Genomic DNA, 72,089 nt, shown 5'->3' with positions numbered 1-72,089 from the left:
CAGCATGATAATTATGATAAGTATTGCAAGTTAGCAATGTTAATTATAGAAAACAAAAGGTTTCAATTGGGAAAAGGTTGTTTTGCTATAATTAAGGGAGAGGAAATTATACTTCATCTCAAATCTATAAGCTTAGATCGTGAGGTTTTAATCACTTAGTCAATGATATATATATGAATTTCATGTTGGAATGGCTCAACATAAGGAAATTCTGTATATGGGTCCATTATTTGCGTTCTAAAATTCGATTATGATTATGACATCCCTTTTCATAACCTGAATTATGAGAACTTGGCAAATTGAATGGAAATGTTATAGCAAAAGACTGGTTTAGTCTTTATGTGAGACATCATGAATCGATTCCCATATGTTTCGGATATAGGATCGATTACTTGTGCTATATTCATCCTTTCTAAAATTTTCCAAATGCCTGGGGCATTAAGAAGGGAAAAGGTTTAGAACTGGATATGACTAAAAGGATTAAACAATTGTCGAGGACAATCTAAGGTTTACCAAAGATTGGTTGCTCAAGGACAGTTGGAAGTATAGTGATAATTCTGGAAGGATCATATTGACATAGTCTGTAAGGAGGCAACTCTTGTTCAGAAGTGATAGTCAAAATGGAATCTGGAAATGTTTCAAAGTTAGAATTTTCAATCTGTGTAAGATTAAGGAAACTTAATGCAAGAAGGATGTTTCCAAGGAGTTGATCTCCTTTGGAATGCTCTGTAATGTTTGTTGTTAACTCTTTCTGACTTTGTGCATAATCATTACAAGAAGATCAATGCATATAAGTTTAGAATCTAACAGATTTCAGTAAATGGCATGAATTTGGAATTCTTGCATTTGCAGTAAGGATTTGGGAGTGTGAAAAGAGAATCATTGAAGTTATGTTCAATTGATCTACTTCACAAAGTAAAGATCATAGACAAACATACTATGCATACTTGGTGTGTGGCATGACTAGTGTTTAGAAAACATAGTGTACATGCTTCGAGCATGGGACAACTATTGTTTTAAATTCAAGAATAAAGTTGATAGCTGAAACGGTATACAATGAATAATGTGTAATCATATGGTGATAAATAAAAGGTGTTTTATTTATGTTCATAGGTTTTGATACCATATTGGATTCAATTATTATTGTGTTTCATTTTGCATGTTTTGACTTCCCGAATAAACTAGGTTATTCTTCCGGAATGACTAAGTTATTCAAACCATCCACAGTCGGTCATATGTTGGAAGTAGATATGAATTAAGACTGTCATGGGTTGGCTTGTAGAGGTCTAAGGTGTTGGACAAAGGGCTACAACACTCATGAGTGCTCATAAGTTCTGAGTATTGGATTCAACCCGCGCTCATTGGAATCACTTCATGGATTTTATCACGAGTGATCATGAGACGATAATATCTTATATTCTTCAAACCTAGAGATATGAGTTGTTACTATGAGTTGATAGTTCATTGATTGCACGAAAACGCATTTGGTATCTCGGTGCTATAAAACGTGCCTTTGTGTATGATTCAACAAGTAGTAGAACAAGCCATATGATTCGAAGTTTATCCATTCCTTTTACCTTCGGGATAAAAGCGATATATGTGGGCCCCTCGATGATTTGATGATGACAAATGGAAGTGCTCGGCCGGGCCAGGACTGATTTGATTTGTTCAATTAGTCAGTCGTCATAAATCGAAAATCGGGAAACAACAAATGGACAGAGAGAATGATTATAATCCATGTCTCAGTCCATATGATATCTAGAATGGAGGAATATATGATCCCTTATCTAATGGACAAGTCATTGACAAAGGTTAGAGTTCATCTACAAGGTCAGAGTTCGACAGAAGCTTTTGAGAGCTACGATTGCCAGTTGGTTCCTGAAGTCATACGCAATAATAGTTTTAGACTTATCCAAGTGGGAGACTGTTGGATTAATGTCTAAGTCCATAACTATAATTGGTAAGACTTGACCCGACCCGGCATGGTCCATTTGGGTTGCATGGCATCATGCACTTGGATAGACTATAATGAGAGAAATAAGACACTTATGGTTATTAATATATTATAAGTTCTAGTATATTAATAATAAGAATAATAAGATTATTTAATTAGTATTGATCAATAATTAATCTAGGATTAATTAAGTGATCAAAAGAAGACTAATTAAATATATGGGTTGATTGTGTAAATCATCCATACTTGTATTGTGGGCTAATGCTCCATGGATAATCAAGTTGGGCTAAAACCCATAGGATGGTCCATGGATGCTCCATGGTGTATTTGTACCCATGGATCATGGAAATGAAAGGCCATGTCAATTAGGGTTTACATGGTGTAACCCTAACTATATAAGCATCTTATTCTTGACCAAAATCGGGCACTAGTCTGTGGTGTAAAAGGGCTAGCCGATTTCATGAGTTGTAGAATTCTCTCAAGTTATTCTAAGTGTTTTGGTGATTGTGATTCCATTTGAGGCTTCCACACTATTGGGGCTAGGCACTCAAGCTTCATGAAGACTTTCTACATCAAAGAGGTATGTATTCTATCTTGTTACACTCATTGTTTTTGTATGCTAGATTAGGATTATACCTTGGATGTTCTTATTTGTATGTATAATAGAGAAAACATAGATCCAAGGTATTTAGGGTTGCATGTACACTTAGGAGATTTAGAATGCTCAAAACCCAACATATAGACCGTTGTTGGATCGGTCAGTGATAGTATTCATTGATGACATCTTGGTTTATTCCAAGACTCAGGAGCAGCATGAGGAGCACCTGAGGGAGGTGCTAGAGATTTTGAGGAAGGAGAGACTTTTTGCGAAGTTCTCCAAGTGCGAGTTCTGGTTGCGCGAGGTGCAGTTCCTTGGACACCTCGTCAACCAGAAGGGTATTTTGGTAGATCCGACCAAGATAGAGGCCGTGATGCAGTGGGGGGTCCCGAGATCTCCATCTGAGATTCGGAGCTTCCTAGGTTTGGCAGGGTACTACAGGAGGTTCATTCAGGATTTCTCCAAGATAGCAGTACCGCTCACCTGACTGACTAAGAAGTCGGTGGTGTTTCGCTGGGGGCCTGAGCCGCAAGCAACATTTAAGACCCTCAGGCAAAGATTGTGCGAGGCACCAATTCTTACCCTGCTAGAGGGAGTAGAGGATTTTGTGGTTTATTGTGATTCTTCTATCACATGTATGGGAGCAGTGTTGATACAGCGAGGTCGTGTGATAGCTTACGCCTCGAGACAGTTGAAGCCTTACGAGGCTAATTATCCTACTCATGATTTAGAGTTGGGGGCAGTGGTGTTTGCCCTCAAGGTTTGGAAACATTACCTCTACGGAGTCCGTTGTACCATTTACACGGATCACAAGAGCTTGAGGTATCTCATGGATCAGCCGAATCTGAACATGAGGCAGAGGCGATGGTTAGATGTGTTGAAGGATTATGACTGTGAGATCTTATATCACCCAGGGAAGGACAATGTAGTGGCCGGCGCCCTAAGTCGCAAGGCAGCAACGGCCCCAATTAGAGATATTTGTTTGAGGATGAATGTGATTACTCAATTGTTGGAGCAAATCAAAGGGGCGCAGGCCGAGGGCCTCAAGGAGGAGAGACAGAAGTGTGAGAGAATTGTGGGCCGAGTAGCTTCTTTTGACTACGACAGTCGAGGATTGTTGACTCTTCATGGGAGAGTATGGGTACCGTACTGGGGCGGAGTACGGCAGGTGTTGATGGACGAGGCTCATAAGTCTCGATTTTCCATCCACCCAGGGGCGACGAAGATGTATAGGGATCTTCGACCCGATTATTGGTGGCCCTACATGAAGCGGGATGTCGCCTGGTATGTGGAGAGGTGCCTGACCTGCAGGAAGGTCAAGGCAGAACACCAGAGACCCCACGGCAAGTTGCAGCCGTTAGACATTCCGGTGTGGAAATAGGAGGATATCACCATGGATTTCATCACTAAGCTCCCTAGGACCGCACATGGGGTGGATTCGATTTGGGTTATTGTGGATCGGTTGACGAAGAGTGCTCATTTTATACCAATCCAGGAGAGTATATCAGCGGAGAAACTAGTCGATATTTATGTGCGAGAGGTTGTGGCACGGCATGGAGTGCCTGTATCTGTGGTGTCAGACCGAGATGTCCGTTTTACTTCCAGATTTTTGAAGCAGTTTCATGACGAGATGGGCACTCGTCTCTATTTCAGCACCGCTTTCCACCCCCAAACGGCCTGGCAGAGTGAGAGGACGATTCAAACCCTGGAGGACATGCTTCGGGCATGTGTCCTAGATTTCGGTGGCAGCTGGGATACGTATCTTCCGTAAGCTGAATTTTCGTATAACAACAGTTACCATGCGAGTATTGATCGACCTTCTTTCGAGATGCTATATGGGAGGAAGTGTAGGACCCCGATTTGTTGGGGTGAGGTTGGTCAGCGTGTCATTGGGAGCACCGAAGTGGTGCTCAAGACGACAAAATTGATCCAGCAAGTACGCAGTAGGCTACAGACTGCGCAGAGTCGGCAGAAGAGTTATGCCGACAGGAGGCGATCAGACTTGGAGTTTCAGGAGGGCGACATGGTCCTCCTGAAGGTATCACCTTGGAAGGGTGTTATCAGGTTTCGGAAGAGGGGCAAGCTGGGCCCCAGGTTCATTGCTCCTTTTCGGGTTTTCACCCGGGTGGGCCGGGTTGCTTATCGGTTGGATCTTCCGGCAGAGCTTAGCCAGATCTACAACACTTTCCATGTTTCCCAGTTGAGGAAGTGTTTGGTGGATGAGTCAACAGTTGTTCCCTTAGAGGACATTCAGGTTGATAGCAGCCTCAGTTATATTGAGAGGCCGGTCACGATTCTGGATCAGAAGGCAAAGACCTTGAGGAACAAGGTAATTCAGCTAGTGAAGGTGCAATGACAGCACTGGAAGGGTTCAGAGTGGACATGGGAATCAGAAGAGGAGATGCATGAACATTACCCGGAGTTATTTTCAGATTCAGTAGCAGCAGACTTCGAGGACGAGGTCTGATTCAAGTGGGGGAGAATTGTAGCGATCGTTTTCCGAGGTATAAATTTATTTAAATTCTCAAGTTTTATTTGGGCTATTATAGAACTATATATGAAAGTGGGCCTTTTGTTTTAAGCCAAGTTATAGCCCTAGTTCGTCCCCTTTGCTCCTTGCTTGTGTGTGTTTGATCTTTGAGCTTATTTTTGTGAAGAAGAAGAAGTGAAGTGGAAGAAGGAGAACTTGAGTACCTTGAGCTCATAGATCTGGGATCATTCCTTCATTTGGCATTCAAAAGAGGTATAAAGCTTCCAACTTTCCTCTTGTAAGTTTAGATCTAGGAGTTTTTGGAAGTTTGGACCTTTTAGGTCCACAGGAGGGACCTTTATCTTACAACTACGTTTTTGGAGCTTGGGATTGCTATCCTTGAAGCTCAAGTGTCCCCATAGCAGTAAAGTTTCGATCTTTGAGGCTTATATGGAACCATGCATGAGATCTAGTTGGTTTTATGGAAGTAGAATGTTATTTGTGAGAGTTTGAGCCTTTATGAGGCTTGTAAGCCATCAAGCAAGCAACTTTACGGCTTAAGTCATTGAATAAGCTTAGGATCTGGATTTGTAGCTTCTAGATCAGATTATTAAGCACTTAATAGGATGTTGGCTTAACAGGGTTGTACGTTGGGCGTATAAGGAAGTACGCACCGCGTACAAGTCAGCAGCCAGTACGCTTAGCGTACCTTGGTGTACTCCCCACGTACGCTACCACTTTGGGCTTCGAGTGTTGGGCCTCGGTGTGGGCTGGGTTTCAGGCTTAGGGTCCTTGGGCCTTTATGGCCCATCAGAATTCAGTTTCTAAGGACCAAGGATTTAGTATTGGGCTTGTGTAAGGCCCAATAAAAGGGTTCTAGGCCCAATATAGCAAATTCGGCCATTAGTGGGCCTATAGTGGGGCCATAGATGGACTTAGAAGGAATTAAGGTTTTGGGCCCTGTTGTGTCCCACACCATAGTAGGGGTAAAATGGTCATTTTACCCATAAGGGAATCCCTATTCTGATTTAGTATTTATTTCCCATTATAGCTGGGAAGCAGCCGGAGCAGCCGTCATGGATTTCTCACTCAGGAGTTCAGCAGCCAGTGTCAAGAGGTGAGTTTCATTTCAGTAGGAACGGGTCTAAGGCCACAATGTCGGCCCGTCTAACTAGCAGTAGTTTTCGGACTTTGGTCCGATGCAGTAGTTAGGATGTTTGATGCCTTCGTGGCTTAGACAGGATTTATGGATTATGTGTCCCGGGCTACAGCCCGATGTAGTGTGTAGTTTATGTGTTCATGCTAATTGATATGTTTATGCTAGGCTATGTTATTCTCAGTCAGTTTCCAGATTTTGGTCCGATGCAGTTAGTTCCGGACATCGGTCCGATGCAGGGGACAAGGTCCCAGTCAGTTTCAGACTTCGGTCCGATGCAGTTTCCGGACTTCGGTCCGATGCAGAGGGCAAGGCCCTGGTTATTTTCGGACTTCGGTCCGATGCAGTTTCCGGACTTCAGTGTGATGCAGTGGGCAAGGCCCAGCATGTGTTTATATGTTATTGTATGATATGTGGTAGTTTGGGGGAACTCACTAAGCTTTGTGCTTACAGTTTTAGTTTTGGTTTCAGGTACTTCCGCAAGTAAAGGGAAGAGCTCGGGTTGATGACATCGCACACACCACAGCTTCAGTTTGTCCTGGGAGTTGTTTTAGCTTTTCATAGATGTGGTTTGATACAGTCTTGATACAGTTTCCTCGTAATACTTTGCTATTATTTTGAGATATTGACGCACGCGTTTTACTTTATGATATTAATATGGTGTTTTTAGTAATTATTAAACAAAAAATTTTTGGGTCGTATTTTGGAACGTTATACAATAGTTAAAATTAACTCTATATAAATGATTATATTGTTACTTTTAAAATCAAAAAACAATGTTTGTTGTTTTAAATAATTATAATGATAAAAATTAAAACATTAAACAAATAAATTTTAAAAAATTAATTAACAATAACAACAACTAAACATTAAACCATATATTATATTTAATTATATTTATGTGTAATTCGCGGGTAGAAGTTACTCAAACGATTGAGATGCTGCAGTTATAATAGATGTATATATTATCATTTAATTGAAAATAATCAATACATTATATCAATTTAGTATACGAATTATTATATCAAATTTAACAACAATGTTATTGTTATATAAAAAAAATATCTGTAAAAACTTCAACTATATAAGTGTTTCTACACAACCTTTCACTACATTCATTTGAAATGCTCATTCATTTTTTCTTTCACCACATTCATTTGAAACTTCCATAACTTTTCAATTTCTTTCTAATAATGATTATAAGTTGGTTAATAATATTAAATAAATATAAAACCTAAAGTGTAATCATATATAAACTATATTTCAATATTAAAAGAATATATTTTCTTCAACTTATAAAGTTATGTTTTTAAATTTTAACATATTATACTTAATTTCTTAGGTCTAATATGTTATTATATGTAAACCATTATCCTTTTAAAGTTACAACTTTTAAACAATTTGTATAAAATACTTAAATAGTTAATTTAAATATAACCTTACAAGATCAACTTAAATATAAATTTTAGTTTAACTTAAACAACCTAAAAAATATTTTGTAAATAGTTAAAAGTGATAAATTGTAGTGTCTTTCTAATAATAAGTTGGTTAATAAGGTTAAATAAGTATCAAACCTAAAGTGTAATCATAAATAGAGTAAATTGCAATATTAAAATAATATTTTTACTTCTACTTATAAAGTTATATCTTTAACTTTTAACATATTATACTTAATTTATTAGATTTAATATGTTGTTGTATGTAAACCATTATCAATTTAAAGCTACAACTTTTGAACAGTTTGGACAAAATACTTAAATTGTTAATTTAAATATAAAATTACATGGTCAACTTCAATATAAATTTCAGTTCCACTTAAAAAAACCCAAAGAATATTTTGTGAATAGTTAAAAATGATAAATTATAGTATTAAATGCAAAAACAAAATTATAATATCAATTTAACTAACATATTTTCTAAAGATATTTTTATAATCGTTAAAAGTTTTTAAATAATTAGCTTAAAATAACTTACAATAACAATAGTTAAAAATAACCTTATATAAATGATTATACTGTTACTTTAAAATCAGAAAAAAATTATTTGATGTTTTAAATAATTACAATGATAGAAATTAAAACGTTAAACAAATAAATTTTAAAAAATTAATTAATAATAACTACAACTATAAATAATATTAAACTATATATTATATTTTATTTTATTCATGAGTAATCCATAGGTAGAGGTCATTCAAAAGATTGAGATTATGCAGTTTTAATAGATGTATATATTATCATATAATTCAAAATAGAGTAAATTACATGAATGGTCCCTATGGTTTAGAGTAATTTGCATGTTTGGCCCTTCACTTATTTCTTTTAACTCGGAAGGTCCCTACTATTTGTTTTTGTTATGCACTTGGTCCCTGTCTTACCTAAAAAGACTAATTTTTCCCTTGATTTTCTAATTTATTTAAATAAACACACTCCAACCCCACCCATTCACCTTACTTTACCTACCCCACAATTTTTCTCTATTTAAATAATAGTGTTTTTAGGTAAGACAGAGACCAAACGCGTAACAAAAACAAACAGTATGAACAAAGCGCGTAACAAAATCAAATAGTAGGGACCTTCCGAGTTAAAAAAATAAGTTAGGGACCAAGTGTGAAAATCACCCCAAACCATAAGGACCATTTGTGTAATATACTCTTCAAAATAAACAATATATTATATATCTTAGTATACAAATTATTATATCAAATTTAACAATAACATTATTGTTATATTTATAAAAAAAAACATGTAAAGATTTCAGTTGTATAGAGGCAACGCGCGGACATTCACCTATTATATATATATATATATATATATATATATATATATATATATATATATATATATATATATATATATATATATATATATAGAGAGAGAGAGAGAGAGAGAGAGAGAGAGAGAGAGAGAGAGAGGATGGCTTGTTTCCCATCCCTACTGGCACAACCCATCTGCTATGACCAAACATTTTTATAACAGAAAAAAATAAGTAAAATCTGAAATGCTATTTCTACCGGTCATTTTACATTTATTATACATTTGTTATGTTTAAGGTATCAAACACCCCCATTTGTTCCCCATTTGTTCCCACTAAATGAGTCATCCAAAATATTCACAAAGTAAATAAACAAGTCTATTTTTTATTTTTCATGCAACAACATTTATCACCAACATGTTTTTTCTAAGACAACTCTTGGAAAACATCTTCCATGACCATTTTGGTTCAACTTCCTATGAATTCCAGCAGCGAAGAGGAGTTGCGATCCCGTTTACAATCAAACAAAAGAAGCCGCTGAAAATTTATTCCTTAATTGCGCACTTGTTATCTAGGTTTGGAAATGGGCTCTTAAATGGTGCAATTTGGGTTGTAAGCCCATTGATTATTTGTTGGATATTTTGAAGATTTCATTTTCTCTATTGAAATCTTTCGCTGTTTGTTTGTTTATTTATTTATTTATTTTTTATTTTTTATAAATCGACTATTTCCATAAAAGATGATATATCGTATATGCGCCAAGTTAGTGTAATATATTTTTCTTCATAAATAAACTTTATAGAAATTAAATCTATTTTTCGAAGCTATTGGACAGGAACAAAGCGTTTTCATAGGCCTAATAATCCTATAAAATGTTTGACTTGAAATAGTTAATTTTATAAAATAAAATAACATTAAATATGTATTTTTGGACATGATAATTTGGTTTTAAATTAGGAGTTCAATTATAAGTGCAAAACTAAAATAAAATTACATCAATATTAAAGTTTAAGTATATATATTTTTTGATGTGTACGTACAAGATTATGGTGACATATGTTGTGTATGTCATTTAGTTGACCATAGGAAGGTAGCAAAGATCGTAGATCTTCAGTATATAAAAGTAGATTGTTGTTTCATGTATTTGTCACACAAAAAATATCAACATACATTTATTCATCTGTTTATTATACCATCACACTTTCATTTATTCCAATATGACAATATACATTAAAAGTGCATATTTTTTTATTAAGACATCGTGCTTAAAAAATATACCCAATTAAAACACTGTGTGATAGAAGATTTGGTTAAATAATACCAATGTCTATTCATATCATAGATATCAGATACAAATTCCATGAGATAAAAACATACAACTCAGATAAATTAAAACAACACCAAAAACAGTAAAAAAAACGTTATTTTTTACACTCAATATCTGTCAGCAAAAAGGTAGCTTTTAACAATCCCAAAAAGTCAAAAAGTTTTGTTTTAGTAGTAAAAAAGTATGTCGTAAATAAAAGTTACAAGTAGGATTCCACTTACAAACATTCAACTTACAAACAAGGAGATTGGGTTTATTTTGAAAAAAAAAAAAAAAAAATCTGACAGGAGTAACTCTAATGCTTCTTTATACATGAATAGCAACATTCTTACAATTCCTAACCCATAAAATAAAGTACATTACTTGTATTGTTGGTAAAATGTAAGTAACATTACTATTATGCGTAAAAATATGTAAGCATGTTGCTATTATGAGTACAAAAAATAACAATCTTCTTTCTATTTTTTTTCCATATTAGAATGTTATATTTTGAAAAATCTAAGTTTCCTAAATTATCATGTTGTAATAGGAAGAAACTCCACGAAATGTCAACAGATTTGAACATATTTAACCTTGAAATTAATTTTGCAACTTGTTTGACCAAATTTGAACATTTTGACCTAAAATGAAAGTTAGAATATGCTTTATGCTTTATACCATATATTCATGACAATGAGAAAAATACTTGGAATAAGCATACCACATATCATATATATTGTTTAAAACTCCAACATGAACCGGTAAAGCAAAAAACAAATGACCCTAATTATAAAAACAAGGTTTATATACATATAATCAACAATAGCAACCATTAGCCATTTCGATGCATTTTGATGAGATGATTTATATATCAACATGATTCAGGAATAGATTTAGTAATCGAAAATAATTTCCTTAAACTATATCAACCATTTATACAAACAAATTGATAAGGAAGACGTTGGTCCAGAACCGATTCAGCCCATTGAGCCCAAAAAGTCCAACACTTGGAAGGTTTACAATGGGAGACACAAAAGAGACACAAGGGACAAGGGTAATGGTGTGACCACTAACCTCTCGCAGGACTAAAGAGAGAGAAAGAGAAGAAGTCTATTTAGCAAGGAACAGAGCATTCTCATTACCATCTTTTATCTTTTCTGTTTTGTTGTATTCGGCTATATGCTTGGGCAGGAATTCTTCTCTGATTGTTTTGTTTATCCATTTAAATGAAGAGATTTGCTTCCTCACTATCATTTTCCTGTTAAGACTTACTTATCTTTGCATTTTAATATCTTCATTCCTATCAATTTGGTTCCATTGCCGGGAAACCCCTTTCACTCCACCATGGTACAACCAACCGAAGCACACATTGGAACCTGGATGCAAACAACACTCAACTCTCATGAAGAAAAGATAGAGCAACTCACTGCCCAAGTAAAGGAGATATCCACTTCGGTTCAAGCTGTATAAAAACTGATATGTGACCTCCCCAACTCTATGGAAGCAAGAATGGAGAAGATGTTGCAGAACTTTCAGAAAAATCAACCCACCCCCAGCTCTAAGTCTGGTAACACCTCCAACAGTAAAAAGACCCCATTATCGTCTCGTCACCTGTCACACCCCTGAACCAGACGGCGGAAACGTCCGAGGGCTCGCGTGACTTAAATTGAATATCATCACAATGAATATACATGAATCATAACATAAACATCACCATGCATCAATATATTACAACTGGAATTCTTCACATCAAGTACATTATTTTAATGTTACAAATCCATACATAAACTATTTGATAGTTTTCAATAACAAAACACACTAACATACTTGGTACTTATTCCTCGACTTACCTGTTACCTGAGAATACAAGTTATTTTGGAAAACGGTCAACATATGGAATGTTGGTGAGTTCATAAGCAATGTTGTGATAAAAATGATTTGTGTAGTTTGTAAAACCCAGAAAATCCGATATTTTCTGAAAAGGCCATTATTTATAAAAATGTGTGAAGATCCGTAAATATATGCATGATGATTTCAAAACATGTATAATTGAAAAGAAACTTTGTATTAACCGTACAAGTGCAAAATGTTGAACTTCCCCGGAAAACTCGATGTTTTCCAAAAACATAAAATACAGTTATTTATCGAATGGTGATACTGCCACAATGAATGATTTTTTATTACTCTTCCTTGATTACTCGGGTGGTGTTAGATTAATTAAGGTTTGTGAGTTGTTATAATCATGTAGTAGTAATGACTAGTTATAACAACAGTTTACGAACGATCCTTAGAGGCGTCGCCCGTTATCACTCACTTAATCCAAACAACCTTGTTTACTACTGATGAACAACCTGAATTTGTTTACTTTGATTACTCATAAGCCTAACAAACGAGGAGAATAGGAGTACGACGTCCTGCTACTTCCGTGAGTTATTTTAGGCTATCGAGGATGCGAAAGACACGTTGGCCCAACTCGCATTTAATTACTTTGACCTTATGACAATGCTAATGGATCACTAGGGCCCAATAGCACTTAAAAGTCATTGAAGGTCCCTTTATATGGAATTGGGTCATAGAAGGCCCAATAACATATAATCATTATCCCTTGGGCCCAAAGATCATGTTAATGGACTTGCAAGGTCCAACAAGCAAGATTTGAAACTTTCAAGCCCAAGTGTCGAATGTTTACTTGTCTTAGGTATTACATGTCTACTAGAGAGTTCGATTTAACGATTGTTATTTTGTATCGGCTCGAGACCGATCGATTTGTTTATAACGATATTTTGGAGTTATACGTGTATTTGTCTTTCGATGTTTTTGATTGTAAGCCGTAGATTAGTATTCTTGGCTCAATATTCTATAAATAAAATAATTGGTGTACATATATTTGTTTAACCTTTTTAGTTTGTAGTGAAATATGTTTATCACAATCTTATAAGTTATTATTCTTGACTAGTTTAGTGTAAGATAACTTAGATCATGCTTGATTTCCTTCTTATGTCATAGATCTTGAGATTTCTTCCTTTTTTGTTTACATATTCAACACAGAAACACATAAAGTCACACATACATGCATAAAATCATACATAGCATACACATACACATAGATCTACACATTTTACTTGTATTATCCCCCATAAAACTTATGAAAACCAAAAAGAGAGGGGTATGAAGCTCACTTTGAGTTGTGGTTTCGGTTTTTGAAGGAAGAGATGAAGAAAGTTTTGATCCTAGCATGTCTTCTTGGAAGATTTTTGACTTAGATGAGTTCTAAGGGACAAGATCACGAGTTTTGTATGATATAAGGGAGATTGTTGATGAAATGAAGAAGATATGTTATTAACTAAAGAAATAACTTACCAAGGATGTGAACTACTTGATGAAAATCCTTAGATTTCTAGCCAAAATTTCGAGATCTTCAAAGAGGAAAAGGATGATCTTGAGAGTGGTTTAGAGAGAATTTTTGTGAGGTGTGTGTGTTTGTGTTGGGTTCGGCCGAGAGAAAAAGAGAAAGGAGAAGAGAGAGACCTTGATGAGATGTTTGCTTGGAAACATGAGTTGCATGCATGGAGACCCAACAAATAATAGTGGGGTGGCCATGGAAAGTCAACTATTCTCTTTTGGTGTAGTTGGGCCGAGAAATGGAGAGGGGAAAGAAGGATTTGGGTAATGCTTAAGCCCAAATTACAAACCCATTAGGTGATTTTCGACCCAATTAAATCAAGGAATGATTTTTATGACCCATTAGGGCTAATTAAATTTGTTGTGATTCAATGAGGTCCATTAATCCTAGTTTATTTTAGGCTTATAAAGCCCAAAATATTAAGTTTCAAGCATATGGGTCCAAATTAGGGCCCATTTGAGAGTTCTATGTTCAAGATAGTTAAATTGGAAAGTTATTAGTCCATTAGGCCCAATAAGGAAATTCTAGTCCAAAATGGACTTAAACCGAGATTTCAAGGGTTTCCAATTCTTTATTGACTATTTGTAGTGCTTGAATGAAGTATTTGATGAAAATTTGGTTGTTATTGAATAAACATCATACATGCTTTCACATTGTTGGTTCACATTTGTTATCATTGTTCAATGCTCACAAGACATCAAAATTCCTAGTTGTGACATCACCAGTGACAAGGTTACATAGGTTGAAGGTAGGTCACTTGACCTACCTTTTTTTTCTTTTATAATAACTTATATATAATTAAAAAATGTGACCTATCTAAAAAACTAAGTGAACTACCTATTATTATTGGAAAAAGATATTCAGAATTAAAATTTTAAAGCCTATATTCAATATTTTAAAGCCTAAAAAGTTTAGATATAATATATAGCCCAATATAAAAATAAAAACAAAACAGAAAATTAAATAAATCGTGAGTGACTACTTAGGGGCAGCGACTCAATAGGAACGCCTAGGGCAAGGGCAAGACTCCAATTCCATCGATTAATTAGTCGTCAAAGATTTAAAGTTCATAATTCACAAATTAAAATTCAACTGAATGTAAGCTTCTTATTTATTTATTATTTTTTAACTTATTGCTTCACTGGATCATTGTTCCTATATTCTAATATAATTAATATTCAATATTTGTTAATAATAAATTGTGAATATAAGAATATAGATTCTAGAGTAGGGTTTTTTTTTCTCGTTAATAGTGAATATTGAAGGGTGATTTGTGAATTATTCAATGATTCAACTACATAAATTTTGATTGTTCTATGATTGTTTATTATGTGTTTTTTATTTGTTTGGGTATGAATTAATTATTTGATCGTAGTTCATTTGTTTGATTATTTGATATTTTGATTGTTGTTTGTAAATTGAAAATTGTGAAATAAGAAATCTCATAACTAATGAAATAAGAAATATCACACCAAAAACAAAATCATTGTTTCATCGATAATACCTTATTTCTTTGCTTTTTATTGTTGATTTTTGACTTGCTGCTTGTTTCAGAATTAGGAAAAAAATGTCTTTATTCAAGTTATCTTTACAAGAATGATTAAAAAAATAGTAGAAAAAAATAACGAGGAACATAAGCATTTAAGAGTTTATTTAAGTTCATCATGTGAAATTATGAAAATCTGTATCAATATATAAGACGTCATCCCGGTACAATTATAAAAAAAATTCAAATCTTTTTTGCTTATAGGATTCAACCTGATCCAGACGCACAACTATTTTTTTATCGGTTTTATTTAAAAAATGAATCAGACTCCCCATTGCTCGTCACCTGCGAGCCCTCGATTCCAGAAGACCGATGAATGTCTCTTCTCACTCCCGAAGGTCAAACTTCCTACCTTCGAGGGTACAGATGCTCGAGCATGGGTCAACAAGGCAGAGCTCTATTTTCAGGTACACAAAACCCCCACAGATCAGAAGCTTAATCTCTCCCAAATGTGTATGGACGACTCTGCATTACACTGGTTTACAAACCTTCTTATTCGACACCCTAATACCACCTGGGAACAATTTCGATTGAAACTCATCAATTGATTTAGTGGTACTAAATATCGCAATGCTCATGAAGCTCTTGGGTTGTTGTTCCAAGAGGAAGGTGTAGAAGATTACATTGAAGATTTTGAAGAACTATCAGCCTTAATTCCCGAACAATCGGAAGAACAGTCGATCGGGTGGTTCTTGAGAGGTCTAAAAACTGAAATACGAAACTGGGTACGAACCTTGAACCTGTCATCGTGTGATCAAGCAATGGAGTACGCCAGAAACGTTGAAGTAGCGATGGGTGGCCGCCTAGAGAAACCCAACCCCCGACAGCACTCACGTAACTCGTATTCAAGCCCACCTTCTTTAAAATATGGGAGCCCAATTAACAGCCAACGCAGTTTAACTCAATTCTCTATCAAGCCCAACTGCATTGCGGGCTCCTCAACTCCGACCCATACCCGACCACCTGATAAACCTAATTTTGGTAACTCATCTCGTATACCCAGCGTTCTCCACTTAACATCCTCAGAGTGGGAAGATAGATGCAAAAAGGGCTTGTGTTTTAAATGTGGGCAACGCTACCCCAACACAAATGCGTCGATGGTGGGTTACGGATCCTCCTCCTTGCCGACGGTGAAACAGTAGATGACGACAGAGAAGTCTGTTATGCTGAAGCTACTGTTGAAGACGAAGAGAACCAAGGGGAGTGCTTATCCTTGGAACCTTCACTCCCCTCTCAGTTAGACATGCCCAAATTATCAACTATCAAACTTGCATGCGAGATTAACGTGGTTCCTGTGCTCATCCTGGTTGATAGTGGAGCAAACCAAAATTTCTTGTCTAAACAACTCGCTACTACTCTAGGGTTGGCCATTACTCCCTCCCGAAGGGTGTGTATGAAGATGGGGGATGATCGAAAAGTTTGGATGTCTGAACAGTGTATAGAAATACCGATAAAGTTGGGCTCATTCTCTTTCGTCACTAGTGCCGTAGTATACGATTTAGGCTCACTAGATATGATTCTTGGCATAGCCTGGTTAGGAACATTGGGAGATGTATTATGCAACTGGTCTCAACGTCGAATCTAGTTTTGGGACGGGAATGTCCTAATCAAACTTCAAGGGGTAGCACCTAACCACAAAGGTCTTTCATCACTCCTTTCTTTTGGGGATGACTCAAGTGAAGATGCTCCAGGAATCCCGACACCACTAGGTGATGATCAAAAATCCCAGCTCGATCGACTCCTAAAAAGTTTCTCTGATCTGTTTTTGTCTCCAAAAGGTCTCCCACCACCCCGGTCAATTGAACACGCGATCAATCTAATCGAAGGACATGGACCGGTTTGTGTTCGTCCCTACAGGTACCCACACCTCCATAAGGACGAGATACAACATCAAGTACAAGAGATGCTCGAACAAGGAATCATCCGCTCTAGTCACAGCTCATTCTCGAGCCCAGTAGTCCTGGTAAAAAAAAGACATGCCATGGTGGCTTTGTATCGACTATAGAGCCTTAAACTGAGTCACAATCTTGGATAAATACCCAATCCCCACCGTAGAAGAGCTCCTAGATGAATTACATGACAACAAGTTCTTCTCCAAAATTAATCTCAAGTCGGGATTCTATCAAGTAAGGGTAAGAGAAGAAGACATCGGGAAGACAGCATTTCACACCCATAACGGACATTACGAGTTTCTTGTAATGTCGTTTGGTTTAACCAATGCCTTTGCAACTTTTCAAGCCTTAATGAATGATGTTTTCTGACAATTTCTGAGAAAAGGATTTCAAGTTTTCTTTGATAATATTCTGGTTTATAGCAATACATGGACCAACCACTTAACCCTACTATCCAACGTATTGTTACTCCTCTGATCACACAATCTGGTAATCAACAATAAAAAGAGCACATTCGATACATAATCGGTAGAGTACCATTGATGGGAATGGGGTTTCAATGGACCCTGCTAAGATCACTTCGGTCCTCAATTGGCCAACTCCGAAGACAGTGAGGGTTGTTCGTAGGTTCTTAGGATTAACCAGGTACTACCGGAAATTCATTAAGGATTACGGGAAAATCGCCAAACCGCTGACAAAATTGACAAAAAAGGAAGGCTTCTTATGGAACTATGCAACACAAGAAGCATTTGAGAAGTTAAAAAATGCCATGGTAACAGGCCCAGTACTTTCACTTCCAGATTTTTCCAAGCCATTCATCATCGAGTGTGATGCTTCTGGAAGGGGACTTGGAGCGGTGTTGATGCAGTCCAAACGCCCAATCATGTTCTTTAGCAAAGCTCTTTCAGATCAAAATCTGAACAAATCTGCATATGACAAGGAACTAATGGCCTTAGTTCTAGAAATCCAACACTGGCGACCGTATTTGATTGGGCAACCTTTCATGGTCTCAACTGACCAAAAAAGCTTAAAATTTCTACTCGAGCAAAGAATCACGACGACAGATCAGCAGAACTGGATTGCAAAACTGTTAGGGTACCAATTCTCTTTAATTTACAAACCGGGAAGTGAGAATAGGGCAGCTGACTCGCTCTCGAGAATTCCGGAGGGTGGGCTACAAACTCTCATCTCTACTCCGACATGGCTAGAAGGGGACCAGCTGTCTACGAGTTCTGATTCAGACCCGCACATACAGAAGATTATTCAGTCTTTGGTTCCTGACCCTAGATCCAAACCCGGTTACTCATTCATCAATGGAAGGCTTTACTATAAAGGGCGACTAGTCATTCCCGCAACTTCACCTTGGATCCCAAAATTATTGGATGAATTCCACGAAAGTCCATCCCGAGGTCACTCCGGATTTTATAGGACCTACAGACGTTTAGCAGCCCAAATATACTGGATTGGAATGTCTAAAGCAGTAAAACAATTTGTTCATTCCTGTGATACATGTCAAAGGTACAAATCATCTACACTCTCTCCCAACGGTCTGCTACAACCCCTCCCTATCCCACAACAAGTTTGGGAAGACATTTCTCTGGATTTTATCACCGGGTTACCAAAATCTAAAGGTTTTGAAGTGATACTTGTGGTTGTCGATCGTCTGTCTAAGTACTGCCATTTTATACCATTAAAACACCCATTCACAGCCAAATTTGTTGCTGAAGTGTTTCTAAAAGAGGTCATTAGATTGCATGGCATTCCCAAAACTGTCCTAAGCGACCGAGACCCTTTATTTTTAAGCACGTTTTGGCGAGAGATTTTCTTATTACAGGGAAGCAAGTTGAACTTCAGTTTAGCGTATCACCCGGAAAGCGATGGACAAACAGAAGTCATTAACCGCAGCTTAGAGACCTATCTGAGGTGTTTCGCATCGGAACAACCTAAGACATGGTCCTTTTGGCTACCTTGGGCTGAATATTGGCATAACACAACATACCGCGTCTCCACCAACACCACTCCTTTCGAAATTGTGTATGGCCGGCCACCTCCCACAATAACATGATTCATTCCGGGCGAGATACAATGCGAGGCAGTAGCACGCGATCTGGTTGATAGGGACGAGGCACTTAAACAACTCAAGTATCATCTCTCCCAAGCCCAAGAGCGTATGAAAAAATCAGCCGATAAGCACCGCCGTGATGAGTCCTTCTCTATGGGAGAATGGGTCTTTCTAAAACTCCGTCCTCATAGGCACCGCATCAATCAAAAATTAGCAGCACGATTCTACGAACCTTTCTAGATCACGAACCAGATGGGACCCGTTGCTTACAAACTTAATCTTCTTGCTGAGGCCAAAATCCACCCGGTTTTCCATGTATCATTGCTGAAACGGGCCATAGGGAACCACCAGATTGATCCGACACTTCCTAAAGGTCTCGAGATGGACCCTACCAACATGCCTACACCAAAACGATGTTTGGCTATCCGAGAGATCTCAAAGGCTGGTCACAAAACTCCACAATGGTTGATACAATGGGATGCAGACACCACTGAAAATGCTACATGGGAAGATGCCTTCCACATTCAAAGCCAATTCCCTGAATTCAAACTTAAGGACAAGCTTGCTCCTCTAGCGGGTGGTATTGATAAGGAAGACGTTGGTCTAGAACTGATTCAGCCCACTGAATTTGAGCCCAAAAAGCCCAACACTTGGAAGGTTTACAAGAGGAGACACAAAAGAGACACAGGGGACAAGGGTAATGGTCTGACCACTACCCTCTCGCAGGACTGAAGAGAGAGAAAGAGAAGAAGTCTATTTAGCAAGGAACGGAGCATTCTCATTGCCATCTTTTATATTTTCTATTTTGTTGTATTCAGCTATATGCTTGGGCAGGAAGAATCATTATGATTCTTCTCTGATTGTTTTGTTTATCCATTTGAAGGAAGAGATTTGCTTCCTCGCTATCATTTTCCTGTTAAGACTTACTCATCTTTGCATTTTAATATCTTCATTCCTATCACAAATGATCATACAAGTCTCAATCACCCAACAAAAAGGTATTATAAAAACTGCAATTATCAAACATTTTGATCTTAGTAAAATAATCAAACAAGAAGTTGGTTTTCAACTACGTATATTACTAACGTTCGCTAAAGAAATTGCTGAAAAACAACTTGAAGAAGTATGTAGTGAAAACCCGCTAGATCATTTAAAAAATAGAAATAAGCAAAATATAATAATATTATTAAAAAAATCCAAATGATGAAGTTAATATTCCAAATGAAATTCCATATAGTATAAAAGATGTTTCTGAATTTAAACTATTAGAAAAATGAATCATTCGACCTAACACAAGTCCCCATTCTACATCTGCATTCTATGTAGAAAATAATAATGAAATAAAACGGGGAAAGCGAAGAATGGTAATTAATTATAAAAAAATAAACGATGCTACTATAGAAGACTCATATAAATTACCACAAAAAGAATATATTTTAGAAAAAATAAAAGGAAATACACATTTTAGTATATTTGATGCAAAATCCGGATATTAGCAATTACGCTTACATGATAATACGAAACCACTAACCGCTTTTTCATGTCTTTCTCAGAAGCACAATGAATGGAATATCCTTCCATTCGGTTTAAAACAGGTACCAACAATATATCAGCGATTCATGGATGAAATTTTAAATGGTTTAGATCATATTTGTCTTGCATATATTGATGATATAATTGTTTTTACAAAAGGAAATCAACAAACACACATTGATGCAGTCATCAAGGTTTTACAAAGAATTAAAGAAAAGAGTTTAGTTTTATCAAAAAAGAAATCAAAACTTTTTCAATCTATAGTTGAATATCTCGGTTTAAAAATTAGAGAAAATGGTCAATTATCGTTAACAGACAATATACGAGAAAAATTAAATATGTTTCCTGATAAACATGAAAATAGAAAACAAATACAACGATTTCTTGGTTGTTTAAATTATATTGCAGAACAAGGGTTTTTGAAAAACTTAGCAAAAGAAAGAAAAGTTTTAGAAAAGAAAATATCAGAAAAATACTTTGGTTTTGGACTAGTACATATACTATTTTGGTACAAAGTATAAAATAAAAAATTCAAGTTCTCCCGACTTTATATAATGCAAAAATCGACGATTTTCTAATTGTGGAGACATATGCATCACAAGACACTTGGGCAGGATGCCTAAAAGCAATTATACGCGGAAAAGTATTATTGGGATTAGATAGTGAGAGAAACCTCATATCTAACTCATCAAAAGTATACAATGACAAAGCATACATTGGTATGAAAATATCATCCAAAGTAAACAATGATAAAGTATGCAGTGATATGAAAATATCACCAAAAGCATACACTGATACGGAGGTATCATTTGAAGTATTAAAAACAGATAAATATGAGCAAAAACTATGCAAGTATATATCGGGAACATTTTCCCAAACAGAGCAAAATTACAGCATACATGAACGAGAAACACTAGCATGTCTCAGAACATTGAAAAAATGGAAAGTCGAGCTACTTCAAACCAGATTCAAATTACGCATAGATTCCAAGTATCTACTTGGCTTTTGGCGATATAAATTATAAGAAGATTATTGTAGAGGACGATTGATTCGTTGGCAATTACAATTACATCAATTTCATCCATACCTCAAGTATATCAAAAGTGCCAACAATCATATAGCAGCCACATTGACAAGAGAATGGAAGCCATCATAGCGCAACAACTAAAAATATCCTTACTCGAATATGGAAGAAACACCGTTCATGAAAGACTAACGTCAGCCATGACCAAAGCACACATCATTAAGAAATATATGTCCTTTCGGTGGCGGGAGAAATAACGAAAGCAATGACATATTGAATACATTATTGAAGACACACGTCCTTTCATTGTGGAAGGAATTGTAATTATTTGTCATTATAATTATTTGTAATTTGTCTTTGTATGATTATTATTGTCGGTAGAAAATGTGATATAAAGTAGTGTCTAGGATATGAAATAAAGTGTGTAACCCTCAAAAGTCTATGGGGGCTATATTGTAAATATGTATGTCGTATTGCAATCAAATGATTGCAACTCAATTATGTAACCAACTCTCTTGAGCCTATAAATAGGGCCTTTGCCCGTATGGAATAAACAAGTTAAATTTGAGTGTCTAAGACTTGAGTTGATCTCAAAGTTATTCCTCTGTTGAAATAGTCGTTCTATTTCTGAATAGCAGAGCCCTATCCAAACATACCCAAGATTATTCATATAATCATTCTTATAATTTAAACAATCCATCCTGACGCATCATTCAGGTGTAATTCCATCCTAATTTTTTATTAATTCCGTCATGTATCTAAATGATACCATGACTTTGGGGTAGTTGGGTTGTAACTACGACTAGAGTATGACAACTCATAGAGGACATCTTTTATATCTTGCTCGGAAAGACGGAGGGACGTCAATGGTTTAAGGTCGCAATCAGAATTATAAACCTCAACCTCAACATAAGACTTCTTATGAGGGAGTAGTCTACTGGTTCCCTATGTTGGAACCTCGCTTATCATGATTCCTTTACTACGGTCTGTGGCACCTACAAGCAAGATGTGGTCTAGATTAGCTTATGGATTATCTCACTACTCTCTTCTAAGCTTAGGCGTTTATGTTAACACCTAATCTACTTAAACACGTCTCATATACCATCTTGAAACACCCTAAATGTAACACCCAGAATCAGGAAGACCAAGAAAGGAAAGGAAAACCCTAAGTTAAAGGGGTCAACTCGTCGAATCCATGGGTGAACTCGACGAGTTGGAGCGGGACCCGTGTCGGGGTTTAAGTGACCGACTCGGCGAGTCGGAGGGACCGACTCGGCGAGTCATGTCTGGGTTGGAAAACCCTAATTTCCGGGCTTGGTGCCATATTTAAGCATCTCATTCTCCTTCTATCAGCCTCATTTTGTATCCCCCATTGTCCAGAAGCTATTCCACGAAACCCTAGTGCTCTCTTTGAGTGTATGAGTCATTGTTGAAGAGTTGGAGTGTTCTTGAAGCCTAGAAGGAGAAGAATGAGTTGAGGGTTCAAGAGGAAGGTTGTGGATCCAAAAGATTCATCTATTTAGCTGCTCATTTTGGTAAGCAAGTTACTTCCTTGCCTTGATAATTGTTTGATAATTTCATGTCCCTCTTTATGAGATTTTGGACCAAGTATGATGCATTTCGGGTTTGGACGTCCCCAAGATGAATCCGTTCAGCTCCAGTTGTGTCTTGGCCCAGAGAGTCATAAAGTATCAGCCTTGAGAGTGTAGGTGAAGCATGGTTGTCTTAAACCCTAGTTTGTGGTGTGTTTAGCATAAATCTCCTTAGTTACACATAAAGGTTGCAACTTTACGTGGGGAATGGGCTTTGGGAGAGTGGATCTATGAGTCTCCTCACTGTATGTATGGGTCTAGGGCACCAATACCGACCCATTTAGTTTATGTATGATAGGAAGACCCGGGGGTTAGCCCTAGGCAATATGCATGAAAGACCAGGAGGCGGCTCCTGGCACACAGTATGTTATTATGTAAGGTAGGAAGACCCAGGAGTTAGCCCTAGCCAATATGCATGAAGGACCAAGAGGCGTCTCCTGGCACACAATATGTTATCATGTAAGGTAGGAAGACCCGGGGGTTAGCCCTAGGCAATATGTATGAAAGACCAGGAGGTGGCTCTTGGCGCATTGTATGCTATTATATATGAAAGACCGGGAGGTGGCTTCTAGCACACTATATACTGTTTAGCTAAGTAGAGTAGTATGTACGGTTGTCTTTGTGATACTTGTATAAAAGACCAGGGGGTAGCTCTTGGCACTTGTCTGTAAGACCGAGGGAGTGGCCCCAGGCTTGACCAGGAAGACCACGTGCGACCCATGGCATAATGGCAAGACTATGTTTGGCACATAGCACCTTAGCAAGACTATGTTTGGCGCATATCACCTTACTTGATTATGGATATGTTGGCTTTGTATGGCATGTATGGATCAGTTGGTTTGTACGGTATGTGGTACCTGGGGAACTCACTAAGCTTCGTGCTTACGGTTTTTAGTTTTCGTTTCAGGTATCCAGTTTTCAGAGAAGGAGCTCGGGAGGGTTGCAGTGCACACACCATGATAAGTTAACCTGGGATGTTTACTATGATAATTAAACAAGTGTTTGGAAATGAGACTATGATTTGTAATATAAACCCTTTTTGTAAATTTGAACGACTTAACTATGAATTAGTAACCTTTTTACAAGATGTGGCGTCTGGCTAGGCGAGTACGCGCACACTATCCTTCAAGGACTTCAGAGGGAGTGGTGTGTCGGATTTTCACGAGGTGAAGGACCCCATTGCTGCCAGAAGATGGATCGCAGACATTGAGTCTGCACAGTTGATGAGCTTCTGCCTGGAGGGGTCGAAGGTCCGCTTTGCAGCGGGATGTTTGAGAGACAGAGCTAGGGATTGGTGGGAGTCAGTTGGTGACTCATTGGGAGCCTCGGTCGTCGAGGCTATGACCTGGTCAGACTTTGTGACTAGGTTTAGGGCAGAGTTTGCGCTGGCAGTGGAGCTTCAGCAGCTGGCCAGAGAGTTCCTAGACATGAGACAGACGACTGAGCCGGTGGTAGAGATTACCGCCAAGTTTCAGGAGAGGGCCTTATTAGTGCCTCAGTATGCAGGGGATGATGAGATGTATATGACCCGCTATCATGACATGTTGAGAGCAGATATTCGGGAGCATGTCAGCTTCTCGGCATACCCGACCCTGGGCTCTATGATTGCCAGAGCTCGGGAAAGGGAGATCGATCTGGAGCACATTGCGTAGAAGAGGTCAGATCAGACGTACACTTTGGAGGGTCCCGGGAAGAGACCCAAGACTTCAGATCAACGATTAGTAGGTCGGCAGGGACGAAGTCAGTGCAGCACGTGCGGGAAACCGCACGAGGGAGTGTGTCGTTCCAGGGGTTCCGGCTGCTACAAGTGTGGCAGTGATGGTCACGTCAGCAGGGACTGCCCACAGGGGGCAAGCCTATTATGTTTTCACTGCAATCAGGTGGGCCACAAGAGGACCGACTGCCCGACGATGAGGGGAGGAGCAGTGAGTGCATCTGCCCCGACGATTATGAGGATTACGGATGGGCGAGAGGGTAGGGCCTTGCAGTGACAGATGAGGGAGATCTGGATTACAGCAGGGAATGTTGCAGGTACTCATCTATGGCTATTTTCACTTATGTGTGAATTAGGGAAGTTCTTACCTCAGACTCAGGGGATAGTATGAATGAGTTGTCTCTCTGCTTGTATTCGGGTTGTATTTGGAATCTTTATGTTAATCGCATACCAGGAGCTATTAGTAGCTAGTGTAGGTCATCTTTCACTTCGGGTGTGAAGTGTCTAGTATCATCTCAGTTACGGCTGAAAACGGTTCAGGGAGTAGTCAGCCACCATCATCAGGGTTTGATGGTTCTAGTCTTGGCGTTTGGGATAACTGTTGGAAGCATCAAAGGAAGTGGCTTATCACCGAGGAGTTTGCCCTGGGCAGTAGTTATTCGGACCATAAGGACATTAGTCGGAGCTCAGGGGATTTTCAGTATCAGGGATGCGGGAGGTGTTCATATAGTATTCAGTAATCATACAGTATTTGGAGTGGGCTAGAGACGGATCGCTAACAAGAATAAGGCGATGGTGGTTATCATGCCTATCGTGTAAGGAGAGAAGGAATGGAAATCTACGGGTTTTCACGTGCAGTAAAGACTTAGCTGAAGCTAAGTGGGGGAGAAACAATCAGGTTATGGGAGTAGAAGGGGTTTTGAAACTAGGATAAGTTTCGCTCTCCTGTCAGGAAGAAAGACGGCCCAGGTGGCTGTATGAATTACAGACAGTGTGAATTGGAAGTTGGGAAAACTTGCCAATTGTGAGACCTCATTCTCGAAATGTCTGGTCGCAGATTACAGAGGGATCAGTTGGGAGTTCCATTTGGGACATGAGTACCACTTGGGGGTACTAGATTGTGCTTGTATGATCGACTATGGGTTAGTCGCAGCATCCACTAGCAGCTAGTCGGTGTGGAAAGGTGTTGTCAGACTACCGGTTGGTCATAGCATTCACCAGTGGTCAGATAGTAAGAGGAGTGTGGTAAGACTGCGGTGTGGTCCGTAGCAATCGTATGTGAGGATAGTTAGTAAGACTGCGGTGTGGCTCGTAGCATTAGATTAGTAAGACTGCGGTGTGGCCCGTAGCAATCGTATGCGAGTATGGTTAGGCTACGGTGTGGCCCGTAGCACTGGTTTAGCAAGACTGCGGGGTGGCCTGTAGCTTTGGTTAGCTGGCAGCGTAGCAGTGTTGTAAGACTACAGGGTGGCCCATAGCATTCGTCGGTCCCTATTCACTAGAGCAGATGTATCAGGTGTATGATTTAGTGGCGGGGTTTTCAGGTAGATAAGTTCAGGACGGGGCAGCCGCCCGGATGTGAGCGAACCGCATTATGATGGGTCTAGAAGACGGTAGTGATGGGTTTTGGACATAAGAACATTACCTATGTGCACATACAACCCTATAGCTTGGATATAGGTTTCACTAATTGAACATGCAACATATCCAAGACTTTCATGGCAAGATCTAATGTAAACTAACAATTAATACATATGAAAACAGATCTAGAATAATACCTTGAGTTACTTGCTTGAAAACCTTCTTCTTCTTGGAGCTTAGAGTCACAAATGTCACTCCTCTAATGGCTTACAAACACCAAGTAGCAAGAAGATGATTTGAGAGAGATGGGGAAGAGGGAAATCGACTCTAAGGTTACTCCAATCACAAGGGTGGCCGATTTCCTCAACCCTATGGGTCTATTTATACTGTGAGCTCCTAGGGTTTCACCTTAAAACCTTAATTGGATAACTTAGCCTCAAAGCAATCCAAATCCTCTTCTAGATAGGGCCTTGGACGATTTCTAGGTTATCCACATCCCTAAAATCGTCCAACCCATATCCATAAGGGTTCTTGGCTCAAAATACAACTTTCACACATTTGACAGTTTATACCCCTTTATTCAATTAATGTCTTTAAGTCAATAAATTAATTCCTAATTAATTTATGACTTATATTAATCAAATAATATTATTATTCTTTTAACATATTATTCTTATAATACATTAATAATAATATCTCTTCTCTCTAAATCACCCTATCAAGTTGCTATGGTGAAGGCAACCCAAAAGGACCATGCACAATCGGGTCAAGTACTTACCAAATATAGTTACAGCCTTAGACACTAATCCAACAGGTAGGTCATTGGAGACCAAGTGCGGCACAAGACTGCGGGCAAGCTGTGGCATTTATTAGTAGCTTAGTCCGTGGAGTGCGGGCGAGGGCCCGTATCTCCGAGGTAGCATGGGCGAGACCGGTATTCCGGGTAATGGTAGACCGGTTGGGACCAGGGTGGTCTCGGTTCATCCGGTAGGCGGATGGGAGTCAAAAGGACTACAGGCAGGAATGATTGTAAAGGATTCGGTGTGAAAAGTCGTGAGCCGATCGGATGATGCTAAGCTGCTCATCGCGGGATCGAATGATCTCAGAGTAAAGGATTTGGCTCGGTGACACCGTTCTCGGCAGAGCCCGAAACATAGCAGAGAGGAATCTGCTACCCGCAGGATTATCTGAATTCACACGATTGGGTGGAGCTTTCAGTGTTAGAGCATTTTATAGGGATTGTTCCTTGAGTGCTGGTTTGCCGGCCGGTACTGTGAGTGGCCGGGAGTACGGTTTCGGCAGAGGATTGGTCCTCGAAGGAAATTAGGAAGATTGTTGTTTATGGAAAGTGCATTAGAAAGGCCAGTGACAGTGTAGTGTGAAAGAGTAAACCCCTTGCGAATCAAGGGTAGGTGTATCAGGAGTATTGGTATAATTATCGGTTGGATAAGGTGTTGTACTCGAAGGTTGCAAGTAGCGGGTTATTCTGAAGATGGCATCTTCAAGGTTTGGATTGAAAAGGGGTGGAGTGTGTACCTTGTGGTAAATGGCGACCAGATGGTAAGGTAGTTGGCTGTGGCAGACTTCGAGGACAAAGTCTAGTTTAAGTGGGGGAGTGTTGTAACACCCAGAATCAGGAAGACCAAGAAAGGAAAGGAAAACCCTAAGTTAAAAGGGGTGAACTCGTCGAGTCCATGGGTGAACTCGGCGAGTTGGAGCGGGACCCGTGTCGGGGTTTAAGTGACCGACTCGGCGAGTTGAAGGGACCGACTCGGCGAGTCATGTATGGGTTGGAAAACCCTAACTTCCGGGCTTGGTTCCCTATTTAAGAATCTCATTCTCCTTCTATCAGCCTCATTTGTAGCCCCCATTGTCTAGAAGCTATTCCATGAAACCCTAGTGCTCTCTTTGAGTGTATGAGCCATTGTTGAAGAGTTGGAGTGTTCTTGAAGCCTAGAAGGAGAAGAAGGAGTTGAGCGTTCAAGAGGAAGGTTGTGGATCTAGAAGATTCATCTCTTTAGCTGCTCATTTTGGTAAGCAAGTTACTTCCTTGCCTTGATAAATGTTTTATCATTTCATGTCCCTCTTTATGAGATTTTGGACCAAGTATGATGCATTTCGGGTTTGGACATCCCCAAGCTGAATCCCTTCAGCTCCAGTTGTGTCTTAGCCCAAAGAGTCATAAAGTATCAGCCTTAAGAGTGTAGGTGAAGCATGGTTGTCTTAAACCCTAGTTTGTGGTGTGTTTAGCATAAATCTCCTTAGTTACACGTAAAGGTTGCAACTTTACGTGGGGAATGGGCTTTGGGAGAGTGGATCTATGAGTTGGAGCCCATGTTTGGCTCGAAAAGCCACTACATGGATTAAGAGCTGAAGCGACTCGGCGAGTCACATGGGTGAACTCGGCGAGTTGGATGAAGTTGGGTAGGAACTCGACGAGTTGGAAGAACAACTCGGCGATTCTGTTGAAGTTTTCCTTGGACTCGGCGAGTCAGGTCGCGAAACGTCGAACCCTTCGAGTTAAGACTCGAATCAGTGAGTCGAGTGGAGACTCAGTGAGTTGGACAGGACAGGACTCGGAAATCGGTGGACTCGGCGAGTCATGGGTTGACTGGCGAGTCGAGTCGCGAATGGAAGGACTCTGAGCATATGAACTCAGCGAGTCAGTAGGCAGACTCGGCGAGTAGGGTTGACCTGGAAGGTTGACTTTGACCAGGACTTTGACTTTGACTGGAGTTGACTTAGTTTGACTTCTGGTGTTCAGTTGGGAACTAAGTGTTATGTTGATTCTAGTAGCTAGTGGAGCAGCGGTTCAGAGGGTTGTCGGTCAGCAGCCTGAGGATTATCAGCAAAGTTCAGCAGTGCAAGGTGAGTCTCCTCACTGTATGTATGGGTCTAAGGCACCAATGCCGGCCCATTTAGTTTATGTATGATAGGAAGATCCGGGGGTTAGCCCTAGGCAATATGCATGAAAGACCAGGAGGCGGCTCCTGGAACACAATATGTTATTATGTAAGGTAGGAAGACCCGGGGGTTAGCCCTAGCCAATATGCATGAAGGACCAGGAGGCGGCTCCTGGCACACAATATGTTATCATGTAAGGTAGGAAGACCCGGGCGTTAGCCCTAGGCAATATGTATGAAAGACCAGGAGGTGGCTCCTGGCGCATTGTATGCTATTATATATGAAAGACCGGGAGGTGGCTTCTGGCACATTGTATAATGTTTAGCTAAGTAGAGTAGTATGTATGGTTGTCTTTGTGATACTTGCATAAAAGACCAGGGGGTGGCCCTTGGCACTTGTCTGTAAGACCCAGGGAGTGACCCCAGGCTTGACCAGGAAGACCACGTGCGGCTCGTGGCATAATGGCAAGACTATGTTTGGCACATAGCACCTTAGCAAGACTATGTTTGGCTCATAGCACCTTACTTGATTATGGATATGTTGGCTTTGTATGGCATGTATGGATCAGTTGGTTTGTATGGTATGTGGTACCCGGGGAACTCACTAAGCTTCGTGCTTACGGTTTTCAGTTTTGGTTTCAGGTATCCAGTTTTCAGAGAAGGAGCTCGGGAGGGTTGCAGTGCACACACCATGATAAGTTAACCTGGGATATTTACTCTGATAATTAAACAAGTGTTTGGAAATGAGACTATGATTTGTAATATAAACCCTTTTTGTAAGTTTGAATGACTTAACTATGAATTAGTAATGTGTTTAAAAGAAGTTTTTGGACCTTATTTTTGGGGCGTTACATTAAATTTCAAAATACAATTAGATAATAAGAACCAGTTCCAATATCTCTCAAGATCAAATACAATTTCTATTATTGTTTTAACTATAATAACAATAAAATAAGCAAAGAAAAATCCTTGGAGAGTTACGTCTTTCTGAAACTCTTTTTTCTACGTTATCTTTAGAATTAAGCCCTCTTATTGCCCTTTCTCCTACCACTTTTTTATATCGTTTCCTGAATTGCGGATTTTTAAAGTTCTAATTGGGTACGCCTAGGGCCTAGTAAACTCAAAGTTTTCATAAATGTAGACGTCTACCAACTATTTTATCATGAATTTCTAGTTCAAAATATTATATGAATACATTCACCCTATAGCATAATTTAGGGGAATGTTTTAGATATAGAAAAAGAAATAGTGATCTATTTCTCATCCCTACTATCACAACCCATCCGTTATGCTCAAACATTTATATAGCAAAAAAATGAGTAAAATCACAAATCTTATCTCTGTTGATAAGTATACATTTAACATGTTCCAACTATCAAACACCCATTTTGCTCCCACTAAATGAGTCATCCCAAACATTCAGAAAGTAGATAAACAAGTCCAAAAAATTTCATGCTAACAACATTTATTGCAATACATATTTGAACCAATAAATAATTAAAAGCACATAAACATCATATTTTGCATGATAGATATTTTCATACAAGCAACCACAGAATTCAAACAAACCTCAACTCGTAGTCGTTTTAGCCTAACCAAGCCTGTTATGCTACCCATTCCTTCCATTCCACTACCAAGTTTTTGTAAGACGACTACTCTTGAAAAACATCTTACCTAACCAATTTGGTTCAACTATGTCCATTTTAGGTCTTCATCTTGCACGAAGAGGAGTTCCGATTAGCTCTACACTTTGTCCCGTTTGCAATCAAACAAAAGAAACGGCTGAAAGTTTATTCCTTAATAGTGTGATTTGGGCTGTAAGCTCATTGATTATTTGTTGGAGATTTCATTTTCTCTAATAAAATCTTTCGTCACTTGAAAAAAATGGATTGTTTCCACCAAGATGATGATATACGTCGAGTTAGTGTAGTATTTATTTATTTATTTTGCAAATAAACTATAGAAATTAAATATATTTTTTGGAAGCTATTGGAAACACACAAAGCTTTTTCATAGACTCAATAACCATATGAAGTGCTTGACGTGAAATAATTAATTTCATAAAACAGAATAAAATGAAATATGTGTTTTAGACATCGTAATTTGGTCTTAAACTAGGAGTTTAATTATAAGGAAAAAAAATTACATTGATATTGTGTACGTACAACATTAAGTTGACCATAGGAATGTAGCAAAGATCTTGAGTATGATATAAAACACAAATAAAGTAGAGCACACATAATATCAACAAATTTCATTTATTCTGTTTATTATTGTATAACACTTTCATTTATTTCCTTACGACATTACACATGCGTATACTTAGAAAAATTTATCCGATTAATACACTGTATAATATTTGGTTAAACACAATATAATGTTTTGAAAACAATACCAATAAATGTAATTAAATTGAAGACGATTGCTTTACCAAATATTAATGTTGCAACATCCTACCCCACATCACTAGCAATCAAAGAGTAAAGTCATAACATCTGATGCCCCTACATGAAGGGCACTTTCAGTACTAAGGTACATAAAACCTTAAAAGTTTGTTTACACATGTCACTCTTAAAGTTTATTTGCATGTGTACCTTTTTCGTTTGTGGTTAAAACCATATTGATGAATAAACATCGTCAATGTCTATTCACATCATATCATATACAAATTCCACAAGATAAATGCATAATACTTTGTCCTTTTTAAGGTCGAGCGTTCTCCACCCATAATAGCAACTTACTTACATTTTTTTACTGATAATAGCAAAGTAGTTACACATCTTTATATATGAATATCAATGTACTTACAATTCCTAACCCATAAAATAAAGTACAATACTTATATTGTTGATAAAATGTAAGTAAAATGTTACTATTATATAATAAAATATGTAAGTATGTTGCGATTATGAGTAGAGAAAATAGTAATCGAATTTCTACTTTTTCCATATTAGAACGTTTTACTTTGAAAAATCTAGGTTTCCTAAAGTAAAATGTTGTAATAGGAACATATTTACCCATGAAATTAATTTTGCAACTTGTTTGACCAAATTTGACCATTTTGAACTAAATTGAAAGTTAAAATATGCTTTTTGCTTTATAACAAGATTAAAACTACAAATTTGAACATTTTGAATTAAATTGAAAGTTAAAACTCTACCATGAACTGGTAGAGCAAAAAACAAATGACCATAATTATAACAAGGTTTATATACATATAATCAATAGCAACCATTACACATTTAGATGCATTATGTTCATTTCAAATAATCAATGCATTTATAATAAACATTGCTAAGAATCGAGCTTTTTTGTTTAGTCAGAGATCATTCAAAACATGATGATTTGCTGACGACTATGGCAAACAAATGGAGTTGAATCATAGTTCAATCACCTCACAAGACCATTTAACAATTTAAAGATCACAAAGTTGATCATCTTAAGTTAAGAAGGTCTAGTTAATAGAATGAATTGAAAATAAGCCCTTTCAGGTACAATGTGTAGAGACAAATGAACAGAGAAACTAAAGATGTAAAAAGCTGTTCATATTCAAACACACACGCACAATGTCAAAAAATACTTTCTGGTGTAATGATTTTTGCCGATTCTGTGAATCACATAGTTGGCAATCTTAACTAGCAATCTAGCTGATAAAACATTTGGAACATGCCCTAATTTAAGTGCAGAGCGTAGAAACAAATCACATATATAACAAAGAGAGACACAGATTCCACATAGCTTTGAAGACAAAAGATTTGACAAATACCTCATGAAAATCCGCCAATGGCAACTCCACTAAAATTCCCCACTGCATCGATTGTCGACTCCGAAAGAAAATTAGGGTTCCGGAAAAGAAAATCCGCCAATGGCAACTCCACCAAAATTCCCCGCTGCATTGACTGTCGACTCCGAAAGAAAATTAGGGTTCCGACGAAGAAGAGCAAAAAAAATTTGGACCATTTCTCGATTTGTGCGTGTCATCCATGCGCAGGGGTCATGCTAATCTTCCCTGTATTGTTCCAATTTTATCGGATGTCCCCGAAGGGATGATTGTTCTTCCTCACATCCGCCATATAACCGGAAAAACATTCCTTTATCTGGTCAATATGGGACGAGTTGAATAGAATCTCGTTACATTACATGAACTAATTCACTATCTATTTATTATTATTATTATTATTATTATTATTATTATTTACAATTCACTGTTTATTATTTATATATTATTATTGTGTAAAATGCTGGCATTTACTTAATTTTTCATCATATTCCTCAGCAAGATTGTAAGGTACGATTTATTCTTTTTCTTCCATTTTGGTCTATGTATAATGTATTTATAAACGACATGAGAACGACTTTCTAAATTGGTGGTTTTTTTTTATCGTTTTTTTTCAGGCTAATAATGTTCAAAAGTGATCGCATCCTTGTTATTGATTTATATTTTGGTGGGTTTTGCGATTTATATAACTTCTCCAAGTAAAATCCATGACTTGTCGAGATGTACTCTATGGACGACATATTAAAAGTTTCATATTCACGCTCCATTGTGTCCTCTTCAAAACATTGGGGGTAGTTGTGATGTAGCTATAGGACTAGAGTATGACAACTCCTAAAGATCCTCCTCTAGATCTTGCTCAAGAAGACCGAGGGATGTCATTGGTTCAAGGTCGTCATCATAACTATAAACCTTTACCTCAACATCATACTTCTCATGGGGAAGTAGTCCATCGGTGCCCTATGCTAGAATCAAGCTCATCATGATTCCGTTACCATGCTCCATGAGCAAGATGCGGTATAGATTGACCATGTTGATCTCGTCTAAGATTAGATGCAAACACTTAATCTACTTAAATGCATATCTGATACCAACTTGAAATACAATGATTTTCAAATATAGATAATCAAAACTCCCAATATCAAATCAAATTCCTAATATTGTCTTAACCAATGTCGTAAAAAACGTTCAACGTTAGCTAGTAGATAGGTTGGGGTTAATTGATTAATCGCCTAGGCGAGGACTCTAAATTGCTAATCCGTTGAATTTTAAAAAATTAAATGACTAATATCATAACAAAATTCATAAATACCAAGAATATTATAACAAAAAAAAAGTTAATATGATTAATACATAACTAATTACTCCTTAAATAGTTTCTATTGGGATAAAATTTGTTCAAAATGTTAATTTCATCGTTTGCTATTTCTTCACTTATTTTGTCGTTTCTTGGGTTGCATATATGTAAAGTTATAATTTGGTAATCGGAGGGCCTAATGAGTTTGCGGTTCTCATGCATGTAGATCTCTACCTAATAAAAGAGTCGTATCATGCAATTCTAGTTAAAAGTACTTTATTGCGGTGGTATATTCATCTGATGGCACAACTTAGGTGAATTTTTTAGATATCCAGATAAAAACCCAATGGTATGTTTCCCCTCCCCTCTTGGCACAAACCGGCTTGTTATGCTAAGCAATTATAAATCCAATAAAATGAGTAAAATGTCAAATCTTATCCCTCTTTGTTACAATAAACTCATCATGTTCCGGCTATCAAAAACCCCATTTTTTTCCCACTAGACAAGTCATCCTAAGCATTCACAAAGTAAATAACAAGTCCAAAACATGTTTCATGCAACAACATTGATCACAAAATGTATTCGAATCAATCCTTAAATAAAATTGCATAAATATCATATTAGGCATGATAATACTTTCGTACAAAGAACCACAAAATTCATACGAAACTTACATCGTAATCGTTTAGCCTTAACCAGATTGTTCTGCTACCTACACATTACATTCCACCAACACATTTTCATAAGGCAAGAGCTCTACAATCCTTCTCGTTTGCAATCAAACCGAAGAAACTATTTGGAAATGGGTTATTGTGTTGCGATTTAAGTTGTAGGCCCATTGATTATTTGTTGGACCTTTTAGAAATATTAGCGACCCCCTCCATGGCTCCATGCAGAACTCAAGAAAAAGAAAAAAAAAACTCAGGAAACTATTGGAAAGGAACAAGGCGTTTTCATAAGCCTAATAATCCTATAAAGTGCTTGACATGAAATAATTAATTTCATAAAATAGAATAAAATTTAATATTCCAGACCTGATAACTTGGTATTAAGTTAGGAGTTTATATATTATATTTGCCGGTTCAAAAAAAAAAAAAAAAGCTAGGAGTTTAATTACAATATTAAAAAAAATATTTACAACAAGATAAATTAAATATCCTCCTACTTATATTCCTACCGATGTGAAATAATGACATGTGCTATATTTGGATAAGATTAATAATATATGAATATACTTTTCATCATTTCAAATGGGTAGGAATATGTATAGGAAGAAAAATAGGAGGATATCTAATTTCTAACAACAATATTAAAGTTAAGTATATATTTCTTGACACGTGTTTTATGTTGATGATAACAATATACAACAACATTATGATACCATGTGTCGGTTATATCATTCAGGTGCCCATAGGAAGATACCAAAGACATTGAGTATGCTATAAATACACAAATAAATAAAATTAGGTTGCTATTTCTTGTATTTAGCATACAAAATATCAACATATTTTCATTTTTTTTTTGTTTATTGCACATACGTGTGCATATACATATTTTTTCTTATTAAGATATCGTATTTAGAAAAAAATTACCCAATTAATATAATATAATAGTAGAATATTTTGTTAAATACAATATAACGTTTTGAAAATAATACCAATAAATGGAATTAAATTGAATATAGTTGGTTTACCAAATATTAATGTTCCAACATCTGTATGCCCCTACATGAAGGGCAGTTTCAGTACTACTATTAGGTACATAAAACCCTAAAAGTTTGTTTGCACGTGTCACACTTAAATTTATTTGCATGTGTACCTTTTTCCTTTATGGTAATCACCAATGTCTATTAATATCAATATCAGATATAAATTCCAATTTCCACAAGATAAATGTATATAACTCAGATAAATTAAAAAATTGTTGTCTTTTACACTCAAAATAAAAAATGCAGCTTTTAACAATCAAAAACAGTCAAAAAGTTCTGTTTTGGTAGTAAAAAAACTGTTATAAATAAATGGTAAAAGTGGGATAGAGTGAATAAAAAAATATGATCGATCATTGACTTTCAACCTACAAACAGGGAGATTGGGTTTAGTTTGAAAAAAAATTGAAATTGTTTTTTTTAACAACGACAAATCTCGTCTACTCTTAAACCGCTCATAATTCCACTTATGTCTGAGACAGGACTTGAACCCTCTATGGGAAGACAACACCTAATAGTTGATACAACTGGCTAAAACCCTTTGGTTGAAATTGTTTAAATGAATAAAAAACATCAGAAGTGACTCTAATGCTTCTGTATCATTTTCGCTAAATTTACTTTATCTTTTACCCACAATAGCAGTGTGTTTATATTTTTCCACCCATAATAGCAATGTATTTACATAAATAGCAATGTACACCATAATTGCTTTATATACAAATAATAGCAACACATAACAAATAAAGTACATTACCCATATTATTGGTAAAATGTAAGTAAGGTTACCATTATGTGTAAAATATATAGCTTTGTTGTTATTATGTGTAGAAAATAATTTTGAACATATTTAACCTTGAAATTAATTTTGCAACTTGTTTTACCAAATTTGAACATTTTGAAGTAAATTGAAAGTTAGGAATATGCTTTATGCTTTTATACTTTAAATTCACGACATTGGTCCACATTATCAGGACCAATAAACCTGAAATTTTACCACAATGAGAAAAATACTTGGAAAAAGTTTACCACTTATCATATATATATTGTTTAAAACTCCACCGTTAACTAGTAAGCGAAAAACCCAATTATGAAAAGCTTCATATACATATAATCATCTTTAATTCATTTCAAACAATCAATCAATGCATTTATAAACACAACCTGCTCTGTCTTGTTTGGGATAAACCAAAAGTATGATGCTTTCATATAAACATCAGTAGTCTAAGCATATGATAAAACAGGAAAATATGATATAAGCATCATAAACGTTGCTAAAAATCAAGCTTTTTCTGGTCAGAGTTCATTCAAAACATCATGATTTGCTGTAATCATTTTGGCAAAGAAATGGAGCAGAATCATCGTTCAATCAACTCACAAGACTGTTTAACAATTTAAAGTTTACAAAGTCGATCATTTTAACTTAGATCTAGTTAATAGATTGAATTCTAAATAAGCCCTTTAACATGTAGCTACAATGTGCAGAGATAAGTGAACAGAGAAACTAAAGATGAAAACAACTGTTCATATTCAAACACAATGTCAAAAATCCTTTCTGCTGTAATTTAAGTGTAGAGAGTAGAAACAAATCACATATATATAACAAAGAAAGACATAGATTCCACATAGGTTTGACTCCACGAAAATTCCTCGCCACATCGACAGACTGCCGGCCATCAGCAGACAAAATTAGGGTTCCGGCGAAGAGGGGAAAAAAGCTTGATTTGTGCGTGTCATTCTGTATCGTTCCAATTTTATCGGATGTCCCCGAAGGGAGGATCGTTCTTCCTCACCTCCGCAATATAAACGGATAAGCAGCTCTTCATCTGTCGGTGTGGACGAATTAGATAGCATCTCGTTCACTATTTATTTATTATTTTTATGTACCTGATTTTTCATCAAATTCATCAGCAGGATTGTAAGGTGAGATTTTATCTTTTTTGTTTTTGTATTCAGAAACATCATGAGAATAATACTTTCGATTTTGGTGGATTTTTGCTTTTCTTGAGGATGATAATTGTACTTCCATATTAAGCTTCTTGGTTTTTTGGTAATTGTAATTTGTAAGCATGATAATTTGGTATTTTAGTCTTGGTGGAATTTTGTTTTCTTGGATGCCCATTATTTATATCGGTTTCTTCTCACAGAATTATGAATTCATCAACATTTGAACAGTGGCATGTTACCCTAAAAAACCTACCATTTAATCCAAGTTTTACTGATTTTTGTAGGTGAATAATGGAGTAATTATTGGATAAAAACTAAAAGAAGTTATTTGATTGCATACCTATATTTGTATTTGTGTATAAAATGAAATTTTATTGATCCGGTGGGCATTAATAAGTAAAATATACGACATATTAAGGGACAATTTTCAATCTTGTTAATGTCAACTCCATATGGATGTGTTCTTAATGATGTATAGCATATTATATATGTAGATATCTTGCTACTTTTGAATACCAATTTATAAAAATTATGGATACAAGTTAAGGGTTTTGTGAAAACATCATACATACATGGATACATAATTATACAGTGAATTCTTCAAAATTGCATAGTAATTTGTATACCGATTCGAATATGAACGATCCTAAATAGAAGTTAGGGTGGAATTTCAATGTGAAGTTAGAGTTTGATCTTAAATGGAATTACGACCAAAATTCATGCCAAAAGATGAAAGATTTATGCACGTGCTCATTATTCTTACTCATATTCAAACCTAAAAATTGATTAAATCTCAAATTCAAAGCCCCGACCAATTAAACTTAAATTCCAACAAGAAAATTAATCTCGTAAACATAGTTGGTTATTGGTGATGTATGATTCAAGAAAGAGGTGACAAGAAAATGATGTGTATAGTGATTTTTGTAAAGCAATAAGAGAGGGAAATGAGCGAGGAAAGTTATGAGCGGTAACAAGAGGATGTGTCAACGGTAAAAAGAAGGGTGTGGGCATATACACCTAAGAGGAGACCGAAAACAACAGTAGGTTCACCACTTTTGTGGAGTAATGGTGTAACGACCCAAAAATCATGACTAAAAATTTCCTTTATAAAACGTTACTTAAACCACATTCATCAATCCATAACATATTTCACAACATAAAATCAGAGTGTTAAATCAAACATATTCTTAATATCAGAGTAAAACATCCTAGGCTGACTAATTATGGTGTGTGCCATGCGATCACCCCGAGCTCTTCCCTTTGCTACCGGAAGTACCTAAAAGCAAAACTGAAAATTATAAGCACGAAGCTTAGTGAGTTCCCCAACCTACCACATACCGTCCACAACCACATACTGCTAAAGGCATCATAAATCAGGCAACCCCAACACACACTTCCTGAGGGATCCTTAGCATATAAACTAGCATGCAGTTCTATTAACTCATAAGATAACAACTCAACACAACACATAAAATGAGTAGAGATATTTTGTGAAAATCACCGCTCGAGCTCTGGCTGATAGTACACACTGCTTCATCCAATTTTATCCTTTGAAATTCTTTGTTTCTTTTTTGAAAAGTTTTTATACACTCTCAGATCCTTAGTTTGAGTTTGGAATCCCACAAGTGTTCATCCAAATCCTTCAAACCAGGGGCCTGATACCAATTTCTTGTTGGATTAGTGTCTAAGCCCATAACCATATTTGGTAAGTACTTGACCCGGTTGTGCATGGTCCTTTTGGGTTGTCTTCACCAAAGCAACTTGATTGGAGAAATGATAAAGAAAGAGGCTATTATGATTTATTAATATATTATAATAATAATATATTAAAGGAGAAATCATATTTGTTTAATTAATATTGGTCAATAATTAATTAAGAATTAATTTTGTGATCAAATGTAATTAATTAAACTAGAGGAGCTGAATTGTAATTATGTGATAGTTGCAAATTAGGGCATTGGTTGCCCCAAGGAAGGGGTGGACGAATTCAAGGGGATAAGGCCCTATAATTCATCCAAGGATAAGGGTTCTGGACTTATCTTATGGATTGCTTGGTGGGCAAGCAATTAGATAAGGATAAAGACTGAAACCCTAATCTCTACACTATATAAAGACCCCTTAGCTAAAGGAAATCGGCCACTTGATCCCTAGAAGACCTAGAGCCGATTTCCAGCCTCTCCCCTCTCTCTCTCTCTCTCTCTCTTGCCTCTCCATTTGCTTGTGGTGTTTGTGAGCCGTTAGAGGTACTACATTTGTGGTACTTGCTTTCCAAGACAAGAGATTGAAGATTTGTGATGTTATTACAATATAACAACAAGAGGTATGTAATCCTTTCTAGTATATAAATTTCGAAATACCTAGATGCATGCTAGGGTTCTTCTTGTGTTCATAAAGTTATGTATCTGATAGAGAAAACATAGATCCAAATCTAGGGTTTCATGCACACATAGGATTGTTTGTATAAAACCCATCAGTGGTATCATAGCCTATGGTTAAATTGTTTTCAATTAGAATTATACAATTGTATGAATTTGACACTTTAGGGTTTATGTCCAATAAACCCTGGGAGGCAAGGATTTCGAAATTAGGGTTCTTGAACCCTAGTTTTTGAATTTTTTGATAAGGATTTTCAAACCCTTTCCTTTTTACCCAAGATTTCGAATTCTAGGGTTTGCAAACCCTAGGATTTTCGAGATTTGCATCCTCCCCAAGATAAGATCCTAAATTTTAGGGATTTGAATAATCTCATATCTTGTAATTATCCTTTAATGGTTAAATATGGTAATTAAAGATTTTGAATTATCCCATCCCATGATTTTCGAAATCTATAGGGATTTAATCGATTGGGATAAAATTAATTGTTTAATTTAAGATAATCCTTTATGATTTAGTAATTCAAATTAATTGTTTAATTTAGATAATTATTAAATCAAGAGTTTTAATATTTAAAATTTTAATTTAAAGGTTATAAATTTCGAAAATTTTGAACTGAAATTAAAACCCTAGTATTTTAAAAATGTTTAAAATACACCCTATACTATTATATTATTACAATATATATATATATATATATATATATATATATATATATAAAACTAAAATGTTAGTCTTACCGTTAGTAGGCCTCATTCACGAAGCCGATCTATAAAGGGGGTATAAGGTTATGGCCTATAAAATGGTCGTTTAATGGGTATTCACTCTTACCCACCGCTTCCTTGATTAGTGGAGGGTCGTTAGCTGAACGGGTAAGATAGGGAAATCCTCTCTTCATTAATAAGTATAATGAAACTATATAAAGTAGCTAAACGCTTTTTCAAAATTCCTAATTCTAGTTACTTTAGGCAAAAGTGAATTGATGCAATCCCATGAAATTACACTTTGCACCCTTGCTAAGAAGTTAGTGGGACGTGTGTGGTTAACCCGCACATTAATTGGTTCTAAGCAAAGGTGGAAAAGGGTGACTCATTGTTTGTCATAGTTCGATGGAGCGTGTGTGGTTAACCGGCACATCGAATAGGTGACTGTAACAATGAGGGCACCATGTACATTTGCATGGTTATTCACACCCGCTTTGTGATCCTTGGCTTCCCAGTCACAAACGAGAGGGGCATATCAAGATTTAAACATGTCATTGAAAAGTTCAATGAATCTCAAAATGAAATCTAGGAATTCTCAAAACATTTAAAACCTAAGCCTTTATGTTTTCATGATGAAGAATTAGTGAATCGTCATTCACTTACCTCCAAATTGTTTACATGTTGGATTACGACATCCATTTTCTAATATGTAAATAATGTTGTTGGATCCTAGCCCTAATTTCTCATTTTGGGTGTTTAATTAGGGATTCAATTCTAATCAAACTTTGTTCCTTTCTATTTGCAGATGTCTAACGTAAACGCCAACAACGCTGTTGTTGGTTCATTCTTGCTAATGAGCCTATGTCAAAAGGTGACATTCGACGGATCGAATTTCAACGAATGGATAAGATACAATCGCATGATTGCTCGCTACGAGGACAAAGAATATGTCCTCGACGAGAAGCTTGAAAAGATCAATCCGGAAATCGCTACTCCCGAAGAAATGGCCGTCTTTGAGGCCCATGAGCATGATGCAACGAAAGTCCATTGCATTATGCTGGCCACTATGAATCTTGAACTCCAAAAGTCCTATGAGGACATGTATCCCTATGAAATGCACCAAGATTTGCTGGAGAGATACCACCAAAGCGCAAGGCAAGAGCGCTACGAGATCATCACCAACATGATCACTGCTAAGATGGGGAGTGGAGAGTCCCTAACCTCGCATTTGCAAAAGATGAAAAGGTATGTTAATCGTCTTCGCAAGTTAAATGTTAACTTTGGGGAAGATTTAGCCATCGACATTATTCTCCACTCCTTGCCCTCGTGCTACAACCAATTTAGGATGACCTACCACATGAACAAAGAAGAAGTCACCCTAAGCAAACTCCAAGGGATCCTAAGGACTGCTGAGAGCAACCTCAAGGACAAGTCTGTTGCATCAACTCCCACTCCACCCGCTGCTCCTGTTTTGGCCATCGGGCAAGGGAAGGGTAAGAAGAGGAAGGCTCCTTCAAGGAGCCACCACAAGGGAAAGCCCCAAGATGGTACCTCTTCTAGTGGAACCAAAGTTGGTCCTGCTAAGCCCAACTCAAACCCTAAGGAGGCAGAGTGTCACCACTGCCACAAAATAGGACACTGGAAGAGAAGTTGCCTGGAATATCTGCAAGCCATCAAGGATGGGAAGATCAAGCCATCTTTCGCAGGTATTTACACAATTAAATCTAATGATTCATCACATACTATTTCTTGGGTTCTTGATATAGGATATGGTTTTCACATATGTTCTGATTTGCAGGGACTAAGAAGAGATAGAGATGTGGAGCGTGGAAGAATAAATCTAGTCATGGGGAACAGAAGATCGTCGCCTGTCACCAAGATTGGAGTGTATTCTTTAGCGCTTAGTAATGGATTAGGTTTAGATTTAAATAATTGTTGCTATTCTCCAGACATGGCAAGAAACATCATTTCATTTCATGGTTTGTTTAGACAAGGATTTAGATATTTGTTTAATAATGAGAAAGGTTCAATTTATGCTTATCTAAATGGCGTTTTATATTTTGAAGCATTGCCTTGTAATGAAATTTATGAAACTGTTATGGTTGTAGACAACTTAGGATATGATGTATTGTGTGTGGATTCTTCCAATAGTTTGGATAGAGCATGCTTGTGGCATTGTCGTCTTGGACATGTTAACAAGAAACACATAGCCCAACTCCAAAAGGATGGAGTGTTGGAGTCATTCGACCTTAGGGACGATGACGTGTGCGAGTCTTGTTTACTTGGAAAGATGACCAAGTCACCCTTCACTGGCACTTGTGAAAGAGGTGAGGGATTATTGGATCTCATACACACCAATGTGTGTGGGCCCTTTAGATCCACCACAAGGGACACGGACCGCTTCTATGTGACTTTCACCGATGATTATAGTAGATATGGGTATATTTACTTAATCAAGCACAAGTCAGAAACCTTTGAAAAGTTCAAAGAGTTTAAACAAGAAGTGGAGAATCAATTGGGCAATAAAATCAAGATTCTTCGATCCGATCGAGGAGGAGAGTACCTAAGTCTTGAATTTCACGACTATCTCAAGGAATGCGAAATAGTTTCGTAATTGATGCCGCCTAGGACACCGCAGTTGAATGGTGTGGCTGAGAGGCATAATCGAACCTTGTTGGACATGGTTCGTTCCATGATGAGTCGTGCTTCACTACCTATCTCATTCTGGGGGTATGCCTTAAAGATTGCCGCCCATATCCTTAACTTAGTCCCTACAAAGAAGGTTACCAAAACACCCCACGAGATGTGGACAGGGAAAGCTCCCTCGTTGGCACATATCAAGATTTGGGGTTGTGAGGCTTTCGTAAGATGAGAGACTCACGACAAGCTCGAACCTCGTAGTGAGCGATGTATTTTCATCGGCTACCCGTAGAAATCCTTTGGATATCTCTTTTATAGACCGAGTGACAATGTTGTCTTCGTTGCGAGGAGAGGGGTTTTCCGAGAGCGAGAAATCATAAGACAAGGAGACAGTGGGATGCAAATCGATCTTGAAGAGATTCAAGAGTCGAGCGATGAAGGAACCTCTAACGCTGGCGCTCAACCCGAGGAGGAAACTCCATTTGAACCGATTGACGAATCCTTACCTCTTAGACATTCCGGAAGAGTTAGAGTTCAACCCCAGTTGTATGGTTTTCATATTACTACCGAAGGGGACACATATATTAGTGATAGTACACTAGTAAATCTAGATGAACCTAACAGCTATAAGGAAGCCATGGCAGGCCCGGAGTCTGCGAAATGGAAAGAGGCGATGGACAATGAGATTCAGTCCATGTATGACAACCAAGTTTGGAATTTGGTTGATAATGTGCCCGGACGTAAGACGGTTGGGTGCAAGTGGATCTTCAAGAAGAAGACGGACATGGATGGGAATGTGCACACGTATAAGGCGCGATTGGTTGCGAAGGGCTTTACTCAAACTCCCAGAGTTGACTATGATGAGACCTTCTCACCAGTTGCTAAAATTAATTCTATTAGGGTGATGCTAGCCATTGTTGCATTTCATGATTATGAAATATGGAAAATGGATGTCAAAACCACTTTCGTTAATGGGAAGTTGGCTGAGGATGTTCACATGCCTCAGCCAGAGGGTTTTGTCAATGTGAAGCATCCCAATAGAGTGTGCAAGCTTGAAAAGTCCATTTATGGACTTAAACAAGCATCTCCCAGATGGAATCTTTGCTTTGATGAGAAAGTCAAAGAGTTTGATTTGTACGAAGCGAAGATGAATCATGTGTGTATGTCAAAGCCAATGGGAGTATATTTAGCTTTCTCGTATTATATGTCGATGACATATTACTCATAGGAAACGACATCCCGACACTGCAGGAAGTTAAGTCCTGGCTCGGGAAGTGCTTCGCTATGAAGGACCTCGAAGAGGCTTCCTATATTGTGGGAATAAGGATAGTGAGAGACCGAAGTAAGAGACTAATAGGACTTAGTCAGAATACTTACTTGGACAAGGTACTAAAACGTTTTAGTATGGAAAACTCGAAGAAGGGAGAATTACGGATCCAAAGTAATGCCAAGTTGAGTAAGACTCAAAGTCCGAGTACCGAAGCCGAGATAGCAGAGATGAGCCGAGTACCTTATGCTTTTGCAGTTGGCTCAATCATGTATACTATGACTTGTACTCGCCCTGATGTGGACTTGGCTTTGAGCATGGTCAGTAGCTATCAAGGGAACCCTGGCAGAGCACATTGGACCGCAGTCAAGAATATCCTTAAGTACCTTCGGAGGACCAAGGAATGGTTTCTAGTTCTCGGAGGGAGTGATGACTTAAAGGTGCGAGGGTATAGTGACACCAGTTTCCAGACCGACAGGGACAACTACCGTTCACAGCCGGGTTGGGTCTTTACCCTTAATGGAGGAGCAGTGACTTGGAAAAGTTCCAAGCAAGAAACCGTAGCTGATTCAACGTGCGAATCAGAGTACATTATAGCGAGCGAAGCGTCAAAGGAGGCAATATGGTTGAAGAACTTCATTGGAGACCTTGGAGTTGCACTTGCCATAAAGGAGCCTATGGAAATTTTCTATGATAAAAAAGGAGTGGTTGCTTTGACCAGTTAACCGAGGGATCATGGTAGATCTCGACATATCGACAGAAAATATCACTTTATTAGACATCGGGTAGAAGAAGGACTCCTCGTAGTTAAGGGGATATCATCAGAGGATAACCCAACAGATCCGCTTACGAAGGGACTAAGTAGGGTTAAGCATTTGCTGCACACTAGGAGCATTGGGCTGAAGGACGATGTTAGTTTGGATTAGATAGTTTAGAAATGTGTAATAGATAATTGTAATTGACATTTGATGATTAAATAAAGGAGTGTTATTTATTAGTACAGTTGTTGTCTTATGTTGATTGGTTGACTATTATTTTGCTTTGTATGTTTTGACTTCCTGAATAATTAAGTTAATTAAGAATAATCAAATTATTCAAATGGTCCACAGTCATTCATATGTTGGAAGTAGGTATGAATGAAGACTGTCATGAATTGGTGTGTAGATTGTCTGAAAGGTATTAGACATAACAAATGTATGTTACAACGTTCATGAGTGCTTATGAATTAGTTTTGATCATTGGAATAAACCCGCGCTTGCTGGAATCACTTCATGGAATTTATCATGAGTGATCATAGGACAATAATATCATACGGTCTTAAAACCGAGATATATGGTTTATTATTTGCTAATTGATTGTGCATTGATAATGCGAAACCGCATCAATAAATTGATGTCATAAAACGCATTGTTGTGTATAATTTGATTAGTGAGTAGTAAATGCATATAAGTCGAAGTTTATCTGTTTCTTTTATCCTAAGAGGGTAAAAGCGATATCAGGGCCCCTCGATGATTTGATTTGACTTATTTGTCGGGCCCGGTCAGGACTGAATTGATGTGTTCAATTAAGTTCTATGTCAAATGAATCTGAGATCGAGAAACAAGCTGCTGGACAATAAGTATGACTATGTTCCATAAGATTGTCCGCACGATATCTAAAACAGAGGATTGTACGATCCCTTATCTAAAAGACAGGTTACTGATAAGATCAAAGTTTGACAGCGTCTTTGAGAGATACGATTGCTAATCGAGTTATACTTACATTTGTGGTTACTAGACTTATCCAAGTGGGAGACTGTTGGATTAGTGTCTAAGCCCGTAACCATATTTGGTAAGTACTTGACCTGGTTGTGCATGGTCCTTTTGGGTTGCCTTCACCAAAGCAACTTGATTGGAGAAATGATAGAGAAAGAGGTTATTATGATTTATTAATATATTATAAGAATAATATATTAAATGAGAAATCATACTTGTTTAATTAATATTGGTCAATAATTAATTAAGAATTAATTTTGTGATCAAATGTAATTAATTAAACTAGAGGGGCTGAATTGCAATTATGTGATAGTTACAAATTAGGGTATTGGTTGCCCCAAGGAAGGGGTGGACGAATTCAAGGGGATAAGACCAGAGAATTCGTCCAAGGATAAGGTTTCTAGACTTATCTTATGGATTGCTTGGTGGGCAAGCAACTAGATAAGGATAAAGACTGAAACCCTAATCTCTACCCTATATAAAAACCCCTTGGCTAAGGGAAATCGGCCACTTGATCCCTAGAAGACCTAGAGCCGATTTCCAGCCTCTCCCCTCTTTCTCTCTCTTTCCTCTCCATTTGCTTGTGGTGTTTGTGAGCCATTAGAGGTACTACACTTGTGGTACTTGCTTTCCAAGACAAGAGATTGAAGATTTGTGTTGTTATTACAATATAACAACAAGAGGTATGTAATCCCTTCTATTATATAAATTTCAAAATACCTAGATTTATGCTAGGGTTCTTCTTGTGTTCATAAAGTTGTGTATCTAATAGAGAAAACATAGATCCAAATCTAGGGTTGCATGCACACATAGGATTGTTTGTATAAAACCCATCATTTCTAACATCCAAATTTTCAAACAAAAATTTTCATTTTAAAATTCACATGAAACATTGTTGATAAAAACCATCCCAAGAAAATCACAAGTGTCAAATACAAATCCTCATCAAAATATTAGAGTGTCCCAAAATATCCGGAAATAGATCTGCAGGCGAATATGTACAATCAAGCCTTCGACTTCCCGCGATCATAAGAAGTACCTGAAAAAACATTTAATTAACGAATGTAAGCACGAAGCTTAGCGAGTTCCCCAAAGTATCATATACAATACAACACAAATAAACAGTCATGGGTTATCAGCAACCCTGGAGACTACCCGAAGTCTCAATGGGCAAACAACACACCTTGTAAATTATCAACAATCTTGGAGGCTACATGAAGTCTCAGTATACACAATAACAAACATACCACAATAAAAACTAATAGACCCAACTGGTCTACACATATATGCTCTACCTCATAGGTAAGTATAGTGAAAACACTTACCTTGCGTAGATGACTAATACACTCACACCCGAACTGCCGGAACTAGACTCTGTCTATTAATTACACCAATTAACCCTAATTAATGATTAAGGTAATTTTCCATACTTCACTAGTCCCAATCCAATTCTAATCCATGTTTAGAGAAAAAGACCATTTCACCCCTTCTAAGCCCAAAAACCCTCTCAAATCCACCTAAGGCATAATTGGTCAAAAAGTCAACCAAAGTCAAAGGTCAACACTTTGATCATTACACGCAGTGTACTCAACTCTATGTTGGGCGTAGAGTGCAAGGCAGGAAGGGAACGGCTTCTCAACTGGCTACACTGGGCATAGCCAAAATAACGCTCGACGTACGTGGCTCATCTCAAAACTTAATTTTGTAGGTCTTAATCGTTAAGACACTTTACCCAATCCTCATATCTGACTCTAAAAGGTATCATAATCCATTAAGTCTCTAACTTTATGCCTTTGCATGGCTAAAGAGAGTTAAATCCCAAAACCCTAACTTCCAACATCACCAAAAACTCCATAACTCATGCATGGGGGAAAGGAAAGGATCAAGCTTGCATTTTTATGACATTATGCACCCTGAAACGTCTGAAAGTACATCTTATATGTTGTGGAGTATTCCATACTCACAAAGATCAAGGTTTTAGGACAAAATGAACATAAATCTAAGCTTAAACAAGATCTAGAAAAACAAGCTCCAAGGTATGAACTTTATACATTCAAAAGATGAACAAAGAGATGTAGACTCTGGATCCAAGAGCTTGAATGTACCACCACTTCTTGTATGATCTTCCTTCTCTACCAAGAACACTCAAAATCACTCCAAAAGCTTCAAATCTCACTCTTAAAGGTCATGGTTTCGATTTTAGGGTTTAGAGGAATGGAGGTTGGTCATAAGAAGGTCCAAAGGGAATTAAGATATTTAAATAGGGGACACAACACTAATTTTTAGGGTTAAAGGGCTGCACAAGTACGCTGGTGTAATCATGTGTACACCCAACATACTCTACCTTTGACATGCCTCATGTGCTGACCTACGTCTGACATACAAACCTTGTACGCCCAACATAAAGGCCTTATTTGCAAAAATTTAAAATATTAAGGGGTGGAATGAAAATATCTGACATCGGGTGTTACACAGATCTACCAGTCTAATATATACCCAATAAACATACATATATACAAATTTAACATATAACCAACATAACATCAATCCAATTTACTATGATATATAATCCAGTGGGCCAACCTTGGTGCCTTCAACCTATAAGTACAGTGAGGAAAACTCACCTCAATGTCAGGAAGATAGTTGAATTAAAAACTGCTCCAACTAACGGCTCTACGGGTCACATGTACAACACATAGGGACCAAGCCTAAATCTACTGTTCAAATATTCCAAATGACCTAAAGTCAAACTTGGTTAAAGTCAATGGTCAACGGTTAAAAGTCAAAGTGAAATTCAACTCCAACTGGTTGCCACGCTGTGGTCATCCCTGGCCACATTGTGGAAGCAAAGCGACAAAATAGGCGACTCTAGCCTAGTCGCCACGTCATGGCGACCTAAGGCTATGACGTGGGCACTAGGTTCCAAACAACTTAATTGGTTAAGCCATTTTCTTTGATTCTAAGAGCTCTAAAGCTCATATCTAGTCCATTCCATTGTTTAAATGGATAAAGTTTCCAACTTTATCACTTAAGACCTTCCAAGAGGTAGAGATCTCACCCTAGGTCCAAGGGGAAGGGAACACATCATGACTTAATCATTAAGCACTAAATCATGAATATCTCATGACCCACGATTCCAGAAGGGTTTCTAGTACCAAAAGTATCATAAAAATCCATGCTTTTCAGACATGCATGTCCAATGCATGTCTTGGACTCTTATTAGGTGAAAACTAATGGTTTATGACCAAGATTCCATGCATGAAACCAAAGCTCACTTATAAATTAGATTCAAGGCACCAAATACTCTAAGTGACCAAAAGATTCATAAAGTTGCAAACTTTATGAGATCTCACCACTCAAATCCATCAAGACATGAAGAAAAGGGACAAAATCAAGAGATCTAACAACTTAGCAAGGAAAAGGTTGGATCTTAGACACTCACTAAGGTCCAGGAGATGTGCTAGCTGAAGTAGATGATGCTTGCCAAGTAAACTATCACACAAAGGGCTTCCTTCTTCTTCAAAGATCACCAAAAAGCACCAAGAATGAGTTCACAATTGCAATAGAGGCTAGGGATAGGGTTTCCGGGTTTGAGAGAGTGATACAGGCTAAATGGTCACGAAAACCTAGCCTTAATGTTCTTTATATAGGGTCCAAAGCCCAAAAATTAGGGTTTTTTTTTCACTAAAAACACCTGTCACACCGTGACATCTATGGCCATGTCGTGGCGGTTCATTTAATTCTGCGGTCCAAAATATTCTGCCATGTCGTGGTGATGCTTCACCACGCCGTGGCCACCCAAATTAAAGTTAATATATGAAAATTGATTCACACCTGTAATAGATTTTACATAAATGATGACCCCTACAAGGTCGATTTAGTGGTTCAAACTCACTAAGCATCTCTTGAATCGACATTATATGGGTCTTCATTTACTTCTTGTACAAATAGAGCTTCTAAATCGGAATAACATCTACTAAAAGGGTGAGTACACCCTTTTCACTAACTTTTAAGTGAATTTGAACCACTAGATTGACATTTAGATGCCATTTGTGAAGAAATACTCAGACAAGAATTAAACATTATACATTATAAGAAATTGAAGTGTTAGAAGTAGTAATTAATACCTCAATCCACCAAATTGAAGCTTTAATATGTAACTCTCATAAAAAAATTGGACTCCTAGGACTTAACTAGGTTAAATCGTATCTTGGTGTGTGTTTTTAGGAGTGTTTTGTCGAAATGATACAATTACAGATCATTTATTTTTTAACCTGTTCCAGTCGTCACGTCATGGTACACTTCACGCCACATCGTGACATGTCTTCCATGACACCTCTCTCTTGTGACATTTCCCGACCTGTCTCTAAAAATTAAAGGTAATCTACTTTCCTCCACATCATGGTATTTCAAAGTACATTGATGTCACTGTTCATTTTACGTAACTCGAATCATCATTGCGAGACCACTGACTTCGAACTGCTGCTCCACTAGCTCCCCGAGCTATCAATATCAACACATTACTTAGTCTAACTGACCTTCAAAAGGTCAACCAAGTCAACCCTTGCCAAAGTCAAAGTCCTGGTCAAAGTCAACCTTCCAGGTCAACCCTACTCGCCGAGTCCACTCACTGACTCGCCGAGTTCTTATGCTCAAGTCCTTCCAATCGCGACTCGACTCGCCGAGTCAGCCCCTGACTCGCCGAGTCTACAGATTCCTGAATCCTGTCCTGACCAACTCACTGAGTCCTTGCTCGACTCGCTGACTCGAGTCTTAACTCGAAGGGTTTGGGACTACGCGACCTGACTCGCCGAGTCTAAGAACAGACTCGCCGAGCACAAAGCAATCTTCATCCAACTCGCCGAGTTGTTCATCCAACTCGCCGAGTTCATGCCCATCTTCATCCGACTCGACGAGTTGTTCATCACACTCGTCGAGTTCCTCCTCACCTTCAAGCCACTCGTCGAGTCCACTCGAAGGACTCGTCGAGTCCATTCGGTTCCTCAACATGCAGGGGACTTTCGAGTCATGCAGGGACTCCAAACCGTAGATCTACTCTTCCCAAGCCTATCCCCCACATAAAGTTGCAAACTTTACGTGTGAAGATGGAGATCTAAGCAAAATACACCATGAACTAGGGTTTGAGACCAAATGCTCCAAAAATCCATTCAATGGCTGATACTTTACGGGATTCTAAACCAAAACAAACATGGATCTGAGGTAGCAACCTCAGATCTGGACCTCAAGCTCGAGATTAAACTTAGACATGGCTTAAAAGCCCCAAAACTCATAACCAAAGTAGATCTGGATGAAGGAAGCGACTTATTACCTTCAAGTGCTCTGAAAGGTCCTTCAACTTTGGATTTGCTGCAGTTCCTTGAAGCCTCAAAGATTCCTTCCCTCCTTCTTCCTTCAAATCACCCACAAAATGGCAAAGAGCTTGAATAAGCAACAATGGCGGCTTAAGGTTCGTATTCTGGGTTGGAGAGGCAGTAAAGGAGCCCTAGGAAGAAGAATGAGACGTTTAAATAGGCTCCAAGCCCCAGATTTAGGGTTTTCCTCGCACAGACCCTACTCGCCGAGTCGCCTTGGCCGACTCGCCGAGTTGGTCACTTAATCCTCGACTCGGATCCCGCTCGGACTCGCCGAGTTCCTCCTTGGACTCACACGAGTCCCTCCTAAATTTAGGGTTTCTTTTACTTTCTTGGCTTTCAAAATCTTGGCTGTTACAACTCTCCCCCACTTAAACTAAGCTTCGTCCTCGAAGTTTACCATGGCTCACCGCCTGCTATATGCCTCCAATACCCCACCAATTGTTCCAACACCAGCTGCCTACCTTCGCTGGCCTTCCTCCTGATCATTCTGACTAGCATTAACCCTTGCGGATAACCATCTCGGGTCAACCCTGACCCTGAACATTCTGGAAACACAACTTACTTAGCCGATAATCCGATGGGTACTCACCGAGTACTGCACTGAACCTATAGGGGTTCACCCCTTCTTTCCTCACGCAATTCCCTTGCCTTCCCAAGGCGATGCTCCAAAATCAACTATCTCCTCAGCCACTGTGAAGATCCTATCTTCACCAATCCCTTATTCCCGCTAAATCCAGTACGGGTCTTTACCGCCAGTAACCACTGACACTCCTCTCTTGTCATAACTTGGTGTCGAGCACCCCTCGACTCATCTAACTGAATTCCAACATAACCCGCCTTCCCGCACTACTACTGACTGGATACTTCTGCCATTCCTCATCTGCCTTCCGGTTGAACCGAGACCACTCTGGTCCCTACCATCCTACCAATATCTGGATTACCGGCTCCCACTGGTAGCTGGTCCCAACATCAACACTAGTCGCTCTCAGCGACTTCCAAAGAAACCTCGACTACCTATAATTGCTCAAACAATTCTGCCACTCAGGCACTACAAACCTGGGATCCCCGATTCCCTAACTTGACACTAAGGTCCCTACCAGGTCCCACCTGCGCTGCTAAAACCCACGGGCCTCGCCCACGGGTCCCGCCCGCCTCTATCCTTCTAGTCTCACTAGTCTATTCACTCTCGCTCGGGCCTCGCCCACGGGTCCCACCCAATCGTATTACTGAGCAACCCTGCTCTCAGGTCTTATCTACACTGCTAACCTCGTACGGGCCTCGTCCACGGGTCTCACCCAAATATATCCTGGAGCGGCCTCTCCCGAGGTCTCACCACTTTAGGGCTATACAGGCAACTCCCTATCATTCTCGTCCACCACCCAATCCTGATCCCTACCTGATCACTAGGAGATAAGGGCCTCACCCCAACTCCGCTAACGAACTACTAAGGAATGCTACGGCTTACCATAGGCTTACATCACCATCCATTGTTGACTGCTAGTGAATGCTACGGCTGCCCCGTAGTCTTACAACACTTTCACCACTGACTGCTAGTGAATGCTATGGTTGCCCCGTAGTCTCACATCACTTCTTACCACTGACTGTCGACACAAAGGCACCCATGTGCCATTAGCTCTCAAGACCTTCATTCTGACTCCCTCGAGTCCTACGGGTGATCCACCACCCGAATTCCCAACCATGAACTAACCATTACCATCACACGAACTAGCTGATGGGGAGTTTCTCAAACTCCCAACCCTGAAATCCTCAAACCATCAAAAGCTGAACTACTCCTTTCCTCCTCGGAGGTCGCACACTCCTTCTGGGTCTGCGTGCTTCTACCCTGACTTACTCGGAGGATTCTCCCCCACTTCGATCCTGCTTACCCCTTGTTGCTCAATGCTAAAAGAGAAAACCCAATCCTTGCTACCATTCCATAATCAATCTGCTGAGGAACCCAAGCTTACCATAGCTAGGGATCTAACCAATCCATCTCTGACACTACACGATCCTGATCTAACGAGACATACTAAGTCCCTCCCAAGCATGCTACAGCTACTGCATCCTATGCAACCTTCTCCAATAGAGCACATCCCCTAACTACCATACAATTATCCAAGGTATGCAGATGGCATATAACTCGACCATAATCAACCGCACATAAATAAAATACTCATCCCAATGATGATGCAGAATCATAACAACATAATCATGCACAAATAAAAGAACTGAAAATGGAAATTGCATACATGCAACGTCCGGCGTCGCTCGCGTCTCCAAGGTCGTCATCTGAAAAGCCCTGCTCCCTGCTGCAGGTGCCTCTACCCGGCCCTGACGGCCATCCGTGATCCTCAAATTTGCAAGGGCGGGTGCCATCACCCGTCCTGCCGAAGACAAACTGGGGCACTGGGCCTTCTTGTGGCCCCGCTGGTTGCAATGAAAACATATCAAGTCTGATTCCTGCGCGGCAGTAACAGTGCAATCCCTGCTGAAATGACCAGTCCGACCGCACTTGAAGCAACCAGACTCACCACGGCTACCACTCCTGCACGCGCCCCCGTGCGCCCTGCCACACTTTCCGCACCGATTGCGGTCCTGATGATCCCTCGATCTCGAATCCGATCCCTTGGGTCTTTTGCCCGAACCCACAGCTACCTGAACCTCATCCGGCTTCCTCTTCCGGATTTGCTCCAAATCAACCTTCCTTTCTCTAGCCCGAGAAATCATATCTTCCAGCGTCTTACAGCTGGATCTGCTCACGAACTCCCTGATGTCATCCCTCAACATCTCATGATATCGGGCCTTCTTCATCTCCTCATCCGCGACATACTGCAGTACAAGAAGAGCCCCCTCCCTGAACTTGGCGGTGATCTCCGCCACAGTCTCAGTAGTCTGTGTCAAATCCTGAAACTCTCGTGCCAGCTGCTGCACCTCAATCATCGGTGAAAACTCCGCCCTGAACCTGGCCGAGAAATCACTCCAAGTCATCGCGTCCAACGCGGCATCATCCCCCAAAGCATGACCAATCTCCTCCCACCAATCCCTCGCTCTGTCTTTCAGAAGACAGGAAGCGAGTCTGACCTTGTCCCCCTCGGGACACTTGCTCGTACGAAAAGCGTTGGCTACATCAGCCAACCATCTGCTGCTAGCAATAGGGTCCCTAGCCCCATGATAATCTGGTGCCCCGCAGGCTCTGAACTCTCGAAATGTCAGAGTACGCGCTCCCATCAATGCCATCATCTCAGTACGGAAGGCTCCCAGCCTCTCATCCAAGATCTCCAGTATACCCTCCTTGACCGTGCCAAAGATCACAGGAGTCTGAGCTAGAATATTGCGCGTAACCTCAGCTGATATCAACTCTCTCATCCGCTCCTCGAGCTGCTCGGCCCTTGAACCCGAGCCTGATCCCTCTCCGGCGCCTGACCCGCCCGATGGTCTCTCTCGCAATGTCACTATGCTGAAAATATACCACACCCACCATCAGAATAATCATCACTGATGTGAGGCCAAACATACCCTACCAGGTTCCTGGTCTTGTCTCGGCCCTTCCCGAATCGAGTACGGATCCTCTGCTTTCAGTAGTACGGGCCCATACTACCTTCCACATCTATCCGTACTTTCCTCAGGAATTGCTTTGACTCCACCAGACCCCTTAACCACTACTACTGCTCCCAGCACTATCTCATCCTAGGTTTACCCTAGGGAAACCTCTGACTCAACACAAACCAGTCCTCAGCTACTGAAGGTCTCCTTGTGATGCCAATTAGCCATCACCTGGATACCATCACATGCAACGAGGCTCGGATAATCCTTCAAGTAAAAGACTCGTCCCTACAACGGTTGGACTCAGACGAGAGCTACGCAATAGGACCAAATCCAGCACTCTGAGATTATTCAACCCTGATTGCATGTGACGTGTTGTATCCACCTAATGGCTAACTCCCATCACTCAGAATCCCACAATGCACAGAGCAAGCAGCATTCGAACAAGGGAAAATCTAACCATAACTTACTCAAGCAATCATATCCACATAGCAGGAATCTGAACTAGCATGCAACACAAACTCATAACTCAGGCATAACCTAAACAGGCTATCCTACTATTGTCTAATCAGCACTACTATGCAGCTCAAAAGCACAAATAACAGGCACATAAGGCATCATCCTTAGATCCTTAGTCCTATTCTAGCAGACTGTTCTACCAACTGATAATCATAATATAAACTTGTATGGGTATTTTGAGGTACTTACTTGAGCTCGGTTGATTGCATGCACCACACCCCTTTTTCTCTTTTCAAAAATCTTCTTTTTCTGGATTCTTTTTGTTTTTCTAAAACTGCTTTTCGTTCTCAAAATTCTTTTTAGAAAACTGTCTTTTTGCTTTTGAAAACTTTTTATCCGACCCCTCAGTTTGAGTTCAGGCACACCCGAGAGTATGCCCGAATCCCTCAAACCAAGACTCTGAGACCAACTTGTAACGACCCAAAATTCAAGACCAAAAATTTCTTTTAATAAAACATTACTTTAAACAAAGTCATCATTCCAAAACATAATTTGAGTATAAGTTTTCAAAACACATGTTTATTATCAGAGTAAACATTCCCAGGCTGACTACTCTATGGTGTGTGCCATGCGATCACCCCGAGCTCCTCCCTCCGCTACCGGAAGTACCTGAAAAAAAAACTGAAAACCGTAAGCACGAAGCTTAGTGAGTTCCCCACCCTACTACATACCATGCATAACCACATACTGGGCCACGCCCGCTATCCGAGGCCTCGTCCCCTACTTCGGGCCTCGCCCGCTACAACAGCCCCGCCGCTCCAGGCCCCGCCTGGCTTCGAGCCCCTCTCGGATACAGATCTGTTTCACTTAGGCCTCGCCTGTCACAGGGCCCCACCCACTAACATATAATAGCACATACATATATCACATAACATCACATAAGCTAAATATATACTAACAACTCTTGCTCTGAGGCCTCGCCTATCTCCGGGCCCCGCCCGTGTCCTGCTACTGATGAGTCATGGAACCTCGTCCATACTCCTGCTGATAGTGAGATACGGGCCCCGCCCGTCCTCACTCCTTTCCTAACTTGGGCCTCGCCCCTGGACTGCTGCTACAGAGATGTGGAACACCATCCACACTCTGCTATTGGTGAGATACGGGACCTCGCCCCCACTCACCTCCCTACCAGGCACATACAAGTATCACACAGACAACAAGTATAAACTATCACATAAACCACTCCTTGGGCACCCGCCCTCTATCATCGGACCTTGTCCGAACACCATACTAGCATACTGTGCCTAGGGCTAACCCCCGGGTCTTCTACTCATAACTACATGGGCCGGCATTGTGTCCGTAGACCCATTCATACAAACGGAAACTCACCTGATACTGTTGAACTGTTGCTGCTAATCCCTTTGACCGCTACCCGACCACTGACTCCGAACTGCTGCTCCACTAGCTCCCCGAGCTATCAATATCAACACATTACTTAGTCTAACTGACCTTCAAAAGGTCAACCAAGTCAACCCTTGCCAAAGTCAAAGTCCTGGTCAAAGTCAACCTTCCAGGTCAACCCTACTCGCCGAGTCCACTCACTGACTCGCCGAGTTCTTATGCTCAAGTCCTTCCAATCACGACTCGACTCGCCGAGTCAGCCCCTGACTCGCCGAGTCTACAGATTCCTGAATCCTGTCCTGACCAACTCACTGAGTCCTTGCTCGACTCGCTGACTCGAGTCTTAACTCGAAGGGTTTGGGACTACGCGACCTGACTCGCCGAGTCTAAGAACAGACTCGCCGAGCACAAAGCAATCTTCATCCAACTCGCCGAGTTCATGCCCATCTTCATCCGACTTGACGAGTTGTTCATCACACTCGTCGAGTTCCTCCTCACCTTCAAGCCACTCGTCGAGTCCACTCGAAGGACTCGCCGAGTCCATTCGGTTCCACAACATGCAGGGGACTTTCGAGTCATGCAGGGACTCCAAACCGTAGATCTACTCTTCCCAAGCCTATCCCCCACATAAAGTTGCAAACTTTACGTGTGAAGATGGAGATCTAAGCAAAATACACCATGAACTAGGGTTTGAGACCAAAGGCTCCAAAAATCCACTCAATGGCTGATACTTTACGGGATTCTAAACCAAAACAAACATGGATCTGAGGTAGCAACCTCAGATCTGGACCTCAAGCTCGAGATTAAACTTAGACATGGCTTAAAAGCCCCAAAACTCATAACCAAAGTAGATCTGGATGAAGGAAGCGACTTATTACCTTCAAGTGCTCTGAAAGGTCCTTCAACTTTGGATTTGCTGCAGTTCCTTGAAGCCTCAAAGATTCCTTCCCTCCTTCTTCCTTCAAATCACCCACAAAATGGCAAAGAGCTTGAATAAGCAACAATGGCGGCTTAAGGTTCGTATTATGGGTTGGAGAGGCAGTAAAGGAGCCCTAGGAAAAAGAATGAGACGTTTAAATAGGCTCCAAGCCCCGGATTTAGGGTTTTCCTCGCACAGACCCTACTCGCCGAGTCGCCTTGGCCGACTCGCCGAGTTGGTCACTTAATCCTCGACTTGGATCCCGCTCGGACTCGCCGAGTTCCTCCTTGGACTCGCCGAGTCCCTCCTAAATTTAGGGTTTCTTTTACTTTCTTGGCTTTCAAAATCTTGGGTGTTACAACACATTTGATCACTAGTCTATTACCACGTCGTTATCTTTATTTATAAGGGTATTCATTTATTTGTTGTACAAATCAATCGACCTTGTAAGGGTATTCATTTATTTGTTGTACAAATCAAACTTGTAGGGGGTCTTAGAGCGACCTTATAGGGGTCTTCATTTACTTGTTGTACAAATCAAACTGCTAAACCACAATAGCATCTCATGAAATGGTGACCATTCCCTTTTCGCTGACTTGTAAGTGAGTTTGAACCATTTGACCGACCTTTATTTATGTGTTGTATAAATCGAGCTTCTAAATCAAGCTTCTAAACCACAATATAACATTTCATGAATCGGTCAATTGGTTGAGATTGCACTAAAATTGTAAATTTAGTGACATAATTAAGAAAGAAAAAACTCAATGTCAAAATGAAAATTTTGTGATAATATAGTTACTTCTTGTAATTTGAATTTTATTTATTTATTTATAATTCTCGGTTTGAAATTTGATATCAAAATCAAAGTTTTGTTAAACTTAATGACTTTATTGCAATTCGAAAAAAATATTACCGAAAAAAAAGAGAAAACCCTTCTTTTGGTTGATATTGCAACAAAATTGTAAATATACACCGAAAAAATAACTTGGCGGTCATTATATCGAAATTTCATGGTAATATAGTTACAATTTGCCCTTAAAACATCCATAAAATTATAAATTAATTTCCACCAACAATAAATATTTTCAGATCATTATAGAAAGAGTAGCCAGGCCGTAAGATCTTCTTTCTTTTCTTTGTACTAGTTGCTAAAATGAAATCGTTGTAAATCGTAATGGACCCAAAAGAAAGCTGCGAAATTGGATTAGAGGCATAAAACAGGTCTAAATGCACCCAAAGTACAAGCTCAAGGAAGCAGTTGATTCTCTTTACAGATACAATTATGTCAACCCTGAAGCATACACTCGTCTTGTCCTTGATTGCGTTCGATTCAGTGATGCCCATCAAGCCAAGCGCTTACAATCTCACATGGACGAAAATCTCTACGAACCCAACACCACTTTTATCCACAATCGTCTTCTTGACGTGTACGCTAAATCTGGCAAACTTTTGGATGCACAGAACCTGTTCGATAAATTGCCCCAACGAGATATCTTCACTTACAACGCTATGTTAAAAGCTTACTCTAAAACAGGGTCTGTCGATGAGTTACAGCGACTATTCATTGACATGCCAAGTCGGGATTTTGTTTCATACAACACCGTGATTGCGGGCTTGGCTTCAAGAGGTCTTGCAAGAGACGCCTTGAAGGTGTTTGTTAAAATGCAAAAAGAAGGATTTCAGGCAACTGGGCATACTTATGTGAGCGTGTTAAATGCATGTTCACGGGTCTTGGATTTAAGGCATGGGAAGCAAGTTCATGGAAAGATCATAGCTTGTGGCTTACTCTCCAATGGTTTCATCTGCAATTCTTTGACTGATTTCTATGCTAAATGTGGTGAGATTAATGCTGCTCGTTGTTTGTTTAACCTTATGTCTAACAAGAATGTTGTTTCATGGAATTCAATGATTTCTGGATGCATGAAAAACGGGTTGCCAGAAGAATGCCTAGAACTGTTTCATGAAATGAAGTTGTCTAGTATAAAACCAGACATGGTTACAGTTTCAAATGTTCTTGGTGCTTTCTTTCAAACAGGGAAAATAGATGAAGCACATAAACTTTTTACAGAGGTTGAGGACAAAGATGTCATTTCTTGGACAACAATGATCTCAGGTTATGTCCAAAATGGGAAAGAAGAAGATGCCTTGATGTTATTTAGCAAGATGTTAATCAATAACATCAAACCAGACAAGTTTACAATTTCAAGTGTAGTGAGTTCATGTGCTAAATTAGCTTCTTTATTTTATGGTCAAACAATTCACACAAAAGCAATACACATGGGAGTTGAAAAGGACACACTTGTGTCAAGTGCCCTTGTTGATATGTATTCAAAATGTGGTCAACCAAGTCAAGCTCGGGAGATTTTCAATACTATAAATACCAAAACAATCGTTTCTTGGAATTCAATGATTTTAGGGTATGCACAAAATGGTAAAGATCTTGATTCACTAATACTTTATGAAGAAATGTTGAAAGATAACATAAAGCCAGATGGAATTACTTTTATTGGTGTTCTTTCTGCTTGTATCCATGAAGGTCTTACTGAAAAGGGAGAAAAATATTTTCTTTTAATGAAAGAAAAATATGGGATTTTACCGAATTTGGATCATTACGCGGGTATGATAAATCTTTATGGTCGATCAAATCGTATAGAAAAAGCTATTGAAATGATAAAGTGTATGCCTTTAAAACCGAATAGTCTTATTTGGTCAACTCTTTTGTCTGTTTGTAAACTCAAAGGTGACATAGAACATGCTGAGCTGGCAGCTAGACACTTATCTGAGGTGGACCCGTTGAATGCTGAACCTTATATCACTCTTTCGAATTTATACGCTGTTAATGGTAGATGGAAAGATGTGGCATCCATGAGGAAACTTATGAACAACAAGAATGTTAAAAAGTTTGCAGCATTTAGTTGGATTGAAATTGAAGGAAAAGTTTATAAATTTGTGTCAGAAGATCGAACACATCCTGAATCAAAACTTATTTATCGGAGATTAAATGAGATGATAAGAAGATTAGTGGAATCTGGATTTAGTCCAAATAAAGATTTGGTGTTGCATGATGTTGGGGATGATGAAAAGTTTGAATCTATATGTTACCATAGTGAAAAATTGGCTCTTGTTTATGGGTTGATAAGGAAAGGTGAAGGAAAGCAACCAATTAGGATTTTGAAGAATATTAGGGTTTGTGGTGATTGTCATGTTTTTATGAAGTTTGTTTCAAGAATTATTGGTAGGAAAATTGTGTTGAGAGATTCGAATAGATTTCATCACTTTGTAGATGGATCTTGCTCATGCAAGGATCTTTGGTAATCTTTTTAGGTTTATGAAATTTACATGGAATTTAATATGTTATAAGAACAAGAAATTGATCTAGTGCGTTGAACAAGTGAGGTCAATAAAACAAAAACTATACTTTTTTGTCCTATTCAAAAATGATTGACGGGAATAACACAAAAAAGTGTACTTTTTGTTCTTCCCAAAAAGAAGTGTTTGGGAAGCAAAAAGTGTATTTTTTTGTCATCCTAAAATAGACTCACCGAGATTGAGGTTTAGGGGTGTTCGAACCGATACATCCGATCTGTATAGTCAAAACTAAATTCAAATCCGGTCCGATCCAATTTCAATTCGGTTAGATCCGTTTTTATAATTCGGTTTAAAAAACCAGTACATTTTAAAACGACATATAATTATATTATTATCCAATTTTTACAGAAGAAACAAAAACAAACTATTTAGTTGTGATTTAAAATTTATGAAGAACTACTAACAAGGTATATTATAGTTTAATATTTAATAGATTAAAAACTTTGAAATAAAATGCATATTAATGTTTTTTGTTAGGTGAAACTTTTTGAACTTATTTGAAAAAATAAATTATAAAATTAACAAATAATTATAGATATATTAAAAATAAATAAATAATAAATTGTTATACGATTTTTTTGGACTATTCAGTTCTTATTTTATAAACCAAAACCAATCCGAAATCCAAAATAATAATTCAGTTTTGTTGAAAACCAATCCAAAAATCCGAATATCCGAACCAAATACTTTGATCTAAATTGTCCAATCGGACAATTCAGTTCTATCCAAATAATGAACCATACTAAGGTTAATAAGACAAAAAATGTAATTTTTGTGTTATCCAAAAAGATAGAACATAGACTTGCTCTTAATCTTTTATATGTGCAAAAGACATAAATGTCCTGCCATCCTCATAATCGAAAGTAGGCCTAAAGCTTTTGTTGTGTACGGTCATGTCTTTTATCATTTCCTTTTTGTGCTTTTTGGCTTTAGACAATAATTTTTAATGTTCTTTTCTATGTGTCATGTCTTTTATCATTTCCTTTCTTTTTGCCTTTAGATAATAATTTGTTGTGTTCTTTTATGTATGCAGGTGAAAGCTACCACATTCATGGCTAAACAATGGTGGAGTTCATCACAAAAAAAATCGTTTTCTTTCCTTGTAATGTAAACGTAAACAATTATGATTCATGTAGGTATTTCAATTTTTAAATTTAATTATAAAATTTCTATAGGAATAAAGTATAATACAAGAAAAAGCAACATACTTATCGTGTACCAATATATTCTTGCATAAAATAGCATACATTGATAAATCCATTTTTATTGAATATTTGTATGTATGTCAAAAACTTCATGGGTATTTTAACTACATATAAATATACAAAAGGTTTAAAACATGAAAAATGAATGGAGATTCCTATACAAGTGTTATTATGACATTTGGAATCTTAATTTGTAGCAAGAAGAAAAGTATTAAAGTATTTAGACAGACTCAAGTGGAAAGGTGTTCTGTCATTCATTCCTACAATAAGTTTAAAGTTTGACATGACACAATGTTTTAGAAAAAAATGTTATGTAAATAATGCCAAAACAAGGAAATTGTGACCCCAAATCAGTATTAATAATGTTTTTAATAATTGGAACGGACAAATAGGTAATGTGATATCAATTATTCTGAAACTATTCCATACTTCTTTATGGAGTACGCCAAAAAGACTACTTTTGGGTTAACGTGTGGATCACAGAAAAAATCAAAGTTCATTTTTGCAATTTTGGTATTTATTTGAGTTATCGTAACGTTTTTTGTCTGTATTCAAAGTAAAATGATTATTTTTAGTTCCTAGGTATAGCTTGTTTTTGCAATTTTAGTCAAAAAAAATTTATAGTCATTTGACATGGAACGGGTTGCAGAGATTAAAAAAAATACAAAAACCTCAAAAAATAAATCGAAGTTGCAATAAAAATCTTTTTAGGACTAAAATTGAGATGTAAGTTACTATCATTCATTTAGTGTTGAATGATTTTCAACCTCTTAATGGTTAAGAGAATGTAGGGTCCCTTAACCTTGCAAATGTTGTATCAAAATCAAACTATATTAAATGTTCTGAATGTTGACTGATTATGAGGTGGCCTCTAAATTGTTTCGTTCAGAAGTTATCAAAAGAGCCCAAAGCCTCCTCATTTGTAGATCAAGCTTGTACCAAGTGCATCATATTTTGAGATCAAGTTCACATTAGTTTTCTTAAAATATAATTTCTACTTAAATTTTAAATCGTTTCAAGTAAATTAAAAAAAGTAAACACTTTCCATCTTTATATCCATCTTTTAAACTGTTTAAGAAAATAAAATCTATAATGAAATAAATAAACATCGAAACGAAAATCTTTTGATCATTTCGAGAACTTTTCAGTCAACCTCTGGTGAACAGTACTCCTAAACTTGATTGTGTTTGTCACCACTGTATGCATCCAGACCTTAAGAATGTTTTCAAATTTCAAGCTCCATTCATCAACGATACTATACTATCATGCCCTTGAATTGACACATCCATGCAGTAAAGTCATTTTAACATTAAAAAAAACACTATGTTTTTATTATTTAACAAAAACTATATAAATACATTTATTATTATTACAACTCGACCATATCATAAATTTATATTTCAAATTTCTAGACCGACTTTGAACCAGACTCAAAAAGTATGGTTCGGCCCATTGGTTCAAAATATAGTAACTGATGACTCAGACCAGTTCTTGACTGTGTGCGGTCTTTTAGTAGATTGAATGGAGAACCGACAGTCTAGAATCGGTTGAAATCATTAGTTCTATATATTGAATTGGTATATCGGTTCGGGTTTTTGATGACTTCTATGGACCAAGCTTTTGGGCCGGGTTTAGAGTTGGTTTGGCCCAATCCATATTAGTGAATCAAATGTAAGCAAACAAGTGAACAACTTTCGTATAGTTGCTTTGTGATAATTTACTTTGATAGATCTTTAGAAGTTGGGAAAAGATAAAAAATTAGAAGCATTAAAAGGATTGGGATATGTATATTTTTATCATTAAATAATTTTTATAAGAGAATCAAAACTTAACATTTTTAGGTTGTTCAAAGAATTATCAATGATTTAAAGAAAAATTGCGTCATAAGGAGTTATTGGTTTACAATTTTAATAAGGATACACTACAATCATACATAAAATAATCTTTTTTTATGATATCTATATATATTTTATTGGTATATGTACATTTATATTTCAGTAAAATATTATATAATGTTATGGGGGGATGTATCATGTATGTATAGAAGATGGGATCATGGGAGGCGTGTGCTTTAAAGAGACATTTTTTTTCCAAATATTTATCATTGCATAATGGGTGTAAAGTATTTAATGGTGTAGGGTTTTGTTTGAAGGTGTATCAACATATACAACCATAATTGAGAAATAAGATATTCACTTGTATATTATTCATATATGACTTATTACTTATATTTATTAAATTTAGCTAAAAAGGTTTGATGTAAAGTTATTTGGTATCAAACAAGTCTAGGATATATAAAAATACAAAAACAAGGCTAAGATGTAGACAAGTGCACAAGTATCGCATACTATATTCCTTCACTTGCTTTTCGTTAATTAAACTACGAATATGACAAGAAGATAGAATGATATGATGTTTTTAAAAGTTGAAAAAAGATTGCAATCGAATAAACATGATGTGTGTGGGTGACTGAAATCCCATGAGGACAACTGAACATGCTGACAATCGATAGAAGAATGTCGTTAGAGTTGATGTAGAGAAGGTTGCAATATTAAACTAAATTCATACGCTAGTAACATATTTTAAGCCAATTTCAATTTGAACAATGTGTTTTTATCCTCATTTACGTCAATACTTTCATTATTTTACACCAAATAGCAATATACTTAAGTTTTTTTAATCGTTTTAAATAATAGATGTCTAAGATAAAAAAACTATAGTGTTCAACAAAAGTTTGCTTAAAGTAAACTATTATTATGTACAAAAATATTATGTTTCTATATTGATCATGGTATATTATCCAAATTCAACATCAAATTATATAATCTCTTGTTAGAATGTAGACAAGATCAAAGTATTTTTTCATATGTAATTCTTGTGGACCAAATGACAATCATCTTAAAGAGAATTTGGACCATGTTTAGCAAAGTACAAAGGACATTCAATGTATGTAGAGTTAAAATTGTACAAATGAAAGTGACTTCATACGAATAGGCTTTAAATAAGATTCTATATGCCATTATATTTTGTTTTTCATTGGATATGGTTACTTAACGATTAAATTGTTCATTAATAAAATTAAATGTGCTAATATTGTATAAATCACTAGTAATATCACAATACAATTGATTTATATGTTTAAAGCTCAATGAAAAACCACAACTAGTAAGTATATAATACAAGTGTTTTAAGTTTCAAATGCAAGGAACAGATTGAACAATTTGTTAATGTGGAAGTCACGTGATTGATTTTTATATGTAAATCACTTATTAAAAGAATAATTTTGGGATTTTCAAATCTTAAAATATGTCTCAGTCCAAGTCTTCTGTTTATTCATTGGTTTTTTAAAAAGTCGGTTAAATTAATATATAATAATTGTTTACCATATATAATCGATTGTTATTTAAGGAATTGTTTTTTTTTTAAATACTTGTTATCTTAAATAATATTTATATTAGCAACAATATTGAAAAATTGGAACCCACAGGATGAAACATTTATTTTAGCAACACAACTTATTGTTTGTTTGCCATTAATTCAATAAAAGTTCTTAGTCAATATTAGTTTTCGAAAGAGAAATAATTAATAAATATAATATTTCACATAGATTCTCTAGTTTAAGGAAGTAATAATATCTCGATATTTTCATCTCTATTACATAAACTAATCAGTTCGTAAATGGTTAATTTAAATTGTGGTTCCCAACTAATTCCTTCTTGTGATTTGGACTCAAAAGGTCAACTTTAGAATTAAAGTCCACGTGTGATGTCGTAATATATATATATATATATATATATATATATATATATATATATATATATATATATATATATATATATATATATATATATATATATATATATATATATATATATATATATATATATATATATATATATATATATATATATACTAGATTATAACCCGTGAAAACCACGGTTAGAAAACTAATTAAACTTTCTAAATAAAAACTCAAAACTATTAATTAATAATTTTAAATAACTTATTAATTAAAATATATTTTTTTGTTATATATAAAATTATAATCGTTGATTCAAATAAATACGTAAAATATATTATCTTATAATTTGTATAAATTTTATTTTATTATAATTTGTATAAACTTTATTTTATTTTTATTCTAATATTATTAATATCAATTTAATGTAATTAAAATGTGATTTAAATTTTGAAATTTGAAATGGAGAATTAATAGATTAATAAGTATCATGATATTAATTACAAGTGTCAATAGATTGACAAGTGTCATGATATTAATTACAATGCCTAATATTATGACACATGACAAAAGAACTACTCTTTTATTAGATAGGGATATATATATATATATATATATATATATATATATATATATATATATATATATATTCGTAAAAATGAATTTTTTCCATATATACTTTAAAAAAAATGGAGTAAAAATGTTCAAAGAGGATAAATCAACCTAAACCTTGTACTTCACCTTATAATTGTCATTATTCGTTGTAATATGAAGGCTTTAGTGACAACTTTAGAAGGCTCAGTATAAATCGTTGTACTAATTATTAGCGATGAAGCCTTTGAAAATTAACAGCGAAAGATCATCATTGATACGTGTTTTGATGGTCCAAAAAAATATAAATATCTATTTTTGGAAATTTAGTGACAAACTAGTGACTGATGTTTTTTTATAGTGTACTATTATTATTCTAAGTTTGTGAAGAAAATAATGAGGACTTGTTTAGATCGAAAGAAACCTATACCAGTAGTATTAATTCTTGAAAAGAAATTAGTTTTCACGAATTAATACGAAGACATTGATGTCATTATATTACAGACTGTTTTTTTAATAGCTATCATATTGAAAGTTTTATCCTGTCGAATAGTATCATATTAAGTTCACTATACTTCTAACGAATATTATGGTTTTCATGTTTGTAAAGTTACGGAGAAAATTATGTATAACTATAGTTCCTTACATTTTATTTATACAATGACCAAAGAATGTTATATTTATATGATAATAATTGTTTATGAATTTATAGTGTGATTTAAATTGTATCGATGATCAATAAATTTTTAGAAAAGAAAAAAAACCGTCTAAATGGGAAATTTGAGTATGCCATACTCATAGACTTTGTGGTTTTGTTTTTGCAAATTGCAATTATCGTAATTTAACAAAACTAAGAAAGAGTAAAGGATACTCGTAGAGTCATGATGTACTCACTATAACCAATATGGCAGCCAATTAAATAATTATATTCTCTAAACAAAAAAAATGATGTTCACACTTGAATTTAAAACCTTAATTTCAATTTATTTCTGCTCACAAATTCAAATCGAGCCTTTAAATAAGCAAATGTTATATTCTTTTAAATTAATTTCTTGTTCGTACTATTTTTTTTTTCTAATAAAATCGATTTCTATCATTGAAAGAATAAAAATTTTCAATTTTCTTTCATGCGTCACTAACAAACTTTTTCATTCTTCAATTCATATCAAATAGTTCGATAGATCAAATCCTAAATTTTGATTTGACATTTGATCTTATTTATTAACTAAATTTAATCGATGTTTTAATTGGATTAAGATCTTTAGACCATGTGGTATGGTCCTTAGTTACTCCTTACGTCTTTCATAAGGCTGATTTGGCACTAGCCCCCTCTCGCGAACACTATTTCCTATGGAAGTGTGATGAGTTCGGCAACGGAAGAGAGAGTAGAGGCCAACAGTGTTTTGACTGTTTGACCAAAAATAATACTAATAATTTAACAAAATTACTATTTTTTACTAATAAAAATAGTAACCTATTTTGTACACAAACATTAGTTTTTTCTTTCTAACTATCATCTATTTCCCACCCACTTAACCTCAAAAAATGGATCAAACACCCAAATGCTTCACATGCCCCAAACACGCTCACTTTCACAACACATTGTTAATACCCACATTCCGAATCAAGTGGGGCACTTCATGAACATGCTACAATCCTCACCTATTCAACACCACCACTTTCCAACTATCATTTTAGTAAAATTATTCATGCCAACCAAACCCTTTCCAAATACCAAACCATTTCAATATTTACAACTTCAACATTCTCGATCTCAACCTTCAAAAACACAACCTTCTCAACAACAACCTCCATATTATGACGATGATGAAGAAAAAGTATCATAATCTCAATCATAATCGTATAAAAGAAAAAAAATGCAAAAAAAAAGTGGTAGGAATTTGACCAAAGACAGGGAAACAGTGTTAACAAAAGGTCGAATTTTTATATTTGTTTGTATCTGATTAAATCCAAGTATTGTGGACATTGCGTCTATTCCGGATTATTTTGAAATTGACAAAGTTGACAATGTCAATCCGTGATCACTTTCTGGAATCGTGTTTTAGCACACTTCTACGGGCAAATAGAAGTGGGTGAATAATTAAAAAAAAAAATCGGAAGTTAATTAAATTCTAATCTCTAATGAATTTTTACAGAAAAATATATAAAATAGTAATAATAAATTTTTAAAGTTAATTAAATGATTTAGTAAGTTAAATAATTAAATATAAGTCATAGTTTAGTAAATTTAAGTTGGTTTGGTTAAATTGGAGAAACTAGATTTAACGTTTGTTTGACCCATTTAACCTCATTTTAACCTCATATGGATTAACTTTGTAAAGAATAAGATGATTATAGTAGATGTATAAAAATACAAAAGCTAGTCATAGTTAGAGTTATTTTGGGCCAAAAAGAGAAAATATGTAGTTAAGGGGCCATTATTGTTAAGTGAACAAAAAATAAACTCAAACCTCATAATTAGCCTCCTTCATATAGTTTTCAAAATTTTGGTAAGACAATGAGAGATAAAGTGGTTATTTTATATCTTAAAGATAGATTTGAAGTTCAATAGAATTGTCATTTAGAGTTTGGAAGCATAAATCTACATCAAGCTTGGAAATAGGTATATAATTCTTTTCATCTTCCCCAAACCTCGTCTCTAGTTCCATGGAACCTTCACATATTAGAAGTTAGGAAGGATATGTGTTATGAAATGAGGTGTAGATGATGATCCTAGGTTGAGAAATCAATTATTTGGAATCAATCATGTTTTGAAGCTCTAAGCCCTTGAAAATGGCGCATCTCAAACTTAAGTTTCATTAAATTTGATACTTAATTTAGCTTGGATTTGAGTTTCCTACACTTGTATTGAGTTAATTCATCCAATATATAGTACTAGCAACTTCTATTGAGCTTATTAAAATTTCAAGTTTTCAATGGAGCTTCAATGGAGTTATAGGCATGGAATTATGATTGTGATTTGGTTATAGACCTATATGACTTTAAATTGGATAATAAATTTAAGTTATATTATCATTTGAGGTTAATAACTTAATCATAAGCTTAACTAATCCTTAATGGAGTGGCTAAGGTTTTGAAACTTTGAATCATTAGATCTTCAATTTAAGATTTTAAATCCTCATGTTGATGAAGTTATGAAATGTTAATCAAGGATTAAAATATGTTAATTGATATTAAGTAGCCATATATCATTAGGATTTATTGGAAGTAAGTTATGATAAGTTTGTAGTTACTAAAAGGGCTTAATTATGCAAAAACTTCCAAATCATGTTGTTAGATGCTCCAATTGATCGAGTGGAATCTTAGGTATATTTCTAAATGTTTCTTTATATGAATATTCTACATGTTATACTATATGTACCAAGGTATTGATATGCATATAATTCTTTTCATTTAAAGAGTTTTAAAAATGGGGCAAACTTCTTTGATTATTAAATGAGTTTTCATTACAATCATATGCATCAACTTAGGAATTGTTAAGACATATATGCCCACTTGTGACTTGGGTTATGGATGCTAACATGACTTGGGTTGTGTACCATAATTTGACATGGGTTGAGTATACTAAGTTGGTGTTAGCTGCCAATATGGTTGCATTTGCATGAGGGATTTGCTACCCCTTGTGTGGATCATACGAGATGGGTACATGATATTAATGATGGAACCCTTAAGTGTTATGGTGTTATGTTCTAACTTTACATAGGTTACTCCTAATCAAATTTTGTGAGATGATTAAAGTTTGAGTTTGGCTTTCAAGTTCGAATTTAAAATAATATACATTACATCCTTCAATATTGTTGAATTGAGATTATTGAGTTTGAAGCTATTTTGCAATACTTATCTTGAAAATTCTTCCTTAATCCTTACGACTCAATATGTTAGTGATTATGTTTCGTGTGTGTTTTGTGGTTAGAATGTGCAAGTTCCTTACATTCAATAAATTTTAACCCTAAGAAATCTCACTATGATCCCAAGCCTAACCTATTATTTTGATATGTGTTTATATTAGGACCTAGAAGAAAATAGAAGGAATATAAAGCTTAGATATTTAGAGGAAGCTTGATGTTTGTTTTAGATGTATTCACTTACCTTAAGATTTGATAAGTTGTTACATCCTACCACTATGGAAAACTATTTAGAACACTTTTTACGACCAATTCCACATTTGAAGTTTATTATATATTATAAGACTTGGTTATTTCACTACATTCAAATGTTTTGATGATTTTGCAACAAATATGGTTTTTTAAGATAAGTTATGGTAATCCAAGACAATTTATTGTCGATTACTCTAAGGTAGGAAGTAATTCCTTATCGATTGCTTCTTATGTTCCCACATAAAAACTCGTTGCTTCCCTTCTAGTCTTTGATAGTTTCTTATGGGATCCCAAAAAAAGAGCGCCCATTTCCTCAATATTATGACAACCAAATTCGTCTTAAGATGATTTGGTATGTCTTACAAATCAAACAACCGCTTAATGGTGCTTAACCATTCAATGAAGTGATCAGGGTGAGCTTTT

At 37.1% G+C, this 72,089-nt stretch overlaps 1 protein-coding gene and 1 non-coding gene across 2 annotated transcripts; one reads left to right on the top strand and one right to left on the bottom strand.

Moving 5' to 3' along the window:
- Positions 1–33,433: 33,433 nt before the first annotated feature.
- On the bottom strand, positions 33,434–33,536 carry LOC111905309 (U6 spliceosomal RNA). Its single transcript, XR_002854817.1, has one exon. It is a non-coding gene; the product is annotated as a U6 spliceosomal RNA (small nuclear RNA).
- A 26,175-nt stretch (positions 33,537–59,711) lies between these two features.
- Positions 59,712–62,213, top strand: LOC111905295 (pentatricopeptide repeat-containing protein At3g62890). The gene has a single exon (XM_023900984.3). The coding sequence runs from the start codon at positions 59,872–59,874 to the stop codon at positions 61,957–61,959; it is 2,088 nt and encodes a 695-aa protein (XP_023756752.1). The 5' UTR covers positions 59,712–59,871; the 3' UTR covers positions 61,960–62,213.
- Positions 62,214–72,089: the final 9,876 nt, after the last annotated feature.

The sequence above is a fragment of the Lactuca sativa genome, chromosome 8 (genome assembly GCF_002870075.4).
Source record: "Lactuca sativa cultivar Salinas chromosome 8, Lsat_Salinas_v11, whole genome shotgun sequence".
NCBI classification, from domain to species: domain Eukaryota; kingdom Viridiplantae; phylum Streptophyta; class Magnoliopsida; order Asterales; family Asteraceae; genus Lactuca; species Lactuca sativa.
This window is presented reverse-complemented; position numbering and strand designations above follow the sequence as displayed.

What these genes read in the sequence shown, in the direction of transcription:
- LOC111905295 (XM_023900984.3), top strand. Translation starts at nt 59,872, where the DNA reads ATGCACCCAAAGTACAAGCTCAAGGAAGCAGTTGATTCTCTTTACAGA.